Source organism: Theropithecus gelada, chromosome X, assembly GCF_003255815.1.
Source record: "Theropithecus gelada isolate Dixy chromosome X, Tgel_1.0, whole genome shotgun sequence".
Taxonomy (NCBI): Eukaryota; Metazoa; Chordata; class Mammalia; order Primates; family Cercopithecidae; genus Theropithecus; species Theropithecus gelada.
In genome coordinates, this window is record NC_037689.1 from 123,383,460 (window position 1) to 123,455,548 (window position 72,089).

Below are 72,089 nucleotides of genomic sequence, written 5' to 3' on the forward strand. Positions count from 1 at the left end.
CTAAATTAGAGCCGAATTAAGTAAAACCGAGACCCCCAGAATCATACAGAGGATCACTGAAACAAAAACGTGTTTTTTTTTGAAATGATAAACAAAATTGATACACTGTTAGCTAAATTAACAAAGTTAAAAAGAGAGAAAATCCAAATAAGCACAATCAGCTATAACAAAGATTATATCGCAATAGATCCTGCAGAAATGCATAAGATCTTCAGACTACTATGAATTTCTCTATGCATACAAATCAGAAAATCTAGAAGAAATTGATACAATCCTGGAAAACAAGACAACCTCCCAATATTGAACCAGACATGAACAGATATCCTAAATATACTAATAAAGAGTAATGAAATTGAATCAGTAATAAAAACTTACCTATCACCAAAAGTGTTGGACCAGATGGATTCACAACTGAATTCTATCAGACATACAATATAAGCTGTATACAATATAATATACAATATAAGCTTATACAATATAAGTTGTTACAATCTTACTGAAACTATTCAAAAATTCAAGCAGGAGGAAATTCTCCCTCCCTCATTCTGTGAAAGCAGTATGATCTTGATACTAAAATCTGGCAGAGACACAACAAAAATGGAAAACTACAGGCCAATATCCTTGATGATTATACTTGTGAAAATCCTCAAAAAAATACTAGCAAATCAAATCTGGCAACACATCAGATAGTTAATTCACTACAACTAAGTGGACTTTATTGTTGAGATGCAAAGATAGTTCAACATATATAAATCAATGAATGTGATTCACCAGATAAACAAAAGACCTAGGATCATATCAATAGATGCAGAAAAAGCATTTGATAAACCCTAACCTGCCTGCATGATCAAAACCCTCAACAAACTAGGCATTAAAGGAACATACCTCAAAATAATAAGTGCCATTTATGACAGACCCACAGTCAACATTATACTGAATAGGCAAAAGCTGGAAAAATGGTCTTTAAGAACTGTACTAAGACAAGAATTTCCACTCTCACCACTCTTATTCAACATAGTAATGGAAGTTCTAGCCAGACCAATCAAACAAGATAAAGAAATAAAATACATCCAAACAGTAAAAGAGTAAGTCAAATTATCTGATTTTACTGATGATACAACTCTTTACCTAGAAAACCCTGATGATTCCACCAAAAGACTCCTAGATCTGATAAATGACTTCAGCAAAGTTTCTAGATGCAAAATGAATTTACAAAAATAATTTGGATTTCTATACACCAATAACATTCCGACTGCTAACCAAATGAAGAACTAAATCTTATTTACAATAGACATAAAAATTATAAAATACCTAGGAATATATTTAACAAAGGAGGTGAAAGATCTCTATGAGGAGAACTAAAAAACTCAGCTTAAAGAAATCTTAGATGAAAAAATAAATAGAAAAGCATCCCATACTCATGACTTAGAAGAATCAATATCGTTAAAATATTCATACAGCCCAAAGCAATCTACAGATTCAATGAATCTACCAATTTCATTTTCACAGAACTAGAAAAAAAAGCTATTTTAAAATTTATATGTAATTGAAAAAGAGTTCAAGGGCTCTTTAGTCAGAGGTGATGAATCCTGCCAGGATTGGATCCTTCCCTTCAAGGCCAGGAAGGGTAGTGGTGGGTGAGGTGGGGAGCAAGAGAGGATGATTTATGGCTACCAAAAAATTAGTTAGAAAGAATGAATAAGATCTAGCATATGATAGTCCAACAGGGTGACTATATTCAATAATAATTTTATTATACATTTTAAAGTAACTAAAATAGTATATTTCCATTGTAATGCAAAGGATTAAAGCTTGAGGAGATGGATATTTCATTTACCCTGATGTAATTGTTACCCATTGTATGCCTGTTTCAAAATATCCCATATACACCACAAATACATACCCCTATTATGTACCCACAAAAATTAAAAATAAGACATTGAAAAAGTGTCCAAATTGGCAAAGCAATCTGCATAAGAAAAAAAAAGTTAGAAGCATCACATTGCCTGACTTCGAATTATACTTCAAGGCTACAGTAACCAAAACATTATGGTATTGGTACAAATATAGACACATAGACAAGTGAACAGAATAGAGACCTCTGAGATAAAGCTACACAACTATAACTAACTCATCTTCAACAAAGTCCACAAAAATAAACATTTCAATAAACTATCCAATAAAATATGCTGGGAAAACTGGCTAACAAAATGCAGAAAAATGAAACTGGACCTCTACCTTTCAGTATATATAAAACATTAATTAAGATGTATTAAAGACTTAAATAAAGTCTTTACAGTATAAAAATTCTGAACAAAAACCTAGGAAAAATTCTAAACAAAAAGCCTAGACATTTGCCTTGACAAAGAATTTATGTGGGTCCCAAAGGGATATTCAACAAAATAAAAAATAGACAAATGAGACCTAATTAAACTAAAGAGATTCTGCACAAAATATAAAACTCTCAAAAAAGTAAACAACCTACAGAATGGTAGAAAATATTTGAAAACTATTCATCCAACAAAGGACTGATATTCAGAATCTATACAGAACCTAAATGAATCATCGAGAAAAAAAGTAATACCATTAAAAAGTGGGCAAAAGACATGAATAGATGCTTCTCCATAGAAGACGTACAAGCAGCCAAGAAACACATGAAAAATGCTCAATGTTACTAATTATCAGAGAAATGCAAATCAAAACCACAGTGGGTTACCATTGCACATCAATCAGAATGGCTACTATTAGCATGTAAAAAAAGTAACAGATATTGGCGAAGTCATAGAGAAATGGAATGCTTATATTCTGTGGGTGGGAATGTAAAGTAGTTTAGCCACTGTGGAAAGCAGTATGGTGATTCCTCAAGGAGGTCAAAACAGAGCTATCATTCAACCCAGGAATCCTATTACTGGGTATGTACACAAAGGACAATAAATAATTCTACCAAAAAGGTCCATGAACTTGTTTCTTCATTGCAGCACTATTCACAATAGCAATGATATGTAATCAATCTAGATACTCATCGGTGATGGATTGGATAAAGATAATGTGATACATATACACCATGAAATACCACAGAGCAATAAAAAACAAAATCATGTCCTTTGCAGCAGCATGGATGTAGCTGGTGGCCATTATCCTAAGCAAACTAATGCAGGAATAGAAAAGCAAATATTCTATGTTCTCACTTATAAGTAAGAGCTAAATCACGAGTTCATATGAACATAAAGATGAGAATGATAGACACTGGGGGCTGCATAAGGAGGGAAGAATGGGGGCAAGGACTGAAACACTTCCTGTTGGGTACCATGTTCTCACTATCTTGGGAGTATAATAAAACTTTGAGAGTGCTTCTGATGCCTTCTATTTCTAGTTCAGTAAAAAAGCTGGAGTAAAGTGAATATTATTATTAAGACACCATTATCTAGTAGAGTCAACCCAAAATTTCTGTAATGATGCTATCATTCAATATTTATTAGTACACAAAGTATGGTTAACTAATAAAAAAGAATTTGCAACATTGTGTTCATTGTTCTCACCAAGTTTAACTAGAAGGTACTTAATGGTCTTAGAAAGTTCAGTTCTTCAACACAAATAGAACAGTATAACCTTCCAGTGCTACTCAAGCACTTTTTGCTTTAAGGCCTATAATTTATATGCCATGGAGAAGAATATTGTAGCAACCAGGTCGGCCTGCTACTAATAGCATGTGGCCAATTTATAGCAAAGAAATGAAAATCAATGCTAAGTTCAAATCACAACTGTTAGCTACTAACGTTTTCTGTTGTAGATGAATATCACTGGGCTTAGCATGGCTCATTTATTTTCAGTACTCCCTGTCCTCTTGTCATGAGGTCTGTTTTATATTGTTCTGTTTTCTTAGTCCTCAAGTACATAACTGTTCTGAATTAGGGGTTGTGGCAGATAAACACATTATTTAAATTATTCACTTCATAAAGCAATCATATGACAGATCTAGAACAGAATTGATATTTTATGTTGAGGAATTTTATTAAGTTTTGTTTGAAAGCTTTCTGTTATACCATATATTCAGTTATGTTACAGGTCAATGTATTGCTCATGTGCACATAATGGTGTGGGAGAACATATTCCTTTATTACAAAGATATGTCGCTGACACTAGAAGTTATAATGAGATTCAGTGTCTGAAATTGACCAGTGTAATAAGGAAATTGGGGTTATAAATGAACACGTTTAAAGGAGAGTTAAACAATTCTTTTAACCCTTGTTGAAAAACGGTTTTAATATTAGTTTAATTCTATACCTTTGAAGTTAAACAACTATAATGGAATTGCTGATTTAGAGCCTTGCAAGGGCTCAAAGGTCATTATTGTTTTTAACAAGACGGTGGAGCTAGATATATAAAATGGATATATACAAATGGAAAGACACTAGGTGACTTTTAGATGAGCCAGAACCTACATGAACGGTTCCTTGAATAGGTCTGTTAGCAAATACACACAGACTTACGTTGCTCTTACTTTTTAAAACTATAAAGCTAATTAAAGGTACACTTCAAATCTGCAGAGCACACATGTAAGTATGAATATAACTCATGTTTCTTTTGTTGGCATGGAGGGAAGTTTCTTTGATAAAATAAATCATTAAATATAATTTATTTAGGGCTTTCAGGCTACTATCATCTCTATTCTAATAGCCAGATAAAAGGAAGCCTGATAGACAGTATAATGCATATTCTAACTTCTTGTTTTAGTTATAAAGGAAAAAATTGGCTTTTGGAAAAATACAGGAGCATTTGACAAATTAATGGCCCACTAGAGAACACTTAGGGCCTACTTCATAGCAGCAGAACTCCCTGCAGAATAAATCATAATAAATCTTTTTAAATGTAAGCCAAGAAGAGGGCATGCAGTAACTTTAGCAAATGAAAAATAGTATAAGTAAGATAAAAATTTAAAGCACAAGAATGCTACATTAACATCAAATATTATGAATGTCATGGAAAAATAATATACTTGGGAGACTCAGAATAAATCAAGTGATACTTTAAGGAGTTAAGAAAAATTGCGTAAGAGATTAGATTACCCGACTTTCCTCCTTGCCACAAGGCAAAGGTATCAGATGCTTCATACACCTGTGGAAGAAGACAACAGTGTTATCTATACTATTGTTTCCCTTGAAGTTAAGTGTATTCAAAATGTAAGCTTCACTATGCAAGAAACAACTGAATACCTGATCAACATCTTTTTCATTATTCCCCCTCTGTGGTCTCAGAAAAAGCTATTTATTATATACTTCAGTAAGTCCAGAAATGAACAAGAATTATTTTGACAAAACTATTTCACCTTGCTATGGTTGGATATGGTTTGTCCCCAAAAAAATCGTGTTGAAATTTGATCCTCAATGAAACAGTATTGGGAGGTGGGACCTAATGGCAGGTGTCAGGTGAAGGCGGATCCTTCATAAATGGCTTGGTGCCATTTTCATGGTACTGAGTAAGTTCTCACTCTAGCAAGACTGGATTAGTTTTCACAGGAATGGATTATTTCCCATGAGAATGGATTGTTATAAAGTCAAGATACCTCTCCGGTTTTGCTTTTCTGCACATGTCTGCTTCCTGTTTGACCTTCTGCCATGTTGTGACAGAGAATGAAAGACAACCAGAAGCTGAACAGATGCTGACACCATGCTTCTTGAACTTCTCAGTCAGCAGAATCATGAGCTAAATAAACATTTTTTTTTTTTCAAAACACTCACCCTACGGTATTCTGTTCCAGCAACACTGTACAGATTAAGAGATTATACCGTATCTCAGGGAATCATACCAGTATGCCTTTATATAACAAAATATTGCCTATGTTAGAGACTTATGAAGCATCTTAGAGTTATTCATCTTTAGTCAGTGATATAAATCTATTTATTCCTTCTTTTTCTAACAGTAGTTGCCTAGTGTCCTACCTCTCTGATTACTCTGCTGTTTTTTTTCATATAGACATATATTTTATATTAATATTGGATTTATTCAATAATAATTGGATTTATTTTTCTAGAACTTTGGCTCATCTGACTCTATGCTCATTTTGACCTTATTTTTTCCTACGACATCAATTAACATTTATGTGGTAATGCCTCCAAAGTTTATATATTCAGCCCAAACCTCTTGAGTTCTATACATCCGCATCCAACTGCCTATTGAACGTATCCACCTGCGTGTCTCACAGGAATAGCAAACTGATCATGTCAAAAACTGAATCCAACTCTGACTTTAAATATGTTCCTCTTCCAATTTTCCTAGCTTCAGTGAGTGGAAAAACTATCATTCATTTGAGCCAAACATTGGCGATCATTTTAAATAAAATTTTCTCAACCATGTTATAAGAAAAAAAAAATACACTATGAGATAAGCACTTTAAAATACGGGATATATTTTATCATTCAATAATCTACCTCTAGGTAATCTACCCCTAAGTACTACCTAAGAATGAATGATGGCTAAATGTAATTACAGTCACTCTACACATAAACACATAGATACTCTTTTTTCTAATCTTCATATTAATGTGTTCGTCTCTTTGATGGAGGCTTATCCATAATACATAGATAGTCTTGATTTTCTTTATTTTTGAAGGAAAAAATGCTAGATCTAGAAGTCTTATTTGATATTTTCTTCTTTTCATCAGTTCGAATATGTCATCTCATTGTTTTCTGGACAATTTGTTTTCTAATATTTCATTTGTAAATTTTATTAAGGGGTTCTTTTATGTGATAAGTTGCTACTCCACTGCTGCATTCAAGATTTTCTGTCTTTTGACAGTTGATTATGATATATCTAGGGTAGAACTTTTTGAATTTGTCTTAATTGAAATTCACTGAATTTCTTGGATATGTAGATTAATGTTTCTAATCAAGTTTGGGGAGATTTTAAACATTATTATTTCAAATATTATTTCTCTTTTTCCTGTAATTCTGTGACCCTCATTATACATATGCTAGCATTCTTGAGGAGGTTCCACATTGCTTTGAGGTTCTGTTTATTTTTATTTAATTAAAAAATTTTTCTCTTCCTCATACTGGATAAACTCAATTGACTTATCTTTATGTGAACTCATTTGTCTATCTGCTCAAATTTGTCCTTAAACCACCGTATTGAAAATTTTCATTGCATTGTACTTTTTAATTTCAGAATTTCTATTTGATTTTATATTTCTATTGATATTCTATTTTTTATGATATAGTACTCTCATAACTTCCTTTGGTTTTTTAGACATAACTTCGTTTAGTTTTTCAAGATATTAAAAATACCAAATTTAAAGTAGTTGCCAACTTAAGTCCAATATCTGGAATTACTGAGAAAGTTTCTGTTTAATTTTTTGTCCCCTGTGTAATGGTTATGCATTATTGTTTATTTGCATGGCTCATAATGTTTTGTTGTTGAACACTACACATTTTATATTATATAATTAGACAACTCTATAAATGAGATTCTCATTCATCCAATAATTTGTTGCTGCTGTTGCTTGTTGTAATTGTTGTTTTTGTTAGTGAGTTTTCTGAATACATTTTTAAAAGTCTGTATTCTTTATTGTGTCTGGCCACTGAAGACAATACTAACACAGCTTACTGGACATCTAATGATTTGACAGAAATTATCTTAGACATAGAGGACCAATAAGTCTCCCAGTCCTTGTCAAGGGGCTCTGTATATTTTGTTAAATGCCTTCAGCAGTCTACCAGTTAGTTGACAATTCTGATGTAGCCTTCCCTTTTTGCTAGCACAGAGATTCAAGGTCAGTCAGCAGTAAGAGGTTAAGACTTCTCAATGCATTCTGGAGTAGGTGCACTATCTTAGCCATTTGCACAACAACTGGCATGCATGTCAGTTTCATGATTCCCGGAAATATGTTGGAACTGTACTTTTTAAAATTTTATTTTAAATTATTGTGGATACATATTAGGTGTCTATATTTATGGGGTACCTGAGATGTTTTAATACAGACATGCAAAGTGTAATTATCACATTTTGAAAAATAAGGTATCTATTTCTTCAAGCATTTATCCTTTTTGTTACAAACAATCTGATTATACTCTCTTAGTTGTTGTATAATGTACAATCAAATTATTGTTGACTGTAGTCACTCTGTTGTGCTATCAAATACTAATTCTTTTTCATTATTTCTATGTATTGTACGCATCAACCATGTCCACCTCTACCCCCTAACCCCCATTACTTATCACAGCCTCTGGTAAAGGTTCTTCTATTCTGTATCTCCATGAGTTCAATTGTTTTCATCTTTACTTCCCCAAAATAAGTGAAAACATGTGATGTTTGTCTTTTTTGTGCCTGGCTTATTTAACTTAACATAATGATCTCCAGTTCTAACCACGTTGTTGCAAATGACAAGATCTCATTCTTTTTATGGCTGAATAGTATTCCATTGTGTACAATTACTACTTTTTTTATCCATCCATCTGTTGATGAACACTTAGTGTGCTTCCACATTTTGGCTATTGTGAACAGCACTGCAAAAAACATGGGACTCCATATATATGCTGGTTTCCTTTGAGTTATAGCCAGCAGTGGGATTGCTGGATCATATGGTCCCTCTATTTTTTTTTTTTTTTGTGGAACCTCTAACTGTTCCTCATAGTGGTTGTACTAATTTACATTCCCACCGACAGTGTATGAGGGTTGCATTTTCTCCACAACCTCACCAGCATTTATAATTGCCTACCTTTTGGATATATGCCCTTTTAACTGGAATGCAATGATATTTCATAGTAGTTTTGATTTGCAATTATCTGATAATCAGTGATATTGAGAACCTTTTTGTATGCCTGTTTACCATTTGTATGTCTTTTGAGAAATGCCTATTCATATTGTTTATTTTTTATGAGATTATTACATTTTTCCCTATAGAGTTGTTTGAGCTCCTTATATATTCTGGTTATTAAACACTTGTCATATGTGTTATTTGCAAATATTTTGTCCCATTCTATGGGTTGTCTCTTCATATTGTTGTTCGTTTCCTTTGTTGTGCAGAAGCTTTTTAACTTGGTGTGATCCCATTTGTCCATTTTTGCTTTGGTTGCTTGTTCTTGTGGGGTACTACTCAAGAAATTTTTGCCCAGGCCATTGCCCTGGAGAGTTTCCCCAGGGTATTCTTGCAGTAGTTTCACAATTTGAGATCTTATATTTAAGAACTTACTCCACTTTTATTTTATTTTTGTATATGGTTAGAGACAGTGGTCTAGTTTCAGTTTTCTGCTCATGGATATCTGTTTTTCCCAGCATCATTTATTGAAGAGACTGTTGTCATTTTCCCAGTGTATGTTCTTGCCCCTTTTGTAGAAAATGAGTGCAGTATAGGTATGTGGATTTGTTTATTGGTTCTCTATTCTGTTCTATCAGTCTGTGTATCTGTTTTATTAACAGTACCATGTTTTTTTTGGTTACTACAGATCTGTAGTATAATTTGAAGTCAGGCAATGTGATTTCACTAGTAATATTCTTTTTGTTTAGACCGCCTTTGGTTATTTTGAATCTTTGTTATTCCATATAAATTCTATGACTGTTTTTTCTATTTCTATGAAGAATGTCATTGATGTTTTGAGAAGAATTGCATTAATTCTGTAGATTGCTTTGGGTATTATGGACATTTTAACAATATTGATTCTTCCAATCCCAAAACATGGAATACCTTTACATTTTCTTGTATCTTCTTCAGTTTCTCTAATCAGTGTTTATAATTTTCATTACAGAAATCGTTCACTTATTTGACTGTTCATTCTTAAGTATCTAATTTTATTTGTGGTTGTTGTGAATGGGATAACATTTTTATTTCTTTTTCAAAATTTTTGTTATTTACTTGTAGAAATACTACCAGTTCTTGTATGTTGATTTTTTATCCTGCAACTTAATTAAATTTGTTTATCAGTTTTAGTAGTATTTTGGTGGAGTCTTCAGGTTGTTCCCAATAAATAATCACATCATCTGCAAACAATGATAATTGAACTTCTTCCTTTCCAATATGGATGCCCTTCGTTTCGTTCACTGTTCTGACTGCTCCAGCTAGAACTTTTAATACTATGTAGAATAAAGTGGAGAAAGTAGCCATCCTTGTCATGCTCCAGATTTCAGAGGAAGGCTTTCAGGTTTTTTTTTCCCATTCATTATGATATTAGCTGTAGGTTTTGTCATATATGGCTTTTATTATTTTGAGATATGTTCCTTTTACACACAGTATTTTAAGGGTTTTTATCATGATGTTGAATTTTATCTAATGCTTTTTCAGCATCAATTGAAATAATCATATAGTTTTTGTCCTTTATTCTGTTGATGTGATGTATCACACTGATTGATTTGCATATGTTGAACCATTCTTGCATCCCTAGGATAAACCTTGCTTGGTCATGATGCATGATCTCTTTAAAGTATTGTTGAATTTGGTTTGCTAGTTTTTTTTTTTTTCTTGTTTGTTTGTTTTTTGTTTAGTTTTGTTTTGAGATGGAGTTTCACTCTTCTTGCCCAGGCTAGAGTGTAATGACACAATCTCAGCTCACTGTAACCTCTGGGTTGCCCAGGCTAGAGTGTAATGACACAATCTCAGCTCACTGTAACCTCCACCTCCTGGATTCAAGTGATTCTCGTGCCTCAGCCTCCCGAGTAGGTGGGATTACAGGTGTCCACCACCACACCTGGCTAACTTTTGTATTTTTAGTAGAGAGATAGGGTTTCACCATGTTGGCCAGGCTGGTCTCAAATTCCTGGCTTCAGGTGATCCACCCGCCTTGGCCTACCAAAGTGCTGGGATTGCAGGCGTGAGCCACTGCACCCAGTTGGCTTGCTAGTATTTTGATGAGAATTTTTGCATCAATATCCATCATTGATACTGGCCTATAGGTTTTTTTTAATGTTGCTTTTTATGTTTTTGGTATGAGGACAACACTGGCCTCATAGAATGAGTTTGAAAATATTCCCTCCTCCTCTACTTTTTGTAATGTCGTCTTTTTTGTCTCTGATGTTATTTATTTGAACTATGTATTGTTTTCTTCATTTCAATGTCTTTTATTTGTAGTCTGATTTTTCTTCTACTAATTTTGGATTTAGTTTGCTGTTGCTTTTCTATTTCTTTAAGATGAATTCTTTGGTAGTTTATTTGAAGTTTTTTCTTATTTTTTGATGTAGGCGTGTATAGCTATAAACTTCCTTCTTACTGCTGCTTTGGCTGTATACCATAGGTTTTGGTATGCTGTGTTTTCTTTATAATTTGTTTCAAGACATTTTTTAATTTCCTTCTTAAATTTTTCATTGCTCTGTGATCATTCAGTAGCATATTGTCGAATTTCCATGCATTTGTATAGTTTCCAAAATTCCTCTTTTTATTGATTTCTAATTTTTTCCATTGTGGTCAGGGAAGATGGTTGATATTATTTCAAAATTTTGGAAGTTTTACAACTTGTTTTGTGACCTAATATATGGTCTATCTTTGACAATAATCCATATGCTGAGGAGAAGGATGTGTATTCTTTGGCAGTGGGATGAAATGTTCTGTCAATGTGTATTAGGCCCATTTGGTCTATACTGCAGGTTGATTTGATGCTTATTTGCTGAAATTTTCTCCAGATGATCTCCCTAATACTAAAAGTGGAGTACTGAAGTCGCCAGCTATTATTGTATTTGGGTCTATCTCTATCTTTAGTCATTAGCTTGAATAATATTTGCTTTATATATATTGATGCTCCAGTTTTGGGAGCATATATACTTATAATTGCTGTATCATCTTGCTGGAAATCTTTATCATTATATAGTAACCATCTTTGTCTCTTCTTACAGTATTTGTACTAAAATCTACCTTTTCTGATGTAAGTATATGTATTCCTGCTCTTTTTGGTTTCCATTGGCATAGAATATGTTTTTCCATCCCCCTTTTTTTTTTAGCCTATGTGTGTCTTTATAGGTGAATCATATTTCTGATAACAGATCATTAGGTTTTTTTTTTTTTCATTCAGTAACTCTATGTCTTTTGATAAAAGAGTTTAGTCCATTTACATACAATGTTATTATTGATAAGTACGGTCTTACTCTTGCCATTTTGTTATTTTTTTTAACTGTTTTTGTCCTCTCTTCCATCTTAATTTTCTTTCTTTATTCTTCGAAAGTGATTTTCTCTCATGGTAAAATTTCTTTTCTTGCTTTTTATTTTTTGTTTATTCATTGTATTTTGTTTGTTTGAGTTTGCCATGAGGCTTGCAAATACTCTTATAGTCCATTATTTTAACCTGATAACAGCTTAACTCTGTGTGCATTAAAAACAAACAAACAAAAGAATTCTAATAAAAACTCTACACTCTAATCTCATATTCTTGCTTTTTAACTTTTTGTTGTTTCTCTTTATATCTTATTAAACTCTATGTTTTGCAAAATAGCTGTGGTTATTATTCTTAATTGCTTCATCATTTAGTCTTTCTATGTAACATAAGAGTAGTTAACACATCATGGTTACTGTGTTATAATATTCTGTGTTTTTCTTTGTACTTACTATTACCAGTGAGTTTTCTACTGTCAGATAATTTTTATTGCTTATTAATGTCCTTTTCTTTCTGATTAAATTACTCTCCTTAGCATTTCTAGTAGAACAGTTCTAGAGTTGATAAAAGGACAGTTCTGGAGTTCATAAAATATTTTGTTTGTCTGGAAAGTCTATTACTCCAAGTTGGAAAGATATTTTTGCTGGATATACTATTCAAGGTTAACCTTTTTTTTTCTTCAGTACTTTAAATATGTCATGCCATTCTCTCCTGGTCTGTAAGGTTTCCACTAAAAAGTCAGCTGCAAGATGTATTGGAGCTTCATTGTATGTTATTGTTTTATTTTTTTCTTGCTACTTTTAGGAACCTTTATTTATCTTTGACCTTTGCAAGTTTAATTATTAAATGCCTTGAGGTAGTCTTCTTTGGATTAAATCTGGTTGGTGTTCTATATTCCTTTTTGTACATGGATATTGATATTTTTCTCTAGGTTTGGGAAGTTATTTTTTATTATAATTTTGAGTAAACTTTCTACCCCTATCTGTTTCTCTATATCCTCTTAAGACCAATAACTCTCAGATTTCTCTTCTGAAGGCTATTTTCTTGATGTCGTAGGTGTGCTTCATTCTTTTTATTCTTTTTTTTTTTTTGTGTCTCCTCTATGTATTTTCAAATAGCCTGTCTTTAAGTTCACTAATACTTTCTTCTGCTTGATCAAGTCCACAGTTAAAATACTCTGATGAATTCTTCAGTATTCCAATTACATTATTCAGCTCCAGAGTTTCTGCTTCATTCTTTTTAACTATTTTAATCTCTTTGTTAAATTTATCTAATAGATTTTTGTATTTCTTTCCTATGTTGTATTAAAATTTTTTGAGTTCTCTCAACACACCTGTTTTGAATTATGTGTCTGAAAGGTCACATATTTATTTCATTTGGTAAGGATATGATTTCTTGTTCGTCTTGATATTTGTAGATATTCATCTTTGTCTGTGCATTTAAATAGTTAGGTATTTATTATGGTCTTCACAGTCTTGGATTGTTTGTCCTTCTCTTTGTGAAGCCTTTTCATGTATTTGAAATTACTTGAGTGTTATGCTCCAGCTGTGTCTGTTTTAGAAGGCACCCCAAGCCCAGTAATGCTATGGTTCTTGCACACTCATAGATATACCACCTTGATCGTCTTGGATAAGATCCAGGAGAATTCTTTGAATTATTAAACAGAAACTCTTGTTCTCTTCCCTTACTTTCTCCCAAACATATGCAGTCTTCCTATTTTGAGCCACCTGAATCTGGGGGTGGGGTGATACAAGCTCCCTTGTGGTCACCAACACTAGGACTGCACTGGGCCAGACTGGATGCCAATTCTGCACTGGATATTGCCCAAAGCCTACTGTAACCAATCCTGGGCTACTGTCTATGTTCATTCAAGGCCCTGGGGTTTTACAATCAGCAGGATGTGAAGCCAGCCAGGCCTTTGTTTTTCCCTTCAGGATGGCAAGTTTCCCTAGGCACCAGGCAGGTTCAGAGGTGCCATCTGAAAGCTAGGAACTATTGTAAAAACCACAGAAGTATATACCTGGTGCTCTAATATACTGTGGCTTAGCTGGCACTCAAAATGCAAGATGCAGTCCTTTCCACTCTCTCTCCCATTTACAAACGCAGAGAAAGCTCACCTCATGGCCACCTCAACACAGGCCCATGGACAGTACTGCCAGACTACCTCTAATGTTTTCTGAAAGGCCCAAGAGCTCTTCAGTCACTTGTAGTGAATACTGCCTGGTCTTGGACTTACCCTTCAAAGCAATGGGCCCCCCTCTGGCCCAAGGAAGGTCCAGAAATGCCATCCAGAAGTCAAGTCCTGGAAGCAAGGATCCAAAGAACCATGGTACTCTATCCTACTGTGGCTGAGCTGGTACCTAGTGTGCAGCTCAAAGTCCCTTTCATTTTTCTCTCCACTTTTTTCAATCAAAAAGAGTCTTGTCCCATAGCCACAACAGCTGGTAATGTGCTGAGTCTCAGCTGAAACAGTCAAATCTTAGAGTCTAACCCAAGGTCCTTGGTGTAGTATCTGGGTATTTCAGGGGCCAAGGGCTCTTCAGTTAGCAGGTGACAAATTCTGCCAAGACTAAGTCCTTCCCTTCAAGAAAGCGGGCTTCTTTCTGGCCCAGGGTGTGTCTAGAAATGTCCCCCCCCAAGCTAGGTCCTGGAATAGGGGCCTCACAACTCTGACCAGTGCCCTATCTTGTGTGGATAAACTGACATCTACAATGCAAGACAAAGCCCTCCCCACTATTTCCTTTCCTCTCCTCAAGCAGAAGAAAGGGCTCTCTTTTGGTGTCACAATTTGTGCAACCTTGGGTTAGGTGAGGGGGAATGCCAGCCCTTATTTAGATACCCTAGCTGGTGTTCCAGTAGATTGCATACCACCCACCCCAGTCTTCCGGTTCTTGGCCCAGCTCAGCAGTAGGTCACTCCTGCGAAATGTAGTGTTTGTGGCCTAGACTGCCTTTCAAATTTATTATGTGACCCAGAGCTTTTTAGCTCACTGTGGTAAGGCTTCCAGGAACTCAGTTATGACTGCTGCTATTGACGATTCCACTCTGGCTAAGGATGATTTAAATGCTCCCTCTGTGGATGCATGTCAACTGGCTTTAGTCCAATTTTTCTTTCTGCTATAACAGGGCAGTAGTTGTTTCAATGCCTCACAATTGTTATGCTCTCCTCCCCAGAGCACAGGAATGCCCTCTGTGGCATGCAGGCTAAGAACTTGTCCCAGACCATGAGCCTCCTCATTGATAAAGCAAACTGACTCACAGTTTTTCGGCATCTCAGGGAGCCTGCAGGGGTAGTCCAATTCCTTCACAGGGTCTGTGGATTCTCTCAGCTTTCCTGGTATGTTCCTGTTGTAGTTCCTGGAGCAAAAGTTCACGATTTGAGTCTCCACATGCTGCTTTCTCCATTTGAGCAGTAGCTGCAAGCTTGTCCTGCCTCCTATCTGCCATCTTAATCTTCACAGATCTTTCTACCTTGTTGATGAAAGTGTTTAGGACTATAAACATTTATTTTAACACTGATTCTACTGCATCCTAGAAATTTTGCTACGTTGTGTTTCTATTTTCATAAATTTCAAAGAATTGTTTTGTTTCTGCCTTTATTTTAAGGCTCACCCAGGAGTTACTTAGGAAAAAGTGGTTTAATTTCCATGTATTTGTGTAGTTTTGAGAGATCTTTTTGTATTTATTTTTATTGCAATGTGGTCCAAGAGTATACTTTGTATAATTACAATTTTTTAAAATTTATTCAGGCTTTCTTCCTTTATGACCAAGCATGTGTTCAATCTTAGAATATGTTTCATGTGCCAATGAGAAGAATGCATATTCTCCTGTATTTGAGTGGAGTGTTCTGTAGAGTTCCAATTGGTAATGTGTTGAGTTTAAGTCCAGAGAATTTTTTTTTTGTATGTTAGTTAGTTTGTTTGTTTTAGCTTTTTGCCCTGATGGCCTGTCTAACGCTATCAGTGTGGTACTGAAGTCTCCCACACCTGGTATGTGGTTCTCTAAGTCACTTCATAAGCCAAGAACTTTTTATGAATTTGGGTGCTCTAATCTTTGATGCATATATATTTAGGATAGTTAAGCCTTTCTTGTTGAATGGTACCCTTTATTATTATGTAATCCCCTTTGTTGTTGTTCTTAATTTTTATTGGCTTACAGGCTGTTTTTATCAATATCAGAATAGTGACTAATGGTCTTTTTAGTTTTCTGTTTGCATAGTAGATTTTACTCAACTCTTTTACTTGAGCCTCTTGGTTTTGTTACATGTGATATGGGTCTCTTGAACACCAAAGATGGCTAAATCATGCTTTTTCATCCAGCTTGCCACTTTGTGTCTTTTAAGTGGGGGCATTTATAGAGTTGATTACATAGTTGCTTTATAGTACCTGTGGGCTATGTCCTTAAGTGTGTTTTTCTGGTATCAGGTATCATCCTTTTTTGTCTATGTTTAGCAGTCCCTTAAGGACTTCTTGTAAGATTTGTCTTGTTAAAACGTATTCCCTCAGTATATTGCTTGTCAGAGAAGGATTTTATTTCTCCTTCACTCATGAAGCTTAGTTTACCACAATATAAAATACGTGGCTGGAATTTATTTTCTTTAAAGACACTGACAATAGGCATCCAATCTCTTTGGGCTTGTAAGGTTTCTGCTGAGATGTCTGCTACTAGCCTGATGGGGTTCCCTCCGTAGGTGACCTGCCCCTTCTCTCTAGCTGCCTTTAAGATATTTTCTTTTGCATTTTTCTTGGTGAATTAATGACTATATTCCTTGTGGATGGTCATCTTGCTTAGTATCTGTCTGAGGTTTTCTGTAATTTTCCAATTTGCATGTAAGCCTCTAGAGAGATTAGAAAAATTTTGGGGGACTATATCATCAAATATATTTTCCAAGTTGCTATCATCTCTTCTCTCTTAGGACTGTCAATGAGATGTAAATTTGGTCTCTTCACATAATTCCATATTTCTCAAAGGTTTTGCTCACTTTTCTTAATTTTTTTTGGTTATTTTTATCTGACTGAGTTGATTTGAAGAATGAATTTTGAACTCTGAGATTATTTCCTGGGCTTCACCTATTTTTCTATTAACACTTTTTATTGTATTATGAAATTATTGTAATGAATTTTTCATCTCAAGAAGTTGCATTTCAGTCTTTCTTAATGTGACTATTTTGTCTTTCAGGTCTTGAATTGTTTTACTGGGTTGCTTGGCTTTTTTGAATTGTGTAGTTGCTTTATAGAGCATTTAGGTTATGTTCTTAAATGTGCTTTTGTGGTAACAGGTGTCGTTCTTCCCAGTAAATTTTTAACAGTCCTAGAAGCACCTCTTGTAAGACTTGTCTAATTTAAACATATTCCCTCAGCATTTGATTTTCAGAGAAGGATTCTATTTCTTCTTTTCTGTGATTTATGGTGTAAGGTGGAGAGAGATGACCCCCTCACAAGGTCCATTCCTGGGTCTTGGAAAAGCTACCTCCAATCACTTGCACTGTACCCAAAAATTTTTTGCCAGATGACCACTGTCAAAGAAGGCACACCTATGTGCAACACCAACCCACAATCCTGTGTGATTCACCCATTTCATTTTGCTGAAAGTCTGGGCTCCTACCCTACTCAAGTGACAAGCACAGATTCTGGCTCAGCGCTCTCAATCTTTGGGTACCAGCCCATCAGGATTTGATCACAGCTACTTCCTCCAGACTCTTGGGGTTGGGTTCCAAGTGTGGTGGGGGATCTGAAGGGCTCCCAGGCTGCCAGACTGCACCCAGGTGTACCAAAGCATGCAGGCAGTGAAGTACATGCTTCCCTCTGCACCCACTCCTTTGGGACAGCCAGGCAGGAGCCCTGGGAGGCACAGATGTGCAGGGGGCATGCAAGTCAGATGTGCCCCAGTTCTGTGGGGCAGCTGACTCTGCTTTCTCCCCAGTGATTACCTAAGGCCTCTCAAAGAGAGCTGGAGAGGCTTGGGAGATGGGGGCTTATGGATGGGATCTGACAGAGCAGTCCCAAGCACAGTGGTCCCTGGCTCCATGCTGGCCACAACTCCATCTTTGTTTAATTTTCAAGGAAATCCAACCATCAGCTCAAACATTTGTGGGGGATGTGGGTTCCCCTGCAGCTGGGATTCCAGAGGTCCAAAGTGAGAAGGGGCAGTTCCCCAGTCCTTTCTCTTTTCCCTTCCCCAGGAGCCATCTGGGGCCAAGAACCAATTGAAGCATTCAGTCATCCCATGCAGAGTTCCCAGCTTCCTCGCTTTTCAGTCTCAGTGTCTACATTTTTTCTTCATCCGTATTTGATGTTTCCTCTCCAAAGATCTGTTCAAATTTAGTTGATTTTTGAATTCCAGCTCTATCCACGGTAGCAGCACTTTCACTGCATCTAGGCAACCATCCTGAGACCCATCTCCAGAGTATTTTCTGGGTGATATGAGCCCCATGAGATATTTTAAAAAGGCAAAATAATGTAGTCTATAGTAAGAAAGGGTAAAAGTAGAGACATTTTATATTTAACTGTACATCACAATTAAAGTTGACTATACCTATAATTTTTATGTAATATATACTGAAATTTATATAATACATTATTTGAACAATTTACTATGTATGTCCATCATATTTCCAAAAAAAAAAAAAGGTTTAAAGAGGCACACAAACATTACATATGCTACTGAATAAAACCAGAAATTTGTGGATGTCAGAGTTAAGAAAAACTAATAGGAGAGAAATATAAACCAGACAAAGTAAATAAAAGAGAAGAAGGAATAGCTGTATTAATATAGGTAAGTATATTTCAATTCTGAATGCTTTTAGGAGAACAAAGGGATTTTAGGTAATATTAAAACATACAATCTACAAAGTAAATATGTACCAGACTTTCATGCAATAAATAATGTAGTAATGAAGATTATAAAGCAAATGTCTTAGGAATCTAGGGAGAATTATATTTTTTAAATATGCTATGATAGTGAAATACATTACTCTATCATTTTCAGAATTTGACAGATAAAACTGATGAGAAATAAGAAATAATATAGAGGATAAACATTCCAATGAATAAGTAGAAATTAACCAATACATATTTATAATTATAAATCCTATAAACAGATAACATATTCTTTTCTAAGATGCAAGAAGACTTTACAAACAAAAAAAAATCAGTTGTACATATAACAAAGAAAATCTTAATAAATTACCAAAAAGTAGAGGTATGTAGAAATTATATTATCTGATTTTTGTCTTAAAAACAGAAAACCAGAAATTAGCAATAAAAAATGTACAAAATTAAGAAACAGTTGGAGGAATAGAAAGGGACATTTTTAAAATAATTCCAACTTTAGTTTAATTCTGGAGGGGAAATGTGCAGATTTGTTTTATGGGTGTATTTTGTGATGCTGAGATTTGGGGTATGAGTGATCCTGTCACCCAAGTAAGGACCATAGTATCCAATAGTTTTTCCACTTTGCCTCTCCCTGTAGTTCCTCCTATAGTACTCACCAGTGTCTACTGTTGTCACCTTTATGTACATGTGTACCCAATATTTAGCTCCTACTCATAAGTAAAAACCTTAATTTACTTAGGATAATTGCCTCCAACTGCATCCATGTTGCTGCAAAGAACATAATTTCATTCTTTTCAATTGCTATGGAGTACATGTACTACATTTTCTTTATCCAGTTCACTGTTGATGGGCATCTAAGTTGATTTTATCTCTTTGCTATTGTGAACATTGCTGCAATGAACAAATGAGTACATGGAGTACATATGTTTTAGTAAGAAGTATTTATATTCTTATGAATATATATCTAGTAATGGAATTGCTGGGTTGAATAATAATTCTACTATTAATTATTCAATAAATCTCCAAACTGCTTTTCACAGAGGTTGAATTGATTTGCATTTCCACCAATATTGTAAGAAATTCCTTTTATTCCACAACTTTGGCAATGCCAGTTATTTTCTCACTTTTTAATAATAGCCATTCTGATTGGTGTTAAATGGTATTTCGTTGTGGTTTTTATTTGTATTTCCATGAAGATTAATGATATTGATCATTTTTTCATATGTTTGTAGGACCCTTGTATGTCTGCTTTTGAGAAGTGTTTGTACATGTCTTTTGCCAGCTTTTAATGGGACAATTAGGGTTTTTCTTGTTGAATTATTAACTTCTTTATAGATCCAGGATATTCAGTCTTTGCTCAGATGCATAGTTTTCTTATCTTTCCCATTGTGTAGTTTATTTATTTATTTACTTACTTTGTCGATAGTTTATTTTCCTGTGTAGAAGCTCTTTAGTTTAATTAGATCCCACCTGTCAACTTCTGTTTTTTGTGACAATTGCTTTTGAGGACTTAATCATAAATTATTTCCCAAGGCCAATGTCCAGAATTGTATTTCCTACATTTTCTTCTAGGATGCTTATAGTTTGAGGACTTACATTTAAGTTTTTAATCTGTCTTCTGTTAACTTTTGTATATGGTGAAAACTACAGGTTCAGATTCATTCTTCTGCATATGACTAGCCAGCTATCCCAGCACTATTTATTGAATAGGGAGTCCTTTCTCCATTGCTAATTTTTGTCAGCTTAACATTTTTTGAATTTATTGAGATTTGCTTCATGGCCTAATGTGTTGTTGGTGTTAGAGTATGTTCCCCAGTTGAGATGAGAAAAATGTATATTTTCTTTGATGGGTGGATTATGTTGTAGATGTCTATTAGGTCTCATTGGTCAGGTGTTGTATTTAAGTCCAGAATTTTGCTCTGCCTCAATAATCTCTCTAATAGTGTCAGTGGGGTATTGAAGTCTCCCACCATTATTGTGTGGCTGTCTATGTCTTTTTGTAGGTCTAGATATACTAGTTTTATAAATCTGGGTGCTTCAATATTGGAATATTTAAGCCTTCTTGATGAATTGGATTGAACCCTTTTTTCATTATGTAATGCCCTTCTTTTGTCATTTCTTACTGTTTTTGGTTTACACTCCATTTTATCTGATATAACAATAGTGACCCCTGAACTTTTTAGTGTGGTAGATCTTTCTCCAATCCTTTACTTTCAGCTTATATATGTCATTACATGTGAGATACGTCTCTTGAAGAGAACAGACTGATGACTATTTTTATTCACCTTGTCACTCTATGCCTTTTCAGGGGGTCATTTATATTGAAGGTTAATATTGATATGTGGGATTTTTAACACACTGAAGTTTTTAGCTGGTTACTTTGTAGTTTCTATTGTATGGTTGCTTTATACTGTCTATGGGCTATGTCCTTCAAAATATTTTAGAACTCATTTGTTCCCATGTAGAATTCCCATAAAGATCTCTTGTAAGCTTCATCTACTGGTATTAAATTCCCTTAACACTTGGTTGTCTGAAAAATATTTTTGTTTCTCCTTCAGTTATGAAGCTTAGTTCAATAGAATATAAAATTTTTGGTGGGAATCTTTTTTTTTTTTTTTGAGAATACCAAAAATAGTTCTCTCCTGGCTTGTAAGATTTCTGCTCAGAAACCCACAGTTAGCCTGATGGAGCTCTCTTGTGGGTGACCTCTCCATTTTCTGTAGATGTCTTTAAGACTTTTTTCTTTTGTGTTAACCTTGACAGTATAATGACTATATGTTTCGGTAATTGACTTTGTATAGTATCTTGAAGGTGTTCTCTGATTTTGTTTTTGTATCTAAATGTCTACCTTTCTAGCAAGATTAGAAAATATTTCTTGAATTATTTCTTCAAAGATGTATTCTAGGTTGCTTATTTTTTATTCTTCTATCTCAGGAATGCCCAAAATTCATACATGTGGTTGGTTGCTTTACATAATCCCATATTTTTCAAACATTTTCCATTTTATAAAATTCTGCTTTTGTTTTTACTGTTGTCTGACTGTGTTAGTTCTAATGAGCAATTCTCAATCTCTGAAACTCTTTCCTCTGCTCAGTTGTTTATTAATAAAGCTTTCAATTGCATATTTAAATTCCTTAAGTAAGTTTTCATTTCCAGAGTATCTGAATGGTTTACTTTTAAGATGCTTGTCTTTTCCTTTATTTTCTGGATTGCTTTATAAGTTTCTTTGTGTTTATTTTCCACCTTGTCTTTAATCTCATGGAGCTTCTTTGAATTTCATGTTTTGAATTCTTTATCTTTTATCTCTGAATTTGCATTTTGGTTAAAAACCTTGACTGCAGATCAGGTGTGATCCTTTGGTGCTTTCAATACATTTAGATTTTTCATAGTGTCTAAATTTTTGTGCTTGTTTCTTCTCATCTGGAGATAAGGTTGCTTCTAGTTTTGCAATTATTTTCATGCAGGTAATATTTTTTCTTTCCATATATATATATATATATTTGGAAAGAAATATATATATATGTATATGTATATATATTATATATACATATATTATATACAATATATATGTATATATATATTTATATACATATATTATATACAATATATATGTATATATATACATATATTATATACAATATATATGTATATATATATACACATATATATAAAATATATATATATATTTTTTAAAAATTTTTCTTTCATTCCCCTACGTATGGTATGTGGCTGTAGAGAATGCTGGGCAAGGTCTTTTGTCTTTGCTTTTATATCCCTATGCACTTATATCAGCTGGCTTTCTATTGGGCTGTGTGGTTCATCCTGCAAACCATTAAATGGTGCTTATGGGTAAGAGCTGACTACAGCCAACATGAAATTATAGCTCTCTGTTGCATTAGTCATGGAGCTGATGCCTGGAGTCCACAATTATCTGAGCTTCCTGTTTGGTCCCAGGTGGGTGGTGGGAGGCTATATGGGCCGGGCTGGACTAAACAGGCCCACCTACAGTTTCCTCAATGGCAGGCAGAAGCACCAGCATTGATGAAGAATCCAGTGGGCAGCCACTGAGCTCCCAGAGGTGTGCCTAGATGTGGAGCTGGAGAATATCCTTGGCCCTAAGTTCTCTTAGAGGCAGGGGGAGCAGCAGTGGCCTAAAACTCTAATCCAGGAGAGTGGGTTCTCTAGATGTCCAAAGATCTGCCTGTGTGTGGAGTGTACAGAACACCACTTGACCACAGTCTTTGCACAGAATGGGTGAGGCAGCTCAGGCTGCTAATCTGGCGAAGTGGGTGCTCCCAATGTCTGGAGATCTGTATTGATAATGAACTGGAGAGGGCCTCACTTTACCACAGTCTCTGCACAGATGCAAAAGGGTGAGAATTAAAATAATTTTAAGAAAATCTTCTTTGATATGGCAGAATATATTTTGGTACATATATTAATCAGAGTTTTTCAGAGAAACAAAACCAATAAGATATTTGTATTTGTGTATGTGTGTGTGTGTGTGTGTACATAGTGATAAAAGAGAGACAGATTTACAGAGAAAGACTTATTTAAAGAAATTGGCTCATGTAGTTGTAGATTTTGGCAAGTCTAGTATATATAGGCCAGGCCAACTAGAAATTACCACAGGAGTTGATGTTGCAGTCTTGAGTTGTAAGGCAATCTGGAGGTAGAATTCTTTCCTCTCCTAGTGGCCTCAGTCTTTTCTCTTAAGGTCTTCAACTGATTAGAAAACACCCATCCACATTATGGAAAATAATCTACTTTACACAATGTCTACTGATTTAGTGGCTAATTACATCTAAGATAGATCTTCACAAGACATCTAGATTGATGTTTCACTAAACAATGGGGTGTCATACACTAGCCATGTTTACACCCCAAATTAACCATCACATCTATTCTACAAAATTATATGAAACCTTAAAAAAATGTAGCAGATCAATCTAATATGCATTTTCTTGGATAAAAGTCTATGATATATTTCTACTTGAGAAAAAGGAAGTCATCCAACTATATTGTATTATATCATTTATATACCCTATATGTATAAATATATGCACCATTGTTAATGCATATGTATCTGTTTCTCATTCTCTTTGAATATATAATTTTATAAATGTATAGAAAAAATTCGTGGTAATCTGAGGGCATAAAGGAGGACTTCTACTTATTTCCCTTCATGTTTCTATACTTTTCTGGTGTAGCTCCTTGTCTTTCAGATCACAAAGTTCATTAGTGTCTTTCAGATCACGAAGTCCACAAAGTTTATTAGAGTATGTCTAAGTCTTCAAAATAGGGTAGTAGGTCAGCTTTCTGGAGAAAGTTGAGAAACGAGTCTCAAAAATTGTCATTGGGGTAAATGGATGGGTGTAGCTCATAAGATTGCTATGGATAATAATAACTTTGTAAGGCTAGATAAGAGGTATAATTCCAGTATGATTATAGCTTAATTAGTGCCATCATGGGAGGAAGTTTACCTCAATTTAGATCCTATAAGGAAATTTAGGAAGTAAGAGAACTACATACAATCTTAGACTTTGCTCTTATGAATCTTCATAAACTGCAACCTTCCTAGAACAGCATATTGTTTTTTTTAGGGCCCGAATGAATGGAAAAGGCTGGCCTGATTTACTTTCTCGGAGGATATCTTGAAGTTTCATGGTTGTTCAGACAGGTCTTTCTTAGTCTTGCCCTTCTGTGTTAACTCAGATTATCCAGTAACTGTCTTCAAAAATTGAGTCACTCTGCAGAAATACAGATTATATTCCCTCCTCCCCATAGTTCTAATTCTGTCATTCCTTTATCCTCAAAAAGAATATATAGGTTCCAGGAGAGGCAGTACACAATAGTAAATTATACGAACTGCTTAATATGATAGCTGTTCTGATAGTACTCAAGCCTGATTGATGCATGCCCTATACTATTTTGTTAAATATTTTGAATATCAGCTTTGTTACAAGACTGATGAAAAGTGAGATCAACCAAATGGGAATATATTAAAATTAGGGCAAGTTATGTATTATTATTTTTCATAAATATTATAGAAATAGTATTTGGCATTTAACATTATCTGTTTTCCTTTTAAAGTTAAGCCTGAGCTCTCATGTATTCAAGGAATAAATTAGAGACTATGAGTTTTGTTACAAGATGTTCCTCATTTAAAGCCTGGATAGTTTGAGTTTTTAGGATGTAGTGTGGTTTTCTTGCTATATGAACAGAGAAAAAGTCATTTTCCTGGAGTAGATCAACTAGTAGGTCTCTGTATTCATCATGGTGAAATTTTTGATGAGTAATCTTTATGGCTAAATAAGCTGTTCATTCTGGGACTCAGAGCAGTTTTTACTGAGGCAGTTTAGAGGAAGGAAATTTTTTCCTGTTTATGATGTGTCCTATCCCTACGAATCTTACCTCTATGGTCTCAGATTTTATTTATTATAAAATCAAATCATAATAAGGATAAATCAGAAAGTAAACATAAACAAAAGGATATTATTAAAATAAATTAATTGAAATTTAAAAATTAAGAACACAATAAGAATTTAAAAATATTAAAAATAAATGTTTCAAACATTTTGTTTCTCTTCTCCCTCAGAAACATCTATGATTCTTAGGTTTGGCTGTTTTATATAAGACCATACTTCTTGGAGACTTTTTTCATTTTCTTTAATCCTTTTTTCTTAGTTTTTGTCTGATTGGGTTTATTCAAAAGCCTTATCTTCAAGCTCTGCTTTTTCCTCTTTTACTTGGTGTAGTCTGTTGTTAAAACTGCCCACTGCATTTTGTAATTTCCTAAATGTGTCTGTCATTTCCAAAAGTTCTGATTGGATATATTATCTATCTATCTATCTATCTATCTATCTATCTATCTGTCTGTCTGTCTATATGTATATATGTAGATAGATATATATATCTCTTTAGAAAATTTTTCATTCATATCCTGAATTATTTTTAAAATTTATTTATGTTGGTTTTCACCTTTCTCATGTGTCTCCTTGAGTAATTTAATAATCAATCTTTTGGATTTCTTTATTTGGTATTTGAAAGATTTTATCTTCATTTAGATTAATTGCTGAAGAGTTAGTATGCTATTTTGGGATTTTATAGAACTTCATTTTTTCACATTGCCAGAATTATTTTTCGGGTTTCTTCTCATTTGGACAGACTATTTCTTCTAATTATTTCATAATTTATTTTTGATTTGACTGCTTTTTCCCCGTTGAGAATGTGACATAAATATTTTATTGTAACCTAGTTCCAGCTCTGGGTGCTTTCAGCAGTGAAGACTCTGTATGAGTTCCTTGGTTATAGCGTATTTTTGTGTGATGGCTTTCTCAGATGCTGGTGGTAGTGGCAATATGCTCGGTTTGTGAGCAAGTTCTTTGTCTCCTGTGGAGCCTGAATGGCAGAGGTTTCATGAAGCTTGTCCTCATTCCCCAGTGGGGTGTACTTTTTAAATTTACCCCCCAGTATTTTATTCACCTTTAATAGTTCGAGCTTCAGGTTATTAGGAGCTGCTCACAGGTAAAAACCAATTGTGGCTAAAGCAGATGGGTAAATGCAATACCCAATGGTGGGCAAAGATCCCAGGTTTGATAGTGGTGCCTTGGGGAGCTCTGAGTAAAATGCATTAAGGTCTTTTCAGGGGGAAGGTAGGGAATGACTTTGGCTCCTCTACCAGGCCAGCAGGAAAGCAATCCACCTCCAGTCATTTCTGATCCAGTGTTACAGCTGCTCAGATCAGATAGGCACCTGTTTTCATCAGCAGAAATGCTGATTTTCCATATAGAGAAGTATTGTGGTTATATCCCTTATGCAAGCCTGAACCTGGGGAGCATTCCTCCCGTAGGGATGCAATCAACCTGAGGTGTTCCACCATAAAAGAAGCCTCAGTTGTGTCCACAGTCGTGGATGAGAGAGAGAAGCCCTGTTTTCCAAGACTTTTCATGATCACCAGAACTTCCTGACTGTTAGAGTAGAGCTGCAGATTTTCCAAACTGAGCCCAGCACTACACCTGTGCCTCTGCTGAAAGAAACTTCCCACAAACAGAAAGTTCTAAAACTCAAGGCCAGTAGTTTGTTTTATTTTGTCCCACAGGTTGCTCCATTTATGTGGTGCACTTCTTCTCCTAGGGGTAGGAGTCCCTGAGGACCAGACTATTGTGAATTGTGGTGCTGCTGTGGGTCTAGCTGCCCAATCGGTTTGCCAAACTCCAGGCTTGTCCTGGGGAATGTCTGCAAGGTATCCAGTGATGTGACCTTTCTCTTGTTTCCTAGCAATTGGTACCAGCATGAGCTCTTATGGTAGTGGCAGGGGAGTGACATAGACACTGAGATTTCCTTGGTTATAAAATAGTCTTAGTATGTTGGCTTTCTCAAATTCCATCTGTGGTAGTAATGTACTGGTTGTGTGGACAGACTCAAGACCTCCTGGTTAGCCACGGTGATGTTAAACTAGATAAATAAGAACAAATGAAACTCAAAGCTAGCAGAAGAAAACAAATGACCAAAATCAGAACAGAGAAAAATGAAATTGAAAAAAATATAAAATATAAATGAATTAAAAAGTTAGTTCCTTAAAAGGATAAACAAAACTGATAGACCACTAGCAAGGTTAGCTGAGAATAGAGAAAATTTAAATAAGCTCAATAAGAAATGAAAATGGAGACATTGCAACCAATACCATAGAAATACAAAAAATCATTTGAGATTTCTATGAACATCTCTATGCACACAAACTAGAAAATCTAGGGGAAATGGATAAATTCCTAGAAACATACAATATCTTAACTTGAATTGGGAAAAAAATAAAAACCTTAAATAACCAAAAACAAGCACCAAAAATGAATCAGTAATTTTTTTAAATGCCAGAAAAAAAAAGAGGCCAGGACCAGATGGATTCACAGCCAAATTCTACCAGACATTCTAAGAAAAATTTTTGCCAATACTACTGAAACTATTTTAAACGGTTAAGAAAGAGGGACTCCTCCCTAACTCATTCTGTGAAGCCAATATCACCCCAATAACGAAGCCAGGAAAGACCATAACAAAAAAAAAAAGAAAACTACAGATCAATATCCTTGATGAACATAGATGGAAAAATTCTCAACAAAATACTGGCAAACTGAATCCAACAGCACATTAAAAAAATCACCTTTATCAAGTGTGTTTCATCCCAGGGATGAAGGGATGGTTCAACATATACAAGACAATAAATTTGATACATCACATAAACAGAATTTTAAGAAAAAGATTAGCTCAATGGATGCCAAACAAAGCATTTGATAAAACCCAGAGTCACTTTATAATGAAACCTTTTAACAAACTAGGCATAGAAGGGACATATATGCAAATAATAAAATCCATGTATAAGAAACCCACAACCAAGATCACACTGAATGGGAAATGTTGAAAACATTTTACCTGTTAACTTTAACAAGACAAAAATACCTACTTTCACCACTTTTATTTAACATAATACTAAAATCCGTAGCCAAAGAATCAGGCAAAATAAAGAAATAAAGGGCATCTAAATGGGAAAAGAGGAAGTCAAACTATCTCTGTTTTCTAATGATATTCTCTCATACATAAAAAATCGTACAGGCTCCTCCAAAAGAAACCTAGATTTGATAACTGAATTTGGTAAATCTCAGGTTAAAAAAAATCAGTATATACAAATCAGTACAGTGCTATAATCTAAGAGCAACCAAGCTGAGAATAAAAACAATAATTTAATCATTTTTACAATAGCTATTACAATAGTTACAAAGAAAAATAAAATACCTATGAATATATGTTACCAAGAAGGGGAAAGATCGCTAAAAGGAGAACTACAGAACACTGCTGAAATAAATCATAAATGGCGCAAGTAAATGGAAATATATCTCATGCTCATGGATTTGATGAATCAATATTGTGAAAATGACAATACTGCCCAAAGCAATCTACAGATTCAATGCAATCCTTATCAAAATACTAACATTATTTTTCACATACTTACAAACAACAATCCTAAAATTTATACAGAACCAAAAAAAAAAAAAAAAAAAAAAGAGTCTGAATACCAAATGCAATCCTAAGCAAAAAGAACAAATCTAGGGACATCACATTACTTTACTTCAAATTATACTAAAAGGTTATAGTAGCCAAACCAGCATGTTACTGGTATAAAAGTAGATATAGAGACCAATAGATGAGAATAGAGAACTCGGGGAAAAAGTCAAATACTTACAACCAACTGTTTTTTGACAAAGCATACAAAAACATAAATTGAGAAAAGGACATCCAATTCAATAAATGGTGCTGGGAAAAGTGGGTGGCCACATGTAGAAGAGTGAAACTGGATCCTATCTCTTACTATATACAGACATTAACTTAAGATTGATCGAAGACTTAAGTATAGACCCAACACTATAAAAGTTCTAGAAGATAACCTGAGAAAAACACTTCTAGTCATTGGCGTAGGCAAGTAATTTATGACTAAGATCCCAAAAGCAAATGCAACAAAAACAAAAAATAAATAAATTAGGTCTAATTAAACTAAAAGTCTTCTGCACAGCAAAATAAATAATCATCAGAGTAAACTGAAAATACACATAATGGAAGAAAATATTTGCCAACTATGCATCCAAGGAATAAATTCCAGAATCTACAAGGAACTCAAACAATACAGAAGAAAAAAATATATAATTTCATTAAAAAGTGGGAAAATGACATGAATAGACATTTCTCAAAAAAGTGTACAAATGGTCAATAAACATATTAAAAATGCTCAACATCCCCAGTTATCAGATAAATGTGAATTAAAACCAAAAAGATGAGATACCATCTTACCAAAGACAAAAAGTCAAAAAGCAATAGATGTTGGCATGGATATGGTGAAAAGAGAATGCTTATATACTGCTGATGTGGATGTAAATTTAGTAGAACCTCTATAGAAAACAGTATGGAGAGTTTTCAAAGAACTGAAAATAGATTTAACATTTGATTGTTTCATTCTCAGTACTAGATGTCTACCCAAATGAAAAGAAGTTGTTATATCAAAATACAACTGCATGGATGTTTTTCACATCTCACTTCACAGTTGCAAAGATATGGAGTCAAACTAAGTTCTCATCCACCAATGAGTGGATAAAGAACACATGGTATATATACATCATGGAATATACTCAGTCATTAAAGAAGAACAAAACAGTGTACCTTGCAGCAACTTGGATGGAACTGGAGGCCATTATTCTAAGTGAAATAACTCAGGAATGAAAAACCAAATACTACATGTTTTCACTTATAAATGGGATCTAAGCTATGGGTATGCAAAAGCATACAGAGTGCTAAAACAGACATAGAAGACTCAGAAGAGGGGAGAGTGAGAAGGGGGTAAGGGACAAAAATACTATATATCAGGTACAAAGTACACTAAAGTGCTGGGTGCAATAAAATTTTAGTCTTCATCACTATACGATTCATCCATGTAACATAAAAAAACACTTAAATTTCTAAAGCTATTGACATAAAATGTTAAAAATGATAATAAAATAAAATATTCTTATGGAAATAAAAAAGAACACAATGAAAAATTTGAAATATTTAAAATAAAAATGTACTATTTTAAAAAGGAACTTTAAGACCCAATGCAGATGAAAACTCAAACTTTTGAAATAATACAATAAGAAAGTTTTATGATATGATTCTATACGTAGAAAATCCCATAGTCTCTGCCCAAAAGCCCTCTGATCTGATACAAAACTTCAGAAAAGTTTCAGAATACAAAATCAATGTAAAAATATGAGTAGCTCTCCTATACACCAACAACATCCAAACTGAGAGCAAAATCAAGAACACAATTCCACTCACAATAGCCACAAAAAGAAAAAAAAATTAAAATACAGCTAAGCAAGGAGGTGAAAGACCTCTACAATGAGAATTACAAAACATGGCTCAAAATAAATGAGATAACACAAACTAATGAAAAAACATTCCATGCTCATGGATTGGAAATATCAATAGTGTCAAAATGGCCATGCTGCCCAAACCCCTTACATATTCAATGCTATTTGTATCAAACTACCAATAACATTCTTCTCAGAATTAGAAAACACCATTTTAAAATTCATATGGAAGCAAAAAGGAATCTGAATAACCAAGGCAATTCTAAGCAAAACAAACAAACAAACAAACAAAAACAAACCTAGAGGCATCACAGTACCTGACTTCAAACTATACTACAAGTCTACAGTAACCAGAAAAGCATAATACTGGTACAAAGGCAGACATATAGACCAATGAAACAGAATAGAGACCCCAGAAATAATGCCACACCCCTCCAGCATCTGATCTTCAATAAGGTCAACAAACATATGCAATGAAGAAAGGACTCCCTATTCAATAAATGGTGCTGAGATAACTGGCCAATCACATGCAAAGGACCAAACTGGACCCCTTCCTTATACCATATGCAAAAATCAACTCAAGATGGATTAAAGACTAAATATAAAACTCAAAACTATAAAAACCCTGAAAGATAACCTAGAAAATGCTATTCTGGACATGGGACCCAGCAGAGATTTCATGACAGACGCCAAAAGCAATTGCAACAAAAACAAAAATTGACTAATGGAACCTAATTAAACTAAAGATCTTCTGCACAGAAAAATAAACTATCAACAGAGTAAGCAGACAACCTATAGAATGGGAGAAAATATTTGCAAACTATGCATCCAGTAAAGGTCTAATATCCAGAATATATCATGAACTTAAACACATTTCCAAGCAAAAACAAGTGACCCCATTAAAAAGTAAGCAAAGGATATAAAAAGACACTCTTCAAAAGAAAACATTTATTAAGCCAACAAGCGTATGGAAAAACATGTTCAACATCACTAACCATTAGAGAAATGCAAATAAAAACTGCAATGAGATACCATCGCACACCACTCAGAATGGCTATTATTAAAAAGTCAAAAACTAGCAGATGCTGGCAAGATTGTGGAGAAAAGGGAATGCTTATCCACTGCTGGTGGGGATGTTAACTAGTTCAACAATTGTGGAAAGCATTTTGGTAATTTCCCAAAAACCTTAAAACAGAATTACCATTTGAACCAGCAATCTCATTACTGGGTATTTACCCAAAGGAATATAAATCATTCTACCATAAAGACACATGCACACATGTGTTCACCACAGCATTAGTCACAGTAGCACAGACACAGAATCAATACTTATCAATATGCATCCATGGTAGACTAGATAAAGAAAATGTAGTACATACACACCATGAAATACTATGCAGCCATTAAAAAGAATGAGATCATGTCCTTTGCAGCAACATGGATGGAGGTGGAAGCCATTGCCCTAAGCAAACTAATTAAGGAACAGAAAACCAAATACCACATCTTCTCACTTATAAATAGATACTAAACCTTGAGTACATATGGATAAGAAGAAGGAAATAGTAGACACTGGGGTCTACTTGAGAGTGGAGGGTAGGAGGAGGGTAAAGATTGAAAAACTTCATATGAGGTACTATGCTTATTACCTGGGTGATGACATAATTTGCACACCAAACCCACTACATGCAGTTTACCTATATAGCAAAGCTGCACATGTACCCCTGAACCTAAAATAAAAGTTAAAAGAAATGGGTATAGTTCAAAAACCAACAAGATAAATATTGCATTTATATACAATAAACAAAGAATTGGAAGAAAGTGAATAAATTAAAAAAAGATTAAAAATCAAAAAAAGTAAGACAGCACTAAAAGGTGATAAAAAGAATAATTTTAAAACAATAAGCAGTTATCAAGCAGTAGGATATTCTTACCTTTAAACTTTCACCTGGCATTTAATAGCTTACAAGTACATATGGTGGGCTTTTTTTTTTTTAAGTGTTATTATTGTGTCAGGGACTTTATAATTCAATAGAGCTGAAGAGCCACAAAGTGCAACAAGCATGAGGTAGCCAATATTCTATAGCTTCCTCAGGTAAAGCAAAAAATGAAACAACAAAGAAATATTGCCAGATATGTTTATTTAATTTAAATATGCAGATTTTAAGGATAAGATTGCTATTCACACGACTTCGATACTAACTGCAAAAGTTTAGGAAAGATTATTTGATTCTTTTCTTTTGCAGAATGGCATAAATTTTGCAAAACAACAAGAAAATGCATATCATAAAAATAGTTCTTTTGTTAGCAGTATGACAGATAGTTTGAAGCACTTGATAACAACTTGGCATCTAACTGTGTTCTTAATTCTTGCAAATTTCAGATAATTAGTGCCTTTGAGGTACTGTATGTACCTTTTCAAAAGAATGGTTTTTATTTTCAGATTGGAAATTCTAGAAAAAAAAAATTGTAGCATGTTCAGAAATTAAGATCTTCCTCTCTCCTAACCATCCAAAGAAACATTTTATTAAATCATGTTTTATTCTTACTTCATGGTTTTTAAAGTGAAGGTATGGAATTTATCAGACTCTGAAAATACTCACTACAGAATTTTATCATAAAACCATGATAGCTTTTAATACAAGATAACTCATTCTTTCAAAGGTAGGGAATACACCTGAATGGTTAATATATATGGCAATATATTTTAAATATATCCTTTTTTAGCTCCAAAAAGCAATTTTTGATTTTATCTGATTGTGACTCCTTAATTCACTGTTCTTACTATTCATTTCAGCACAACTGATGAATATCTTGTATATATTAACACATACGAACACATATATTCAATTATAAAAGGGTCAAAAAGTCAATATTCCTAGTATATTACTAATAATAAATATTGAAATCCATAAGCAGCCTGTGATCATAGTCTATAAGGTTTACAGAATCAGAGAGGAAACCCAGATTCTCACAAGGAAAAGACAGTTTATACTTAAAGGGAGAAAGGAAACAACTATTGTATTATTTAGTTACAATAGTCTCCCATTTTTATAATTTTTTGTATTGTTTTTGTTTGTGAGTGATATTTGCAGAAATGTATAGTTGTGTTTTATTTTGATGATTGCAGAAAGAAGAGATGATTGAGGAAAAAAACGAAGTAAATTTGATGAGTAATTGCCATTTGTTGGGATAATTTAAAAGCTGTGACTATCTCAAATGTATCTCTCTCTCTCTCTTTTTTTTTTTTAACTTAAAGGCAAATTGCACAAAACAAAGATAATAGTAACTATAATTTATTAAGCACCTAATATGTGAGCTGCCTTGGTAGGTATTTCTTATGCAATAAATTTGCAATGCTCCTTTTAACAGTGAGGAAACTGAGATGGAATGGGTTAAGTAACTTGCCTAAGGCACAAAGGAGGCAGGATTCAGTTTAGTTCAACTTGACTTCAAGCTCCTTTTGTTTTCACCATTTCATGCTACCTCTCTCAAAATCTTATTTTAAGCAGCTCATTTTAATCCATGCTGCTGAATAGTCAAGAAAGTATGTTTAACAAACTGGCTTTATAAAAAAGAAACCTTTTCAAATTAATGGCATAGGATAATAAAAAGAAAAATCCCACTATTCTGTGAATTTTATTTTTCTTAGCTCATACAAAATCCTTCAGCAATATGATTCAGAATTACATGCAAATCCAAGTATAAGTAGACAGTTCTCCCTTTGTCATTTAACTCCCAAGATGGCCTGAGACAATGTCATTTTTACCTTCCCCTCAAGAGGGGATGTATTTGGAACTGTAGCGGAAAATTCATCAGATATACTTCAAGTTTATTTTTAACTTGCATCTATTTGAGGATAATACCAGAAAAGTTGCTATTTTTAGTCTGTCACATACACAAATATGGCTATTCAAAGTCTCTTTATTTTCACTTCCCACTTTAAAAATCAGAATTTTTAGATATTACCGCTCACATAGCAGAGATGGATTCAGCCGATAATTCCATGTATGAAAACAAAACTGAAATGTTTCCTAGTTTTTCTTACTAAAACTCATATTTTTGTCATATGTCAGTCTTGATCCTTATTTAAAATATTATGCTAAATCGACATCTTGCTCCATTAGTTTTGCAATGGCTATTGATAAAAAGCAATAAAATTCTGACTTAACACATAACAATTTCTTTAGTATAGAAGGAAACTTTACTTGGATAGTGCCTCCATATATAATGTCCTAATCTATTCAGGCTGCTATAACAAAATACTCTAGTCTGGGTTTGTGAAACACACTCACCTGTCCAAACTCAAAGAATGAACTCAGAGACATGGAGAAGAGTGGAAGCAAGACTTTTAATGACAGTCTTGCAAGATCGGGTGTCTGGTGAGTAGGCACACCCAGTACAGTTACAACAAGCAATTTATCGCCTAGTAAGCAAGTCCCTCCCCCAGTTTCTCATGGGCTGAGTACTGTAGGGTTACAGTCTTCCCAGACATTGCATAAGTTTCTTTTCTTTGTTCTTACTGGTCATTGAGTTGGGGCTTTAAGTATCTTCTTTAGGGTCTTATCACTGCATTTTTTTTTTTTGCAGCCCATAATGCATTTTAACTATAGTCAGCTTGACTCTTTGAGTTTTTGATCTATGACTCAGGTGGTTAGGAAAGCCCTTAAGAATAGATAAGGTGAGCTATTTTGCAAGCTAGTAAACTTTCATTCTATGCTAAACCCTTTGGTTTGGGTGAGGGTAACTGAAGGGCCCCAACTGGCAGACACTGGCTATTAAGGCAGGAGCCTAATGTATCCTGTTCTTCCTCAGCTCACAGGCCCAAGCTTATTCGAGGCACTTTGTCTTGAAAATGGCCCACCATCTATGTTATTTTCTACATGGATAATTTATAAACAAAAGAAACCTATTGTTCACAGTCCTGGAGGCTGAGGGGTTCAAACATGGTGCCTTGATTATGGACTCCTCAGTCTAAAATTTGGCATCTGGTGAGGGCCCACTTCCTCATAGATGATACCTTCTATAAGCCCTTACATGGAAGAAAGGGTGAATAAACTCCCTCAGGCCTCATTTATAAAGGCACTAATTTCATTCATAAGGGCAGAGCCTTCATGACCTAATCACTTTCCAATATCCCCCACCTCTTAATACCACCAGATTAGGGATTAAGTTTCAACATATGAATTGGAGAGGGGCAAGCATTCAAACCACAGCAATAGTACATTTGCTATGAATTTTAGCTCTTATGTTGTTCTCAAAATCTGAAGAAAACCTCAGTCTCTCAGAATCTTACTTGGCTAGGTTAGGTTGAGTGCTCTCAATTCTCTCAGGCTGTCCATCAGGAAAAGACTGATGGATGGCAATAGCACCCAGGAGCAGAGAAGATCAAAGTACTTACGAAAAACAGAAGATGTTTGAGAGTAAGTTAGTCATAACAATATTATCTGAAATAGGGATATATAAAGTAGTTTGAAGAGAAACATACAGTCAATGAAATATTTTAATATGATGACATCTAATGATTAAAATGAAAATGAAAGGAAGCCCTTAATATTCAAGAAATGTTGTTAGAAAATCCACCAATATCACAGATTGGAGAATTTTGGAAAAAGTGTTTACATCACTAATATATAAATGGAATATATTTTGGAATGACAAATGAGAAAAAATTTTTAAAAGACTCTACAGTTCCCTAACATTGTCATTTCTTTATAATTTGTCACCAAGGAATTCAGGCGATTTAATGTATGGGAGTTAACGTATCCAGTAGTTTAGATTTTGCTATTAAATTCTCATGATCTTCAGTATGTTTCTCCACCTTTTGAATTTATTGCAAATTGGCAGCTGGATCCAGAGATGGATTAGACTCAGATTTGATCCCTTTGGCCAGTGAATAGGTAGTGTATGGCAACAGTAAACAAGTTACAAAATATCTGGTTGTAATGCTGGCATTTATAGGAAAAGAAGAATAATTTTTCTTCAACCATCAGAGGTTCTCAGTTGGAATGGGCCACTGTAACAAAAGACATGTTAACAATAGAAAAACGAAGTAGTTTATTAACATGTATATTTCATATATACATACATGGTAGATACCCAGGGAATGAATAATTCTCCAATAAGTGGTTTTGAATTCCAGCTAATATAGCATCGTTGACAAAAAGGAACCTTTTTAAAGAAGTGATAATACAGTAGAAAAAATACTTTGAGTCTCTTGGGGAGGCAACTTGTGGGAAGGCAAATACATAGCAGATAAATGCTAGTTAGAAATGTTTGTTAATGTAAATTCCTCTGGTATCATCTCTAGATGATAAGGGTATAAAGTTTTCCTCAGTCTCTAACCTTTCTTCTTCCTGGTAGAAGGGAGGGAAATGTATATCTTATCTTTGTAAACCTAAGTCCTTCTTTTAGAAAAACTGGGGGAGGGCAGAGAACTTTCCTGAACCTCCTTCTTAATTGCCTTCAACTCAACAATTCTTCATAGTTGGTGTATTCTGGTCTCCCACAAAGTCATTAATACTTAATTTCTATATCGATCCGTATGGGGTTGCAAATGCACATATTCAAATAATGTGACTTCTTATTCAATATTTCTGGATATATATATACTTTTTGAGACAGAGTCTCACTCTGTGGCCCAGGCTGGAGTGCAGTGGTATGATCTTGGCTCACTGCAACCTCTGCATCACAGGTTCAAGCAATTCTCCTGACTCAGGCTCCCGAATAGCTGGGATTATAGGTGCTCGCCACCACACATGGCTAATTTATTATTATTATGATTTTTTAATAGAGATGGAGTTTCTCCATGTTGGCCAGGCTGGTCTCGAACTCCTGACCTCAGGTGATCCACTTGCCTCAGCTCCCAAAGTGTTAGGATAACAGGCGTGAGCCACTGAGTCTGGCTGGATATTTTTATAAAAATATATTTTTCCTCATTTTTTATTTGGTCACCCAGCAGTACAGTACATAAAGGAAAGACAGGTACAATGCTTGATTCTTTCCCTTTATCAGTTTTCAAGCTAATAAATTGTTTCCCTGTTATTTTATAAAGGTGACCTATTCTTTTTAAATGCCAGTATAATTCGTGAGTTTAAGCATATTTCATGGAATTCAATCATTTGTAATTGTTATTGTCAAAGTCCATCGTTTTTGACCAATGAGGGTCTCTTCAAGTTGGCTCTTAAGTCCTTTTAAAATGACCCTAGTATTGTTTAGTAGCTTCTATGCTATCTGGAATTAAAAGACTTTTCAGTCTCATCATATATATATATGTGTGTATATACGTGTGTGTGTGTGTGTGTGTGTGTGTATGTATATATATATATTTGCCCTAAATCTAGAATCAGCCATTTCTTCAAAATTTCAAAATATTCTGTTAGAGAGAAATAATATTTCAAGACTACAATCTGGGCACTAGGCTTCTTAATTCCTACTGAGTTGGGATTACACCTAAATTTATTATTCAACAAAACTAAGAGATTCTAGGGGATATATATAACTGAAACCCTGAATATGATAGAAATATTAACATGAATTATTGAGGAGAATTAAAACAATGTATATATATGTATATATTTATATGTATTTATATATTATAGTATATATTTATGTATTTTACATATTACACTTATATATTGTATATCACATATATTACATTTATATATTATAGTATATATTAAATTTACATATTACAGTTATATATTATATATTACATACATATTCACATTAAAGCTTACTGTTTTGATTAACTTATTTTCTACTTATTTATTAATTAATTTATTTTAGAGGTGGAGGTCTAACTCTACTGCTGGAGTGCAGTGGTGCTGGAGGCCGGAGTGCAGTGGTGCAAACATGACTTACTGGAACCTCTAATGCTTGGGCTCAAGCGATCCTCCCACCTCAGTCTCTTAAGTACCTGGGACCACAGGTGTATGCCACCAGGCCCAGCTAATTTATTATTTTATTTTTTAGTGATGGGAGTGTCACTATGTTGCTCAGGCTTGTCTCCATCTCTTGGCCTCAAGGAATCTTCCTGCCTTGACCTCCCAAAGTACTGAGATTACAGTAGGTGAGAATCACTAAGCCAGACCTTAACTCCTTTTCTGTAATATCTATATCTCCTTTCTTCCACACTGAAAATCCTGCTTCTTAAGGACATAGGAATGATTAAATTTGAATATGCTATAACTATTCATTACATACACACTAGGCTCAAAATAACAATATTATTACTATTTCTAATATGATTTCTGAAGACATTAAATATTTTATATATACTCTCTATTTTCTATTCATTTTAAAAATAGTTGGATGTAACATTGTCAAAGCATATAGCCATCACATAATAATATCTCCCACCTTTGCATTCATTTAACCTTAGTTCTGCTAGTAACTAAATATTTAATGCTCACAACCTATTCTTTTGGTGAAGTTCCTCTAGTTATGTTGGTTGTATAAAATTTGTTTTCTATTATGACTCCTTAGGGAGAATTCATGGGAACAATATAAACTGAGTTTTTGTATTTTAATAAAAACATATGACCTTTATACATGAAAGTTAGTTTCAATTGATATAAAATAATTGGCATGCATTTCTTTTTCTGAGTATTTAAAAATGTTATTACAGTTTTTTTGTTTTTTTTTGTTTTTTTTGTTTTTGTCATGAAGCATTACTGTCACAGAAGTCTGGTGATACTAATTTTCTTTCCTTCACATGTCTTCCCTTTGTAAGTGTTTTTCTTGCCAGTTGTACGAAGGATATTTCTTTTCTTTAAAGTTCTGTAATTATACCAGAATATATTTCAGTATTTGTAGTTCTGTGTCAGTATTTTTACATATGCAGTGTGCTCATTCAATATGTAGTTTAAAATCATTTTTAGAAAATTTTGTTGAATTAGGATTTTTAGTATTTGTTCTGTTCCCTTGCTTTCCTTTATCGAGAATTTCTAATATCTGTATGTTGATTTATTTCTTGTCTATTTAAATTTTTTTCCTTTCTATGTTTTTTCCATTTGTTTCTGTGTTTATTTTATTTATTTTTTCTTTTTTACTAGGAAAAGGACATGAACAAATAATTCTAAAAGAAGAAACATAAGCAGCGAACAAACACACAAAAAATACTCAGCATCACAAATCATCACAGAAATGCAAATTAAAAGCACACCAAGATGTCATCTTATACCAGTCAGAATGGCTTTTATTACAACATCAAAAATCAATAGGTGTTGGCGTGGATGCAGAGAAAAGGGAAGGCTAATGATACATTGTTGATGGGAATGCAAATTAGTTCAACCACTATGGAAAACCTCACCTGCATTCCATCCTCCCCAATTTGGAGTCCCCAGAGTCTATTTTCTGTATCCTTGAATATGGAAATATGCTTATATTTAAGCATATCTCAAATAATTTATAATAGAACTACTATTTAAGCTAACAATTTCACTACTGGGTATCTACCCAAAGGAAAGAAAATCATTATATGAAAAACACATCTGCACTCATGTTTATTGCAGTACTATTCCCAATAGCAAAGTTATGGAACCAACCTAACTGTCCACAAACAATTTATTGAATAAAGAAAATGTAGTATGTATACACCATGGAATACTATGCAGCAATAAAAAAGAAGAAAATCATGTTCTTTGCAGCAGTATGGATGGAGCTAGAAGCTATTATCCTAATGAACTAACACAGAAGCAGAAAATCAAATACTGCCTGTTCTCACTTTTAAGTGGGAGCTAAATAAAGGGTACACATGGACATAAGGAAACAGAAAATAGACTGTGGGGACTGCAAATTGGTGAGGATGGAATGGAGGTGAGGGCTGAAAAATTACCTACTGGGTACAATATCCATTATTTGGGTTATGAGTACACTAGAAGCCAAACCCCTACCATTACATATGTAACATCCATGTATCAAACGAGCACATGTATCCCCTAAATTTAAAGTAAAAGTTTAAAAATTTAAGAAAAAATTTCTTTCATCTTCTTCTTTTAACTTTTATTTTTAGTTCATGGGTACATGTAGAGGTTTGTTATATAGGGAAACTTGTGTCATGGGAGTTTCTTGTACAGATTATGTCATCGCCCGGGTATTAGACCTAGTACTCATTAGTTGTTTTTCCTCATCCTCTCCCTCCTTCCCCCCACTACCCTCCAATAGGCCCGAGTATGTGTTGTTCCCCTGTATGAGTCTATGAGTTCTCATCATGTAACTTCCAATTATAAGTGAGAACATGTGATATTTGTTTTCTGTTTCTGCATTAGTTTGCTAAGGATAATAGTCTATGATCTTATTCATTTTTATGACTGTGTAGTATTGCATGGTGTATATGTACCACATTTTCTGTATTCAGTTTATCATTGATGGGCATTTAGATCGATTACATGTCATTGCAATTGTGAATAGTACTGCAGTGAAAATATGCATGCAGGTGTCTTTTTAATAGAACAATTTATATTTGGGGCAGTATATACCTAGTAATAGCATTCCTAGGTTGAATGGTATTTCTGTTTTTAGGCCTTTGAGGAATCACTACACTGTCTTACACAATGGTTGAACTAAGTTGCAGTCGATCAACAGTGTATAAGTGTTCATTTTTCCCTACAACCTCACCAGCATCTGCTATTTGTTGACTTTTTAAATAAAAGCCATTCTGAGTGGTGTGAGATGGTATCTCATTGTGGTTTTGAATTCCATTTTTCTAGTGATCAAAGATGTTGAGCTTTTTTTTCATAAAATTATTGATCACACGAAAGTCGTCTTTTGAAAAGCATTCATGTCATTTGGCCGTTTTATACAGGGGTTGTTTGTTTGTTTTATTGTAAATTTGTTTAAGTTCTTTATATATACTGAATATTTGACCTTTGTCAGATGCATAGTTTGCAAACATTTTCTCCCATTCTGTAGGTTGCCTATTTACTTTGTTGATAGTTTCTTCTGCTTTGCAGATCTTTAGTTTAATTAGATCACATTTGTCAATTTTTGCACTTGTTGCAATTGCTTTTGGCATCTTTATTACTGAATCTTTATCCGTGCTAATGATATTACCTTGATAATCTTCCAGGATTTTTTATGGTTTGGGGACTTATATTTAAGTCTTTAATCCAGCATGAGTTTATTTTTGTATATCATGTAAGGAAAAGTTCCAGTTTTAATCTTCTTCATATGGCTTGCCAGTTATCTGAGCACCATTTATTGAATAGAGGATCCATTCCACATTGCTTTTTTTTTGTCATGTTTGTCAAAGATTTGATAGTTGTAGGTGTGCAGTCTTATTTCCAGGTTATCTATTCTGTTTTCTTGTTCTGTGTGTCTGTTTTTATACCAGTACCATGTTGTTTTGGTTACTGTAGACCTGTAGTACAGGTTGATGTCAGATAGTGTGATGCTTTCAGCTTTGTTTCTTTTGCTTCAGACTTCCTTGGCTATTTGGGCTCTTTTTTGGTTCTATAAGAATTTAAAAATAATTTTTTTTGCCATTGTTGTGAAGCTTCTCAATGGTAGTTTAATAGGAACAGCTTTGAATCTATACATTGCTTTAGGCAGTATGGCTATTTAATGATATTTATTCTTTCTATTCATGAGCATGGAATATTTTTCCATTAGTCTGTGTCTTCTCTGATTTCTTTGAGCAGTAAATTGTAGTTCTCCTTGTACATATCTTTCACCTCCCTGGTTAGCTGTATTCCTATGTATTTTATTCTCTTTTTTTATTATCATACTTTAAGTTCTGGGATACATGTGCAGAATATACAGGTTTGTTACATAGGTATATATGTGCCATGGTGGTTTTGTGCACCCATCAACCTGTCATCTAGGTTTTAAGCCCTGCATACATTAGGTATTTGTCCTAATGCTCTCCTTCTCCTTGCCCCCCATCCCCCAACAGGCACTAGAGTCTGATGTTCTCCTCTCTGTGTCCGTGTGTTCTCATTTTTCAATTCCCACTTACGAGTGAGAACATGTGGTGTTTGGTTTTCTGTTCCTGTGTTAGTTTGCCAAGAATGATGATCTCCAGCATCCACTATGTCCCTGCAAAGGACATGAACTTATCCTTTTTTATGGCTGCATAGTATTCCATGGGGTATAAGTGCCATGTTTTCTTTATCCAGTCTATTATTGATGGGCATTTGGGTGGGTTCCAAGTCTTTGCTATTGTAAATAATGCTGCAATAAACATATGTGTGCATGTATCTTTATAGCAGAATGATTTGTAACCCTTTGGGTATATATCCAGTAATGGGATTGCTGGGTCAAATGGTATTTCTGGTTCTAGATCCTTGAGGAATCACCACACTGTCTTCCACAATGGTCGAACTAATTTACAATCCCACCAACACTGTAAAAGTGTTCCTATTTCTTCGCATCCTGGCCAGCATCTATTGTTTTCAGACTTTTTAATGATCACCTGCCTAATTGGTGTGAGATGGTATCTCATTGTGGTTTAGATTTGCATTTCTCTAATGACCAGTGATAATGACCTTTTTTCATATGTTTGTTGGCTGCCTAAATGTCTTCCTTTGATAAGTGTCTGTTCATATCCTTTGCCCACTTTTTGATGGGATTGTTTGTTTTTTTTTCTTGTAGATTTGTTTAAGTTCCTTGTGGATTCTGTATATTAGACCTTTTTCAGATGGATAGATTGTTAAAATTTTCTCCCATTCTGTAGGTTGCCTGTTCACTCTGATGATAGTTTATTTTGCTGTGCAGAAGCTCTTTAGTTTAATTAGATCCCATTTGTCAATTTTGGCTATTATTGCAATTGCTTTAGATGTTTTAGTCATGAAGGCTTTTCCCATGCCTATGTCCTGAGTGATATTGCCTAGGTTTTCTTCTAGGGTTTTTATGGTTTTAGGTCTTATGTTTAAGTCTTTAATCCATCTTGAGTTAGTTTTATTATAAGGTGTAAGGAAGGGGTCCAGTTTCTGTTTTCTGCATATGGATGGCCAGTTCTCCCAGCATCATTTATTAAATAGGGAATCCTTTCCCCATTGCTTGTTTTTGTCAGGTTTGTTGAAGATCAGGTGGTTGTAGATGTGTGGCATTATTTCTGAGGCCTCTGTTCTGTTCCATTGCTCTATATATCTGTTTACTGTAGCATTACAATATAGTTTGAAGTCAGGTAGCATGATGCCTCCAGTTTTGTACTTTTTCCTTAGTATTGTCTTGGCTACACGGGCTCTTTTTTGTTCCATATGAAATTTAAAGTAGTTTTTTCTAGTTCTGTAAAGAAAGTCAATGGTAGCTTGATGGGAATAGAATTGAATCTACAAATTACTGTGGGGAGTATGGACATTTTCAAGGTATTGATTCGTTCTATTCATAAGTATGGAATTTTTTTTTTTTTCTATTTGTGTCGTCTCTGATTTCCTTGAGCAGTGGTTTGTAGTTCTTGAAAAGGCCCTTCACATCCCTTGTAAGTTGTATTCTTTGGTATTCTATTCTCTTTGTAGCAGTTGTGAATGGGAGTTCACTCATGATTTGACTCTGTTTGTCTGTTATTGGTGTATAGGAATGCTTGTGATTTTTGCACATTGATTTTGTATCCTGAGATGTTGCTGAAGTTGCTTATCAGCTTAAGAAGTTTTTGGGCTGAGACAATGGGGTTTTCTAAAAATACAATCATGCCATCTGCAAACAGAGACAATTTGACTTCCTCTCTTCCTATTCGAATACTCTTTATCTCTTTCTCTTGACTGATTGCCATGGCCAGAAATTCTAATACTGTGTTGAATAGGAGTGGTGAGAGAGGGCATGCTTATCTTGTGCTGATTTTCAAAGGGAATACTTCCAGCTTTTTCCCAGTCAGTATGATATTGACTATTGGTTTGTCATAAATAGCTCTTATTATTTTGAAAGATGTTGCATCAATACCTAGTTTATTGAGTGTTTTTAGCATGAAGGAGTGTTGGATTTTATCGAAGGCTTTTTCTGCATCTATTGAGATAATCATGTGGTTTTTGTCGTTGGTTCTGTTTATGTGATGGATTACCTTTATTAATTTGTGTATGTTGAACCAGCCTTGCATCCCAGAGATGAAGCCACCTTGATCGTGGTGGATAAGCTTTTTGATGTGCTGCTGGATTCAGTTTGCCTGTATTTTATTGAGGATTTTCACATCGATGTTCATCAGGGATATTGGTATGAAATTTTCTTTTTCTGTTGTGTCTTGGCGAGGTTTTGGTATCAGGATGATGCTGGCCTCATAAAGCAAGTTAGGGAGGAATCCCTCTTTCTCTATTGTTTGAAATAGTTTCAGAAGGAATGGTACCATCTTCTCTTTGTACCTCTGGTAGAATAGGGCTGTGAATCCGTCTGGTCCTGGGCTTTTTTTTTTTTGGTTGGTAAGCTATTAATTACTGCCTCAATTTCAGAACTTGTTATTGATCTATTCAGGGATTTGACTTCTTCCTGGCTTAGTCTTGGGAGGATGTATGTGTTCAGGAATTTATCCATTTCATCTAGATTTTCTAGTTTATTTGTGTAGAGATGTTTATAGTGTTCTCTGACGGTAGTTTGTATTTCTGTGGGATTAGTGGTTATATCCCCTTTATCAATTTTTACTGTCTATTTGATTCTTCTCTCTTTTCTTCTTTATTAGTCTGGCTAGTGGCTTATGTATTTTGTTAATCTTTTCAAAAACCAGCTCCTGGATTCATTGATTTTTTGAAGGGTTTTTGTATCTCTATCTGTTTCAGTTCTGGTCTGATGTTAATTATTTCTTGTCTTCTGGTAGCTTTTGAATTTGTTTGCTCTTACTTCTCTAGTTCTTTTAATTGTGATGTTAGGGTGTCAATTTTAGATCGTTTCCACTTTCTGATGTGGACATTTAGGGCTATACATTCCCCTCTAAACACTGCTTTAGCTTTGTCCCAGAGATTCTGGTAGGTTGTATCTTTGTTCTGACTGGTTTCAAATAATTTCTTTCTTTCTGCCTTAGTTTTGTTATTTACCCAGTAGTCATTCAGGAGCAAGTTGTTCAGTGTCCATGTAGTTGTGTGGATTTGAGTGAGTTTCTTAATTCTGAATTCTAATTTGATTGCACTGTGGTTTCAAAGACTGTTATGGTTTCCGTTCTTTTGCATTTGCTGAGAAGTGTTTTACTTCCAATTATGTGGTCGATTTTAGAATAAGTCCTATGTGGTGCTGAGAAGAATGTATATTCTGTTGATTTGGAGTGGAGAGTTCTGCAGGTATCTATTAGGTCTGCTTGGCCCAGAGCTGAGTTCAAGTCCTGAATATCCTTGTTAATTTTTTTGTCTCGTTGATCTGTCTAATGTTGACAGTGGGTGTTAAAATCTCCCACTATTATTGTGTGGGAGTCTAAGTCTCTCTGTAGGTCTCTAAGAACTTGCTTTATGAGTCTGGGTGCTCTTGTATTGAGTGCATATATATTTAGGATAGTTAGCTCTTCTTGTTGCATTGATCCCTTTACCATTATGTAATGCTCTTCTTTGTCTTTTTGATCTTTGCTGGTTTAAAGTCTGTTTTATCAGAGACCAGGATTGCAACCCCTGCTTTTTTTTTTTTTTTTTTTTTTCCTTTCCATTTGCTTGGTAAGTATTCCTCCATCCCTTTATTTTGAGCCTATGTGTGTCTTTGCATGTAAGATGGGTCTCCTGAATACAGCACACTGATGGCTCTTGCTTGACTCTATCCAATTTGCCAGTCTATGTCTTTTAATTGGGACACTCAGCCTATTTACATTTAAGGTTAATATTGTTATGTGTGAATTTGATCCTGTCGTTAATGATGCTAGCTGGTTATTTTACACATTAGTTGATGCAGTTTCTTCATAGTGTCATTGGTCTTTATATTTTGGTATGTTTTTGCAGTGGCTGGATAGGTTTTTCCTTTCCATATTTAGTGCTTCCTTCAGGAGCTCCTATAAGGCAGGCCTGGGGGTGACAAAATGCCTCAGCATTTGCTTGACTGTAAAATATTTTATTTCTCCTTAGCTTATGAAGCTTAGCTAGGCTGATATGAAATTCTGGGTTGAAAATTCTTTTCTTCAAGAATGTTGAATAGTGGCCCCCACTCTCTTCTGGCTTGTAGGATTTCTGCAGAGAGATACGCTGTTAGTCTGATGGGCTTCCTTTTGTAGGAAACTTGACCTTTATTTCTGGTTCCCCCTAACATTTTTTCCTTCATTTCAACTTTGGTGAATCTGACTATTACGTGTCTTGGGGTTGCTCTTCTCAAGGAGTATTTTAGTGGTGTTTTCTGTATTTCCTGAATTTGAATGTTGGCCTGTCTTGGTAGGTTGGGGAAGTTATCCTGGATAATATCCTGAAGTGTGTTTTCCAACTTGGTTCCATTCCCCCCATCACTTTCAGGTACACCAATCAATCATGGATTTGGTCTTTTCACATAGTCCCATATTTCTCGAATACTTCGTTTGTTCCTTTTTGTTCTTTTTTCTCTAATCTTGTCTTCATGCTTTATCTCATTAAGTTGATCTTCAATCTCTGATATCCTTTCTTTTGCTTGATCAATTTGGCTATTGGTACTTGTGTATGCTTCACGAAGTTCTCGTGCTGTGTTTTTCAGCTCCATGAGGTTATTTATGTTCTTCTCTAAGCTGGTTATTCTAGTTAGCAGTTTCTGTAACCTTCTGTCGAGGTTATTGGCTTGCCTGCATTGGGATAGAACATGCTCCTTTAGCTCAGAGGAGTTTGTTATTACCCACCTTCTGAAGCTTACTTCTGTCAATTCGCCAAACTCATTCACTTTTCAGTTTTGTGTCCTTGCTCAAGAGGAGCTGCCATTATTGGGAGGAGAAGAGTCATTCTGGTTTTTGGAATTTTCAGCATTTTTGCACTAGTTATTCCTCATCTTTGTGGATTTATCTACCTTTGATCTTTGATGTTGATGACCTTTAGATGGGGTTTTTGGGTGGATGTCCTTTTTGCTGATGTTGATGTTATTGGTTGCTGTTTGTTATTTTTCCTTCTAAAAGTAAGGCCCCTCTTCTGCAGGTCTGCTGGATTTTGCTGGAGGTCCGCTTCAGACCCTATTTGCCTGGGTATCACCAGCGGAGGCTTCAGATCAGCAAAGGTTGCTGCCTGCTTCTTCCTCTGGAAGCTTTGTCCCAGAAAGTCACCCACCCGATGCCAGCTGAAGCTCTCCTGTATGAGGTGTCTGTCAACCACTGCTGGGGAGGTGTCTCCCAGTCAGGAGGATGGGGCTGAGGGACCCACTTGAGGAGGCAGTCTGTCCCTTAGCAGAGCTTGAGCACTGTGCTGGGAGATGTGCTGCTCTCTTCAGAGCTGGCAGGCAGGAACATTTAAGTCTTCTGAAGCTGTGCCCAGAGCTACCCCTTCTCCCAGGTGCTCTGTCCCGGGGAGATGGGAGTTTTATTTATAAGCCCCTGACTGGGGCTGCTGCCTTTTTTTCAGAGCTGCCCTGCCCAGTGAGAAGAAATCTAGAGAGGCACTCTGGCCACAGCTGCTTTGCAGTGCTATGGTGAGTCCCACACAGTTTGAACTTCCCAGCGGCTTCCTTAATACTGTGAGGGAAAAACCACCTTCTCAATCTTCAGTGATGGCAGACGCCCCTCCCCCAACCAAACTTGATCATCCCAGGTTTACTTCAGACTTCTCTGCTGGCAGCAAGAATTTCAAGCCAGTGGTTCTTAGCTTGCTGGGCTCTATAGGAGTGGGACCTGCTGAGCAAGACCACTTGGCTCCCTGGCTTCAGCCCCCTTTCCAGGGGAGTGAATGGTTCTGTCTTCCTGGGATTCCAGAGGCCAATGGGGGTCAGGGCGGCGGAGCGGGAAACTTCTGCTGCTAGCTTGGTGTCTGCCCAAACAGCTGCCCGGTTTTGTGGTTGTAACCCAGGGCCCTGGTAATGTAGGCACACAAGGGAATCTCCTGGTCTGCAGGTGGCAAAAACCGAAAAACCGTGGGAAAAGCATGGTATCTGGGCTGGTTAGCACAGTCTCTCAAGGCTTCCCTTGGCTAAGGGAGGGAGGTCCCTGGCCCCTTGCACTTTCTGGGTGAGGACATCCCACCCTGCTTCTGCTCACCCTCGATGTGCTGCACCCAGTATCTAACCAGTTCCACTGAGATGAACCGGGTACCTCAGTTGGAAATGCACAAATCTCCCGCCTTCTGCATTGATCTCCTGGGAGCTGCAGACTGGAGCTGTTCCTATTCGGCCATCTTGTCAGATCCCTCTATTTTATTCATTTTGTGGCAATTGTGAATGGGAGTTCATTCCTGATTTGGCTCTCAGCTTGACTGTTGTTGGTGTATAGGAATGCTAGTAATTTTTGCACATTGATTATCTATCCTGAGACTTTGCTGAAGTTATTTATCAGCTTAAGAAGCTTTTGGTCTGAGGTCATGGGGTTTTCTGGACAGAAGGTCATGGCATCTGCAAACAGGGATAGTTTGACTTTCTTGTTTCCTATTTGGGTACCATTTATTTTTTTCCGTTGCCTGATTGCCCTAGATAGGACTTTCAATCCTACATTGAATAGGAGTGGTAAGAGAAGGTATACTTGTGCTGGTTTTCAAGAGAAATGCTTCCAGCTCTTGCTTGTTCAGTATGATGTTGACTGTGGGTTTGTTATATATGACTCAATATTTTGAGGTGTGTTCCTTCAATACCCAGTTTATTGAGAGTTTTTAAGATGAAAGGATATTGAATTTTATTAAGCATTTTCTGCATCTATTGAGATAATCATGTGGTTTTTGTCTTTAGTTCTGTATATGTGATGAATCACATTTGTTGATTTGCAAATGTTGAGCCAAACTTGCATCCCAGGTGTAAAGCCTACTTGATCATGGGGGAGAAACTTTTTGATGTGCTGCTTGATTAGGTTTGCCAGTATTTAATTGAGGATTTTTGAATCAATATTCATCAAGAATATGGGTCTAAAGTTTTCTATTTTTTGCTGTATCTGTGCCAGGTTTTGGTATCAGGATAATTCTGGCCTCATAGAATGATTTAGGGAGGAACTTCTTCTTTATTTCTTAGAATAGCTTCACTAGGAATGGCACCAGCTCCTCCTTTTATATCTGATATAATTCAGCTGTGAATCTATCTGATTTTTTTTTTGTTGTTTTTTGGTTTTTTTTGGTAGGCTATTTATTACTTCCTCAAATTGAGAGCTCATTATTGTTCTGTTCAGGGATTCAATTTCTATCTGTTTCAGTCTTTGGAGGATGTATGTGTTCAAGAACGTATTCATTTCTTCTAGATTATTTATTTTATGTGCATAAAGTTGTTCATAATGTTCTCTTATGTTTGGTTGTACTTTGTGTCAGTGGTAATATTCCCTTTGTTTCTAATTGTGTTTGTATCTTCTCTCTTTTCTTCTTATTAGCCTAGCTAGAGGCCTGTTTATTTTGTTAATTTTGCAAAAAAAAAAAAAAAAAAAACCAAAAACAGTTTCTGGATTCATGGGTATTTTCAACTTTTTTTGTGTGTCAGTGAGTTACATTTCAGCTCTGATTTTGGTTATTTCTTGTCTTTTGTTAGCTTTAGAATTTGTTTGCTCTTGGTTCTCTAGTTCCTTTAGTTGGTATATTAGGCTGTTAACTTGAGATCTTTCTTTCTTTTTCTTTTTTTTTTTGAGACGGAGTCTCACTCTGTCACCCAGGCTGCAGTGCAGTGGCGAGATCTTGGCTCACTGCAAGCTCCACCTCCCAGGTTCACGCCATTCTCCTGCCTTAGCCTCCCGAGTAGCCATCACCCCCGGCTAATTTTTTTGTTTTTTTTTTTTTTTTTAAGTAGAGACCGGGTTTCACTGTGTTTGCCAGGATGGTCTTGATCTCCTGACCTCGTGATCCGCCCGCCTTGGCCTCCCAAAGTGCTGGGATTACAGGCGTGAGCCACCATGCTTGGCGGAGATCTTTCTTTTTTATGTGGGTGTTTAGTTCTGTAAATTTCCTTCTCAACACTGCCTTAGCTGTGTCCCAGAAATTCTGGTATGGTTTATCTTTGCTCTTATTACTTTCAAATAACTTCTTGAGTTTTCCCTTAGTTTTAGTATTTACCCACACGTCATTCAGGAGCATCTTATTCAAATTCCATGTAATTGTATTGTTTTGTGTGAGTTTCTTAGCCTTGATTTCTTTAATATGATTGTGCTGTGGTCTGAAAAACTGTTTTCTTATTATTTCATTTTTTTTGGCATATATTGTGGAGTGTTTTACTTCTGATTATACGATTGATTGTAAAATAAGTGCCATGTTGAGATGAGAATAATGTGTATTCTCTTGTTTTGGCATGGAGAGTTCTTTAAATCTCTATCAGGCCCATTTGATCCGGAGTTGAATTCAGGTCCTGAATTTTTTTTTTAATTTTTTGTCCTGAAGTTCTATCTAATATTGTCAGTAAGATGTTAAAATTGTCCCCTTTAACTGTGTCTAAGTCTCTTCGAAGGCCTCTAAGAACTTCTGTATAGATCTGGGTGCTCCTTTGTTGGGTTTATATATATTTAGGAAAGTTAGATCTTCTTTGTGAATTGAACACTTCGCCATTATGTAATGCCCTTCTTTGACTTTTTTAATCTTTATTGATTTAAAGTCTGTTTTGTCAGAAACTAGGATTGCAACCTCTACTTTTTTCTATTTTTCCATTTGCTTGATAATATTTTTTCATTTCTTTGTTTTGATCCTATGCGTGTCTTTGCACATGAGATGGATCTTTTGAAGACAGTATACCAATGGGTCTTGGTTCTTTATTCACCTTGCCATTCTATTTCTTTTAATTGGGACATTTAGCTCATTTACATTTAAGGTTAATATTGTTATGTGTGAATTTGATCATGTCATGATGCTAGCTGGTTATTTTTCAGACTTTTTTATGTGATTGCTTTATAGTGTCACTTGTCTGTTTAATTCAGTGTGTTTGTAGTGACTGGGAATGATTTTTCCTTTCCATATTTAGTGTTTCCTTCAGGAGCTTTTAAAAGGCATGCCTGGTAGTGACAAAGCTTCCGCTACCAAGTTGGCATAGTGCATTTTCCAATAAATACCTGTTGGTTATTTCAGAGTTTTCTCTCCTTGCGTTCATTCGACAACACCCTTATTGCTTTCTTCTTCATCCAGCACACACATGGATACCATACAGGTAATTGATTATAATCTATTTTAAATGTTAGTAATAGGTATTTGCTTTTGCTGTATAGTTTCTCTGTCTCTTTTTATATAAAAATTTGGATAAATTAAAATATTCTGTTCCTGTTGTTCAATCTTCCAGGCTCTGATAAAATATATTGTAATTCGAGTCTTCTTATTAGAGCAAGAATTTTAAAGTCTCAGCAGTAGAACCTTTCTTTCAAATTAAACGTTACAATGACCCTTAAAGTACAATATATATATACAAATACAATATATATGCCATATATATATATAGTACTTTGAAGGTCATTGTAACATTTAATGTATATATGTATATTTTAATATATGTGTGTATATTCATAAACAATTATGAATAAAATATAAAATATATAAATATACATTTATTATTATATATTTTTTGTAATGCTAACTATATTTGATGAGAACAATTAGACTATTTTCATGCCTCCATATTCAATTTACCTCTGTATGTGTCTTGGTTAAAAATAGAGTGATTTCTGATTTACATAGATAAGTATTTGCAAGTGATAAAAGCTTTTAAAAAAACAGAACAAATTGTTGGTATTAGTTTTAACAGTTGATTTGATTTTTTGTCATAAGTATTTAAATTGAATAAGAAAGAAATAACATTTTCAATAAAATCTAAATCCAAAACAATGTCCTACTTCTTTCCTTTTTGACTACTCAAATTATTGTTGAGTAAATTATGTGCTAAGGAGGTATTCTTGTGCTACACTGGGCATTTAATTGACACACTCACAACTTGTATGCACTATAGCCATAGATTGGCTTATAGAGTTTACTTTCATAATTATGGATAGGACATTTTTTTCAATACTGTGTTAGCAGTGCAAACTTAGTCAATAGTGTACTCGCAAAATTTTCGAGTACATTCTACAGATGTCATGGACTGCTTTATTCTCATGTATGCAGAAAAAAGTTGTTAAACTGACAACTCAAATCAACAGGATTGATGTCTCAACAAAAAGCTAAAATTTGGTGTATGGCATATTTGAATGTACATTTAATCATTTGGTTAATTCCTTAAGACAAATATTTAAAACATAAAATTTACATCAAACATTCATGGAACACCTAGGCACTATTAACCATAGTCTGAAAACTACTGAGTTATATTTTTATTTTAGAAATCTTATTTTATGTTTATGGTTTGGAATCTATAACTCAATCAATGTGTTTAGCTTAGATATTAACTTTAACCCAGATATAACCCATATGGTTGTAAGTGGTGGTGAAATTATCCAAGTCACCACCAGTGAATTTGTACAAGTCTACAGCAACCTTAATTCTTGCCTCCTCAGAAGAAAGAATTTGAGGGCAATAAAGCAGAAGGAGAGACGAAGGCAAGTTTTAGAGCAGGAGTTTATGTTTATTAAAAAGCTTTAGAACAGGAATGAGAGGCAGTGTGACAACTGCCTGACCATCACCTGATGATTGCCTGACATTCCTGGTGAAGCTTTCTTATGGATGTAGAATGCATACTGAATGATGGTCCCCAAATTAGATTTGTATTGCTCATTTACTATCCTAGCATTGCTCATTTACTATCCTATTCATTTATATGACAGTAAAGGAAGGACAATAGTCAACCAAGTCATTTTACTAATAGTAGCATTTTATTTTTAATGAAGCCGCTACATTATGTTTTTTAAAGTAGTTTTGAAATAGGATATCAGCAGTGTCTATTGGATAACTAAGTGCCTATTGGGTAAAGGGGCATGGATGGCTGCTAATTACTTCAGTAATGCTAGAATGAAGCTGAATCAAGACAATAACAGAGGAAAACAACTGATATTTATAGGACTTTTAACCTAAAATTAAAATGAAGAGACTTCAAATTAATTAAAGCTAATCAAAGTATTTTATAGGCTTTGAAACTTTGGGAAATCAATTATATTCTATCACCATAGATCAATTCATCCTTGTAGATAATGATTAAAAAGGAATACTATGTAATAGTGATGTGAAGACAGTAGTCTGATACCTATTGTTATTGAAATAGATTGGCTTTGCACTCTATGCTCCCCAGAAGCTCATTATTTTGTGTTTAAACACTGCACTCAAAGGTCTGGATATTGCCAATCTTTTACTACCAGTTATATTCGCCACCAGTTACATTTCCACTGAGGTCAGTAGTCTTAGTCCAGGAATGGAAACTAATTTTTTAGAGGTATGAAATCCAATCTTGCTAATTAGACCTTTTTCCTGAGACATACAGCTATGCTTAATAAAAATGGATAACATAGGTACATACTTAAGAAGTGGTTTTTTTTTTTTTTTTTTAATACAGTGCCTATACAAAGATATGAGCCTTCCTACAAAACTGTTATCAATCGGGTTTCTGAGGGAATCCTTCAACTTTGAAAATGTCTCTCCACAGTCATAAGTATGCATTAAACATCAGTCGTTACTTTTTTTTGTTTTGTTAATTGAGTTGTAATCTTCTCTTTACATAGTCAGGAATTTGACCAGTTCAATCTGGCCTTCTTCAATGAGACTTTACTACACCCAAACTACACACACACACACACACACAGAGTCAGCCAGTTTGCCCTTTTAGTCTGACTGCAATTTGCAGATCATGTGATTTTGAGCAAGTTGAATAACTTCTCTATGTCTCACATACTTCATCTGTAACAAGGGAATGATTATAATACTATTGTGAAAATTAAAGGGGCTAACATATGCAAAATGTATGTTACACATAGCTTGATATATACCAAAGTTTATATGTAAGTATTTAATTTTATTGTTTTCCACATATTTTGAATATAACACTTTCTATAATTTTTTTTTCATGTTTGAAGGTATTTCAACACAGGTCTTGAAGAGACTTCAAACTTCATAGGTGGTGGCTCTCTCCTGCATTCAACTGTGTATTGAATTTTATTTGCTGAGGTCTTTGTTTAAACATCTTCAGTGGTATGGCTTTATGACTTCAGATGGCAGAACCCAGGGTTTGCAATTCCTAATACAGGACTTCTTATAAAGCAGGCTTTTATTTTTGGTCATTTTGCCAACCAGGGACCTCCATGGCTGGTGATGCCCCCACACCAGCCTGTGCCTCACTCAGCCTTGGGCCTGCCGCTGGAGTGCCCCAAGTACTTGGCCCACCTGTGTTATAAGCTTGTACCCATGTTTAGTGGTTCCCAAACTCTTATTCCATGTCCAAAAAGAATGAAGATACCCTGACAATTCAAAGGGTGAGGAGGATACAGAAGCATTTTGTTGAGTGATAGAACAGCTATCAGCAGAGAGGCTATGTGGGAGTGGTCCCCCAGCCCTGCAGTTGGGTGGTTTATCTCTCAGTGTGGCTGAGTCTGGCGGTTTTATGGAGTCAGAATAGGGAAGTGCATGCTGATTGGTTTGTGAGTATGCAAAGAAAGGCTAAAGCAAAGACACCACTCAAAGGTGGGCATGGCAGTGTAGAAAACCAATTAGGAAAGGGTAGGTATATGTAAAATAGGTGAAGGGTGGGGAACAATCAGAGGAATACATGCTGGGAAGGAAGATAGTTTCCCAATCTGTTCCCTGGATTTGACTTGTAGCTTGGCTTTCAAACTTTAAACTGTCTTCTGCTTGAGAGGTGGGGTTTCACCAAGGACTCTTCCCTATCTACTTAGGCATTTGTCTGACTCCTACTGCTATCACTTGCATGCTGCAAGAAGGGAGAGTGTAATCTAGTTTGCACTACATGCCCACCTGGGAAACACTTCTGCAGATTTGAAGTACAACCAGAGCAATGAAAATGGCAGTTTTTTTTGTTTTTTTTTTTTTTGTTTTTTTTTCCCCATAATCATTAGAGGTGACCATTCAAGCATCCAAATGGGAAGGCAGGTTCTCAATGTGGTCCATGGATTTGACTTGTTCCTTGGCTTTCAGGCTTTAAACTGTCTTTGACTTGGAGGTAGGGTTTCACCAGGGACCCCCTCTTATCTGACTAGGAATTTATCTGCCTCCTGAACCTACCAATTTCCCCCTATGAAGAGGTATATCCAACTGGTGTTAGGAGAACTATGTTGACAAATATTACCTGCTTTCTGCTGACAAGAGGCTCTGTTTTGGGAAAACAGCAGCCAAATCTGTCTCAGAGGCCTATCTAAGGGTATCCAGTAAATAGGAGCCATCGTCTGAGACTCTGGTTGCATGACCGTTTGGAATTTGATGGCCTGAAGGTGAGAAGAGACAAACTAGGTTATTAGAAGACATGTATGAGAACTGGGTGTAAGGACAGCCCAAAAATCCTGAGGCTGCCAACATGCTCAGATAACTAGTGGCTATAGTTATGCCTGCCAAGATTTGGGTACGTGGGGCTTGGCTTTGTTCAGCTCCCTTGGTTTTTTTTCCCCAAAGAAACCTCCAGCTTATGGATACCCTATTTACTCCTATCACCTGGCAGGATTTGCAGGATAATTGCCCAGACTAGAATATTAATCCAGATTTTTACATTACCCATCCCTTTTGTTTCTCCTGAGCTGCAGCAAGAGATCACTGGTTGATTCACAGGAACAAGCACGGTTAGTCTAAAATGCAGACAAAAACTTAAGAACAACTAATGAAATTAGAATTTAATAACAAGTTTATGATAACTTTTGAAACATAATCTTTCTTACTCCAGTCCTCATTTTTGTTAAAAACAAATCATTATAAGACTGAGTTGTTTGCAAAATAAACTTTAGTCTTCTACTTGGCCTTATTACTTGCATAAAGTGCAGCAAGAATAATGATCTTTCACATAGGCTTTTAAGTTGGCTTTGATGTAACTCTGTTCCACAAGAAATTTCAGATAAGGCTTTTTAAAGCTAAACCCAGCCATGAGTTTGTACCTTCAAATACCTATGAATTGGGTAAAATTATCTCTTCCTGAGGTCCCACGATAAATTGGGGCTTCTGAGATTGTTAGAAATTGACATTCTTCACTCACCACAGCTTATGAACCCTGCACAGGGGCTGTGTAGGGAAGGTATGAGTTCAGTTTCCCCTAGGGGCTTTTATTGGCTCTGCAAGGCAATCTTGATTCCTTAAGGGGAAGCACACTCCTCCAGTCAAATCCTCGCTAAAACAACCAGTTTCTTCAATTGCATCCTGTTGCCAAAGAAAATTGATTCTTATTGTACTTATGCAAAATAAGTATATTTCCATATGTTAAGAGTACTCACAAATAATTTCCAAATTCTGGAGAAAGCAGGCAGAGAGAAACAAATATGCTCCAAATTTTGTTCATAAGTATATACCTTACTCAATTGTTAAAAGCTGTAAATAGCTCAACATAAAAATTGTCCTGCATTTGAAAAACAAAGAATCAGCAACGTGTTAAGCAAAAAGTTAAAAAGGATTACTTCAGTTTTTTATCAGTTTAGTGCATTTCATTAACTCTTATTCTGCTTGATATTCATGAACATTTCAGCTCTTCATGAGTCCTGTAAGTTCTTCTTCTATTCCAATGTCACAATCAACAAAATTATCAGAAACTTGAATTTGAGAGCATCTGTTAAAGTATTATAGCTGTTTATAAACCATCTTTCAAAGAGGATCAGAGCAAGACAAAAATAGTCTCTGAATGACAATGACAAAATGTCTTCAGGTAGTCACAGTCAAAATCATGATTGGCAAAGAAATGTGGTTATTTCTATGGTTAATGATAACTTAACATAATAACCTTAATTAGGATTGAAATCATATACTCAGACATTAGCATTTAAAAATCCCATACAATTTTGGAACATATATTAATATCATCCACTAAAATACAACCTGAAGAAGATTAAATGGTGTTTTCATTTTGGCAATTCCATGTAGCTACACATGTCAAATAATCCTGTTTGCCTCTCTTTTGGATGCTCCAGAGGTCCTCTCTAGCATCCAAAAGCTAGGGGTCAGAAAATACAATTTTTGAAGCTGAAATTTGATTTTGGGAAGCCTTCTAAATATGCTAGAGATTTAAAATGCCTGAAATTGTGAAATAGAATTTCAGATTACCATAAGTTATTTATTTAGACAAAATGATGACTGTAAAACATTTTAAAAGGGCAAAAATCTTTTACTCATTAAGAGAGAAGACTTAGCTTTCCAAACAATCAGTCCTCTGTGTTTCCTTCCATTTTTTTGGTAGTTTATTAGCAAGGCAAACAAAAATCTTTTGTTATCCTTTAATATTACCTGAAATCTTGATCAAGAGAGAGAAAGCCAAATTTTACCCATACATTAGTCTACTGTTAATGTCAATCTCAAATTTTAAAAATGAAACCTTACAGATAATTCTATCCAATCTTAACAAGTTTGACCATGTTGACCATGTGATGAGATTTTTACAAACCTTTCATAACTCTTTACAATTTTTTGTTAAAGAGCATATCAGTGCTTTAAGAAAACCTTGTGCTTTTATTTCAATGCTCAACTTATGAAAAACATATGATTCCCTTTTTAATTTAGTCATTATGTTCACACATAGAATTTCTTTTACAAAATTAATTTTTACAAACCTTCCAAAACTGTTTTAAACCTTTAGCTTTATCTTATCCAATTTAAAGCAATTCTTTAACCATCTAAACTAGGCAAAAATTTAAATTCTCATACCATCTTATACTCTTTTACTAAAAAAATTTTGTTTTTCTTACACACCTTGCATTTAAATATATTTTTAGTAGTCTCAATTACATGGTATAATGGTAACTATTAGTAATTTTTTTTCTGGGATACATGTGCAAAAGGGGCAGGTTTGCTATATAGATAAATGTGTGCTATGGTTCTTTTCTGTACCTATCAACCCATCACCTAGGTATTAAGCCCCACATGCATTAGGTATTTATCTTGATGGTCTCCCTCCCTGCACCACTAAACAGGTCCCAGTGTGTGTTGTTCCCCTCCCTGTGTCCATGTGTTCTCATTGTTCAGCTCCCACTTATGAGTGAGCACATGTGGTGTTTGCTTTTCTGTTTCTGTGTTACTTTGCTGTATATGATGACTTACAGCTACATCCATGTCCCTGAAAAAGACATGATCTCAGTCCTGCATATGTATGGCTGCATAGAATTCTGCTGTGTATATGTACCACATTTGCTTTATCCAGTCTATCATTGGTGGGCATTTGGGTTGATTCCATGTCTTTGCTATTGTGAATAGTGCTGCAATAAACATATGTGTGCATGTATCTTTGTAATAGAATGACTTATATTCCTTTGAGTATATATGCAGTAATGGGATTGCTGGGACAAATGGTAGTTATTGTTCTAGGTCCTTGAGGAATAGTCACAGTGTTTCCCACGATGGTTGAACTAATTTACATTTCCACTAAAAATGTAAAACTTTCCTATTTCTCCACAGCCTTGTCAGCATCTGTTTTCTCTTGACTATTAAATAATCACCATTCTGACAGGCATGAGATGATATCTCGTGGTTTGACTTTGCATTTCTCTAGTGACCAGTGATGATGAGTATTTTTTTCATGTGTTTGTTGGCTGCATAAATGTCTTCTTTTGAGAAGTGTCTGTTAATGTCATTTGCCCACTTTTTTATAGGGTGTTTTTTTTCTTGTAAATTTTTTAACTTCCTTGTATGTTCTGGATATTAGACATTTGTCAGATGGGTAGAAGCGATTTTTAACTTTAATGCAAAACCTGATAAGTTATTTTAATTATGTACTAGGCACAGATAAGGTCTGACTCTTTCCAGCATAGTTAAGGATGTGGTAAACTCCATATGCTCCCAGGATTTACCAAAGTGTAAAGCAGGCAAGTTGAACAATTTTCTAAAGCCAAAGAAGCAGTCGATGACCTTAAAGCATTTAGCAAACCTAGTATTTGTCCTGCATAATTTAGACCCATATTTACATTTTGAAGGCATTTGTATTTTACCAATAATCTTTAAAAGTGTATTTATTTCTCAAAGATTAAAGTCACATGGAAATTCAAAAAATATTTGATCTTAGTGCTTATTTTCTTTAAGACAATTAATTAGAGCTTTTTGAAATATAAACGTCGTACAGATAACACATATATAGCCACTCAGACAGGCAGAATAAGATCCAGTATTTGTAAGATTTTTTATTTGCCAAACTCCTAATTGGATTATTGGCCTCAGAGTAGAGTCCTCCAAGAAACAGGGCTAAGATAACGTGCAGTTTCTAGGACCTAATAGACAGATATAGCTGGAGGAAAAAACAGATTTTGAGAGGAATTTATCTGCTTTTAATTTCTGGGGTTCCATGAGGAAAACAGGTTTTTCTCAAAACGGGATTACTGTCATCTTCTCTGTTTTTTCCAAGCAGTTCCAGGCTATCAGAAGTTATCTAAGGGCCTCTCATGCATGCATTAAGAGTGGAGGAAAGTAGTTCATTTGACTGAGGAGAAAAAAATTTCCAGCAAAACAAGACTCAAGAAGAGAGAGAGAAAAAAAAGATCTTTTAAATACACCTCTAGCTTGGATATCCAGTTTTAATTAAGCTGACTTTTAATCATAATGCTCTCTAAGAAGATTATTTTAAATCTCTTATAACCCAACTTTAGCCAAACGAAGCAGCCAATATTTCTGGCTTTTGAACTTTACCCAAAGTAACATTACAGGTGGAACCAACAAGCCTCAACTAAGGTTATGACTTAACCACGAGTGTATGAGGTATTTTCAAAGAGGTGGTAAGCGGTTTTTACAAAATCTAGAATCTTCAAAGGTAGCTTAGAGAAAGGAATATTTAAGTCAGGAAACTAGAAGTTGTTCATGGAAGGGAAGAAAATCAGCAAATGTTAAAAGTCACACAGATATTAACCAGAAAGTACTCATTCCCTAAGCCAGGATTGAACCCAGGCTGCCATTGTAAAGTGGTTGAGACCAAAAGAAAGTACTGCCATGTGGTTACAATCTTAAATTGGAAAACATATAAAACAAGATGAAGACCTCATCCAATTTTTTTTAGAGACCTGTAGCAAATTTTGTTACTGAACAGATTGCCAAACTGGCTTGAACAGTGGGCTTATGAGGTTCTAGACCCACATTTTATCCTAAGGTACGCCTCTTGCTGATAGAAAGATACAGAATGACAACTTCTTAGCCCAAAGTACAACCGATTTGCTACAGCTTAAGACTAGCCTCACAAATTCTTTTCCAGTAGCAAAACTTTGCAGAGGATATAAACAGTGATTTTTGGCCATTAATTCCATTAGTTTGCACAGAGAGAGAGAGAAAAGCTGGAAGTCTGACAGGTAAAAAAGAAACAAACAAACAAAACTTTTTCCCTTTTGCCAACATTTCAGGCTTCTGGGTCCCCCATCCTTAAGCTATAGAGACCTTTTGAGTCAGGAGTCCTGTAAAGAGGGAGCAGACAAGGAGGTTATTTACATACTGTAAAACTTGTCCTTCTTCAAGAGATTACTTGGCTGAGCACAAAATCCCAGCTCTTTGGGAGGCTGACGGGGGTGGATCATGAGGTCAGGAGATCGAGACCATCCTGGATGACATGGTGAAACCTTGTCTCCACTAAAATACAAAAAATTAGCGAGGCGTGGTGGTGTGGACCTGTAGTCCCAGCTACTTGGAAGGCTGAGGCAGGGAAATTGCTTGAACCCAGGAGGCGAAGGTTGCAGTGAGCTGAGATTGTGCCACTGCACTCCAGCCTGGCAACAGAGCAAAACTCTGTCTCAAAAAGAAAAAAAAAAGAGACTGTTCAGTTAGAATTATAATTTCTTCCCAGTTCATTTTTGTTTTATGCCAAGCAGTGTAAGGGTTGGGCAAATTAAAGTTTTTCCAGAGGTGAATGTCTTGTGATCTCTCTGCAAAGAGAGATCTCTGTCCTCTCTGCAAAGAGAGGACAGAGGAGGAAATAGGAAAAAAAAAAAAAAAAAAAAGCATATTTTTTTTTTCAAAAGAGTCTTAGTCATTCAGGATGCATTCACTGACTGATGATGATTGGTTACCCATCTGGAAATAGGAAAAAAATGAGTCCTTCAATTCTTTTCTCTTCCTCGTGAATAGCCAGGACACCTGAGGAAGAGAAAAAAAAACAGTGTTGTCTTTTTTCCTTCTGTCCTTGTATTCCCGAGTCCCAGTGACCTAGGCAGATGCTGCCCATAGGTGCCGATACAGATTTAACCCATGAAACAGGAAGGCCTAGAGGGTAGCGATCATCCACACTCACCTATGTGATGGCCTATCCTCCCTGCTATCCATAACCTCATCATTCCATGGATACGGGCATGACCTTCGTCCATGAAATGAGGCGAGTGGTGCTAATCAGTGGAAATTAATTCTGCTCATCTGGATTGTGCCCCTTGGCTTCTGTTGTTGTCTGCCTCTAGATCCCTCAGATCCAGTTTCTTTTTTCTTTTCTTTTCTTTTTTTTTTTTCCCCCTAAGGTTTCAATCCAAAGCTTGGAATTGAGTTTGGGACAAAAAGATGCCTCAGGAGGGGGGATGGACTCATTAAGTTAAATCCCAGGTGGCATTCCTTATCATAAGCTGAATGCTAAGATGAAGCTGTGGAACTGGGTCCTCCTCAAACAAAGGAGAGGAAAGGGTGTCTCATGAATTGGGGTCTTGGCCAAGTAAGATGCCTTCCAAAAGAAAAAAGAGAAAACACTCACATTGAAAAAATCCCTATATTTGCAGGGCTGTACTAACTCCTGACATGGTGGAGAAAAGAAAAAAAAAGTCACTTAAGTGCAGGCAGGGTAAGGTGCTCTGATGCAAATAGGTTCCTTCAACAAGGAGAGAAACTCTTAATTGCTGTTTCTTCCCTACTTCTAAGAATAGACAGAAATCACATTGTCCTAAATTACATTTTTCATGACTGGGCCAAGTGCCCATTCTTCCCAGTAATACCTCTGTAGTTTGCAACAACATGCTCAACATTGTAAAAGAAGAGATAGGCTCCATGACAGCCCCAAAAGAAAGAAGAAAAATTCCATAGAAGAGACTGGATTGGAATGACATTCCCAACCCCTTAGAGTGATGAGGAGAGTCCTCTCCAGCATCCTGTCCTCTTTAGTTGTGCAGTTCACTCTTAATTAGCTAATCAGAGGTTTGGTGCTTCATCTGCTTTCAGAAAAATAGTCTGAGGACAAGAAGCCTTGAAAGAAAAGTGAAGAGTCATAGATTTGCATTTATTCACCCTTCTGATGAATACCGCATGAGCCCCCAGATATTTCTCGGCCACTTTGTCAACTGGAGACCTCCACAGCCAGTGACACCCCACCCCCAGAACCAGGCCTTGCTCTTCCCCAGGCCTGCTGCTGGAGGCACCCTGCCCACTTCACCTGCCCTTGTTATATCTCGTATGCACGTTCAGTGGTTCCCAAGCTCTTGCCTCATGTCCAAGAAGAATGAACATATGCTGACAATTTAAAGAGAGAGGAGGGTGGAGAAGAATTGTGTTGAATGGCAAAACAGCTCTCAGCAGAGAGAGGATGTGGGGGTGGTTTTTCTCTCAGTGTGACTGAACCCAGGGCTTTTATGAGCTCAGAATAGGGGAGTGTGTGCTGATTTGTTTGTGAGTATGCAAAGAAAGACTAAAGCAAGGCACCACGCAAAGGTGAGCATGGCAGTGTAGAAAACCAATTAGGAAAGTGTAGGGATATGTAAAATAGGTGAAGGGTGTGGTACAATCAGAGGAAAGCACACCAAACAGGAAGACAGGTTCTCAATCCAGACCATGGATTTGATTTGTAGCTTGGCTTTCAGCCTTTAAACTGTCTTCAGCTTTGAGGTCGGTGTCACCAGGGACCCATCCCTATCTGCCTAGGCATTTGTCCACTTCCTGCCACTATCACTGATATACTACAAGAATAGAGAGCTTAATCTGGTTTGCAATAAATGCCCACCTGGGAAACAGTTCTGCAGATTCAAAGTAAAACCAGAGCAATAAAAATGGTATATATTTTTTCATAATTATTAGAGGTGACCATTCAAGCATAAAAGTAGATTCTTGCTACTACAACAGCTTTGGGTCCTGTTTCTCATTATAAAACTAATTAAAAGTCACAAAGGGCTGAATCAGGTTTTTAAGGGCGAGGATGAGGGAAATAAATAAGATTTGGTTATTTTGAGTACCTATGAATTCTGAAATACACTCCATTCTATTTTATTGTCAACTGATGGATAAATATTTTATACATTGTCTAAACCAAAGTGGTAGACTTCACTGAAATAGGCATCTTCCTTGTTAATATAGTTTCTTTTCTAATTCCATAACACTTCTAAATCCATTTGTTTTTATTATTTTATTATCATATCTGCATAGTGCTTGACTGACATTGTTTTAAAATAAAGAAAATGTAATATAGACTATGCCACTATGCCTCTATAAGTTACAAAGGACCAACATTGCAGAAGATGGCCCCTACTCTTTTGATAAATGGTACCTCAAGGAAACTTTCTAAAGTATCCACCTGTCTTAGGTAAATATAACAGAATTATGTTGCTATAATAGAATATTTGCACCTGGGTAATTTATAAAGAAAAGAGACTGGGCATGGTGGCTCACACCTGTAATCCCAGCACTTTGGGAAACCAAGGAGGGCAGATCGCTTGGGGTCAGGAGTTCATGCCAGCCTGGCCAACATGGTGAAACCTCCTCTCTACTAGAAATACAAAAATTAGCCTGGCCTGGTGGCGGGTGCCTGTAATCCCAGCTACTAGGGAGGCTGAGGCAGGAGAATTGCTTGAAACCGGGAGGCAGAGGTTGCAGTGAGCTGAGATCATGCCATTGCACTCCAGCCTGGGCAACAAGAGCAAAACTCCATCAAAAAAAAAAAAAAAAAGAGAAAGAAAGAAAGAGAGAGAGAAAGAAAGAAAGAAAAGAAAAGAGATTTATATTGCTCACTGTTCTGTAGGCTAGGAAGTTCAAGAAGCATGGCTCCAGCATCTTCCTGGCTTCTTTTGAGGGCCTCATACTATTTCAACTCATGATGGAAAGGAGAAGAGAAGTAGGCACGTGCAAAGAGATCACATAGGAAAGGAGGAAGTAAGAGAGAAAAGCTGAGGAAGCCGGACTTCTTTTAACCACCTGCTTTTGTGGGAACTATTTTACTTCAGCAAGAGACAGAATCTACTCATTCTCAAGAGAGGACATTAATCTATTTATGAGGGGTGTGTTCTTATGACCTAAACACCTTTCACTAGGCCTAACCTTCAAACGCCACCAAAAGGGGATCAAATTTCTTTTTTTTTCATATAATAATATATTTTATTTGCATACAACATTCATTAGCTCTAATGCATTAATAGGCTTTAAAGTAGATCACTCAAATATGAAAACAAGAAATAAAAAAATATATAAAGGGCAAAAAAGTTTTAAACTGAATAAGAAGAAAAGCATATTAAATAAAATATGTTGATTAAGATTATTTTGTGGAGAACATAAGAAAGATAGCAGAATACGAATTCCCAGGCTTTACCCCTCACAGAAAAACTGATTTAAAAGTAACATACAAACCACAACACCCTTTAAAGAAGTCCAGAATTTTGTTAAGAAGTTGCAGTAGCCTGGACAACCACAACATTAATAACAACTACATTGAAATTGGTAAGAAGAGAAATTTCGCTTTACCTGCATCAGTATTTCCCCAAATCTGGCAAAACTCAGCTCCCAGTGAAATCATCTTGTCTTGTAACTTCTTCCTGATGGAAAAAGAGAGAGGGAAGTATGCATCTAATGTCTCCAGGCTTTTGGTAGTCTGCCTGAGGGAGGAACTGGCTTCTGTCTTGCCTCATCTGGAGTGCTGATGAAACTGGCATAGTTTGGATGGGATCAAATTTCAACACGAATTTTGATGGGAATGAAACATAATTCAACACATAGTAACATTTGTGGATAAAACTGTAACCAGAAATGCTAACGGACTTTATTACATTAAGAATTCTATGATCAAACGAAGGACCTGTCCTTGATAGACATCTATTGTTTACATTCTTTCTTTTAGTTTAACTCTGTGCTACTCAGAGAATATCCTAGGCAACACAACACAGTATGTGATTGTTCATCTTTGTTTTTTCACTCTACTTTCAGAGCGCTATTAACTTTTTAATGAACTCCTTCACTAGAGTGTCATGGTCCTGATATGAAAAAAAGAACCAAATATGCCTAAATCAATGAAGCCTTATTATATTATGTATCATCTCTTCATCTCTCCTCAGTGTATGTGCTATATGTAAATATCTCATATACTGATGGCAATGCTTAACTGAATAATATTTTCAAGTAATATAGTTTTAGGTCTTATAATAAAAATGCAATTTAATATGCTGGTATTACTAGACTACTAGGTTAAGAAGATGCCAAGACATAATGAATTGGGATTTCAACCACATTTTGAAAAGAAACCTTACATGGTATCTTGGCATAAAATTCTGGCCTTCATAGTGTTTTAAAAATAATAGTTGTTCAATAATGTTTTATTGCATAGAAATTGAATGAAATTACAATGTGGAGAAGCATGAAGTTAGAGAGAGGTGAGTTAGAAAACTTCAAAATATATATGAAGAGTATTGGTTAAATAGATGAAATTTATATCTGAAGAGTCTTTATTGGGGAGCTATATATCTCATTTATTGGACTTAATGATTTCCATTTTTTATCAACAAATTTAATTAAGACAAAGAACATAAATAAGTTTATCAGATTTGTGGAAGACGTAGCCTGGCAAAATACCTAATATAGAATCAGGATTCAATGAGAACAATCTGAGAGACTGTAATGATTAGTAAAAACTACAGTGATGAATTCTACTAAGTCACAAAAAATTAACTGCAAATATGTAAGAGTAAAACTTCCTAAGATCTGCTCCTGTAAAACAGATATTTTCATTGACTCTGGGTCAGTGTAGGAAATGTGGTATTATTGCTGCAAAAATAGTGAAATCTCAGTCTGCATTCACATAAGTGTAAGGTTCACAAGAAAATATTTTATCTTCTTCCATTGGACAGGCTATACTGTGGAAGTTATTTTTTAGTTGAGGAGAATGCCTTTTTAGAGTAACATGGATAAAATAGTCTTTTGAGAGGACAGGGACATAGAAAATAAAAGGTCTGGAAATGATACAGAAAGCATGATAGAGGAAACTGGGAATTTTTGCACAGAGAAAGGAGATTTATTGTTATGTCCACATATATGAAGAACTCTCAGGCTCTTAAATATAGATGCTGTCAATTCACTTTCTTTCATTTGTTCATTCAACAAATATGTGAATGCTCTTCATATCCCAGACTCTGTTCTAAGCTCTGTAGATACAGAATTGAACAAGTCAGTGTTCCTGATGCATGGAATTTGCTTTCTAATTTATTTCATCCTTTGCACTTGTCCCATTCTGTGCATTCGATTTAGTTAATTCCATCCATTCTTGTGGCTTTTTTAAAATCTACTTTCTATCAGCAATTATGTTGATACCCACTACCGCTCTATCTTTAGGCATACATCTCCCCTGAAACTTGACTTAGACTTATTCATTTAAGAATAATTTTTCTGTTTCAGGCACTGTTCTATGTACTGTAGACACTGACGAATAAGACAGACACATTACTTGTATTCTCATGGATTCTACAGTGTAGTTGGAGAGGCATAAATTAAATATTCACAAAAACAACTACACTTTAAAATTTATGAGTTTTAGGAATGAAAACTAGAGAATGTTATGAAAATATATAAATGGGAAAGGGGAGTTAACCTCTCTGAGCAAAAATCTTTAAGGTAAGACTTGAAATATAATTAACAACCAGACAGATTAAGGAATGAATGCTCAGAGTGAGGAAACAGTGTGTGTGAAGATACTGAGATGCTATATTTGTCCTTTCTTGCATTGCTCAAAAGACGTAACTGAGACTGAGTAATTTATAAAGAAAAAAATGTTTAATTGGCTCATGGTTCTGCAGGCTGTACAGGAAGCATCGTGGTGTCTGCTTTTGAGAAAGCCTCAGGAAGCTTCAAATCATAGCACAAGGCAAAGGGGGAGCAAGAGTCTTACATGTTGAAAGCAGGGGGAAGAGGGAGAGTGGGGAGGTGCTACACACTTTTGAACAGTCAGATCTTATGATAACTCACTCACTGTCATGAGGACAGTACCAAGGGGATGATACTAAACCATTCATAAGAAATACATCATTATCATCCATTCACCTCCCACCAGGCTCTGCCTCCAACATTGGGCATTACAATTCAACATGAGGTTTGGTGGAGACACAGATCCAAACCACATCAGATGCTATCTTCTACTGGTTTCCTTACTGATGTCTCATAGACAGGTCAAATTTAACATGCTGAAAACAGAACTATTTTTTTTTCTCCCACACAGTACCTTCTCTTGTAGTCATCCTCAAGTGCTTCCTCTTTCTCATACCTTACATCCAGTCTATTCAGTCCCCTCTGTCCTTGCTTATGCCTTATCTCAGTTCTTCCCCTTCTTTGCAATCTCCATTGCATCAATCTCAGTGCACAGGCTTATCACGTTTCAGCTAGGTTCTTGAAACACTCTTGGTTTTGTTACTGAACAATTTTACTTGTCTTACCTTCCTCCTTACCAGAGAAAGAATTAAAATGTTCAAAAAGGATTATGTTTTTCTGCTGACTAAGATTTTTCACTAGCTCTATATCACCCATAGAATAAAACAGAACACCCTGAATAGAGTACCTAAAGCCCTCCCTGATCTTCTATGTCTACCTCTCTAGCTTCATCTCTCATTACTCCTTCCCTTACACCCCTAGATACAGTCACTGTCCAAGGAAATACTTGGAACTTCCTATTACAACATGTTTTATTCTTAAATGCCTTCTAACATTTCATTCCTCCCTTTCCTTTTTGCATTTTTCTAATGCTTAGGATAATAGCAAGTCTTCAGCAAATGTTGGAAGGCAGGGATATGGGAATAAAAAAGGAATAGAAGGAAGGAAGAGTGTAATGAAGGAGAAAAGGAGGGAGAAGGAAAGAAGGAAGGGAGAAAGGATGAAGAAGAAACAAAGGAAAAAAGGAGAAATGAAACAAAAGGAAATAAATTAAGGATGATTTAAAATGAATATTTAATGACAGGTTCATAATAGGTTGTTAATAGAAAAAAATAGTAGTTAACATATAATGTGTTGAAGTTCTTATTACACAGTATAGGAAAGAAATGTATCTTTTGGCAATGTTAGAGAATTAATGCAGAGATTTTTGGTGTAATACAGTGTGTCATTCTGTGTATTTTACTAATTATTTGGATTTGCATAGTGTTTTTGTGAGAAAAACAAACAGCAATAATAATTTTAGTTCATATCTTCTTATAACTGCACTCCAAATTCACAAGGGCAATTGTGTATTGTCTATGTTTCAAAGACAAATAAACTGAGAAACAGGGCAAGTGAGTTTTTCCAAGGTCACACAGCTATGTGGCATCAAAGGTAGAACAAAACACCAGATTCTTGTATTCAAGCACTGCGGTTTTTGTTGTTGTTGTTGTTCTCACCAAATCTTTGTGTCAAAATGGTCTGTTATCTTAAACATCTGTTTTTTTTCTGAGTTACTGTAGAAGTTTTTCTAATTCAATGGTTGTTTTAACCTGATTTCAAGATGAGTCTAGCAATCACTTGAAAAGTCAAAATCTGGAAATTCAATGCAAAGGAAATAAAATATTTTCTTAGTGACAGATGTTTCAGCTGTAGAAAGTGAAGTAATGGAGAAAAGACAAATGAAGCAATTGATTTTCATTTCAGCAAGCATTTATATAATCTCTTAGCATACACAACTTAGTATATAACTATTTCTATTAACTTATGATAACCCTTTACTCTTAATGACCATTTGAGGTTACATTGTATTTGTAAATAGTTGGACTTCCTCTCAATGAATAAATTTCAGTAAAGGAGAAATCCCACGCTATGTTTGTTATTTTTTAACCAGTTAAGAGGAGAGGAATTATTTTCCAAAATAAATGAAGACTTAGCATATATATTTTATGGAATGTAATGGAAGTGCTTTTTGTGTCTCTGGGGGTTGTTTTCTAGTAAGCAAAATCGAGGTCAATTTTTGACACTTTTTGTTAAAGGAAATAACACAAAAATATTTTCACAAGATTTCAATTTATTACATTGCAACTTCCTGTACTTTCTGCTCACTATGATTCTGGAATAATGGGCAGCTATCAGACATTCCTTTTCCATGATATATCATTGATTCAAAATGCTAATGTCTTAACTCTAACCAAGACCAAAATTGGTAAAGGTGGTTTCATGCTTCTTTCTTCTCGTGGGAATAATATTGTCAAGACTCTTATAATTCATAACATTCTAATTGGAGCCTGGGGAAATACTCACAGGTAACAGTGTAAGCCTGCTACTGTTCCATGGGAGACACATGCCTGTTAAGAAAATGTAAAATTAATTTTTAATCAATGTGTCTGCAGAAGAGATTTTGGTGTACTTAGTGCCCTGCTTTAAAAAGAAAAAAAAAAGTGATTTAAATTGTCCTGAAGATAATCCCTACTAACAACAACAATAAATACAAACAACAACAAATACAAACATCACCACCAACAAAACCAAAACGGTAGAAATACTATTATCAGCCTTCAGAACTATGTTTTAAAATATTTCTCATTTATATTACACCTATAAGGCTAATGCCACCCTAGGTGCCTTACACAGAAAAACACAATTTAAAATCAATAACCGAAGTAAAAAGTCTTCGGAACTATGATTATACTACTTCTTTCAGAATTCTCAGACTTTCTCCTAATTTCCAGCTGTATGAAAACAATGGAGAATATTTTCCTCCTCAAAACACAGACATATTTTCCAGAAAGCCTTAAATATTGGAATTGATGACAGTAAAGAGATTTAAAATTGCCAGTTTATCTCCTACATAGGCAGTAAGAACTTTGAAATTAGTAGGTAAAGCCAAGTTGATATTTAGTTTCTTCATTCTTTGAATTAGAAGAGAAAACTGTTGTTTTCTAAACTACAGTTCATACCTTTTCATGAACAAATAACAATGTATTGAAGTCTGACTCTATATTAGCCCTCAAGACACAATAAATTGTCTGCCTTAAAAGAATATAAGGCAAGAAAACAGAAATTACAAGAGGATGTAAATGCTTATGGAGTTATTGGGATGTCACAGGAAACTGAGAAGGCACTGAGATTTTCTAACCCATATTTGGATGAGGTAATGTTTTTAAAATTTCTGTAGATTTCAAGTTGAAGCCTTTGCTGAGAATGGGCAAAAAGAGCCTCTTATCCAGGTGTCAGGGCCCTTCCCTGGCCCTACTTTAGCTATATCTCTCCCCATGGGGTGAGAGGTCTGCAAGACCAGCAGTTTTGTTCCTACCTGGAATATGTGCCCTCTCCTTGTAGATGATGTTCCAATTACTCAGGACTCTGGAATGACTTGGTCAAATGACACTCAACCTGCTTCCACAATCTAATCAGGCCACCTGTATTGTGTCTTCCTAAGGCCCAAAAGATGGTCACTGGGTCATTCATTGTTTTTGGAAAGTATGGATACAGCATTGTTTCCCAGGCTAGATTGTCCACGCTTTTATATACACTTAAACACACACAAATGAATATAATCCAAATAAGAACAAATAGAGGCTACTCATTTAGTACTTGCTACAGCAAGGGAGTCAGTCACCATCCCTTAGGTTTAACAGAGGCTAAAAGGCAAGCAGAAATGTGGGAAAGCATTATAGCAAAAAAAAAAAAAAAAAAAAGTAAGGGTAGATTTTAGATGTGCTCAGATAGGAGGTTGGTGGTATGGGGAAGCTGTTAGATGTGTTAACTAGAAGCAGACATTCCTATGTGTTTTGTTTGGGGAACAAATTTATCTTTTTCTGGTGGTCCTGAATAGGAAGTGGAGGCAAAATTTAGGAAAACTGGCAGTCACTAATCAAGTATTCAACATTCTGGGATGATTGTTGCAGAGGTTGTGGTTTGGTTTTCCAGGCTGGTTGCTGCAGAAGTTGCAGATTAGTGTTCTATTGTCATATATGGTCTGACCATTGATTATCTGTATATTCAGTTTCTCATATACCAGTCCCCTCAAGTGCTGGATGTAGCTGGTGATGGGAATATGAGCTTAAAATTTGCTCACTGACACTGCCACATTAGTGTATAAAACTCTGAGAGGTCAAAAAATCATAATTTGAACCTGGTTTTCTGAGTATTTATGCAGGTATATATGTCAACATAGAAGGATAGAACACATTGTATTTAATGTGTTTAATTAATA